Consider the following 72089-nt stretch of genomic DNA (forward strand, 5'->3'; position numbering starts at 1 on the left):
AACCCTACCTTGTTCAATATATACATTCAACCTTTGTCACAGGTCCTTAAATCCTCAGGACTTGCGCTGGTATCATATACTGATGATACTTAGCTCGTTCTTTCACTCTCTGAAAATTCAGCTCAAGACATAGTCAACTTCCAAATGGGAATGTTTGCTGTTGCAGAGTGAATGAACAACAATTATCTATGCCTGAGCTCGAATAAAACAGAAATAATTCTATAAGGCACTCCCAGGGTGACCACTGGTGGTCTACCTCATTCGGGCATACCCCAAGCCCTAGTCCCCCATCAAAAACTTAGGAGTCTGGATGGAGAACACCTTGGCCTTTGAGGCTCGAGCCAAATCGGTAGCTGCCATTTGCTTCGGGCTCTTAAGAAGCCTTAAACCCATCCTGGGCCTTTTCGACCCACGCACCCGACAAATTATTATTCAGGCAGTAATTCTGTTCCGGCTATATTATTGCAACATTCTATACCTAGGAGTTAACAAAACTGTAACTAGAAGACTCCAGCTGGCCCAAAACGCTGCAGCTAGGCTGCTATTTTCATTCCCTAAATCCTGCTTTGCCCCCGGTCTTCTTCGCTAGCTGCATTGTCTCCCTGTGGACGAGGGCATTCACTTTAAGAGCCTGTGTAACAGCCCTAAGACCCTTTCCTTCCAGGGGACCCCCATCCGCTCAACCTCATATCACCATACCGTCACTCGTGACCCTTGCGCTCAGCCAACCTCAACTTGGCTATTGTTCTCCGAGTCAGGAGATCAAGAGTTGGTGGCCACTCCTTCCGTGCCCTGGACCCATTTCTTTGGAAGTCACTTCCTCTCTCCATCAGCAACACCCAGAACCACCTGCTTTTCAGGAAATCCCTCAAGACATGGCTTTTCTCCACCTAGCCCTCCCCCTTCCTTTGGGATACTGGCAGCTGCAGCTCATTTGTTCTCTGGGTCCAGCTCTGTGAAGACCCGTTGTTGGGGCAGCTATTTTTAACATATAACATTACTAATCTATAAAATATGAAATCGTCCTATCACAAAGAAATAATGGGCAGATCTACAAGGAAGTGCCGCAGCGCGGCAACACAAGCCCTTTGGCTGCGCCACACTGCAGCACTTCTGAATCACAGGAATAAGGCATATTTACAATAATATTCCACATTCCTGTGCCCTCCCCTGCGCTGGCGCAGAAACTGAAGCCATGTGCCGGCACCCTTGCACCATGGTGCAAGGATGACTGCGTCATGGGGAGATTGTTTTTGTGCAGGATGGGCCCCCCTCCTGCACAAAAACAATCACTACAGGCATTTTCCTCTCTCAATGCGTGCTGTAGAATGCAGCATGCTTTGAAAGAGGAAAAAACGAGGAGAAATTAAAACATTTCTCCTCGTTGTGCCTCGCTACGCCACCCCTGGGGAGGCGTAGCATTGACACGCATTTCCAGATTAACGATTGCTCGTAAATCTGGAAATGCATCTGGTTCCATGGGTGTTGCGTGGGAACACCCACAGCACACCCATGGACAGCCCCTTCCACGCAAAGTGCTGCGTGTGAAGGGCCCATATTTACAAGGAGAGGAAAAGCCAAGCAGGGTGGTAAATATCGAGAAGTGAAATGCGCCGCCAGTACGTCACAAAAAGTGACGTAAAAGTGACGTACTGGTGGTGCAGGGGGGTTTTAAATCTGCCCCTGAATCCCCAAAGAGACAGTTTTCAATCCCTATCAAGCTATGTGGAAGCTAAAATAGTTATCTTGGTCTATGGACCTGCCTGGCCTTGCACCGAGCTTAATTTGCTCATTATATAGCCAGACAAGCATTTTTTTATTGCTTTTAAGGCCTCCCATTGGATTGACATAACACCTAATATACCAGTTGAACATTTGTGATTTAAAACATTTGCCAAATGTTGAGCAGATTATTCACATTGCCGATTATATTAGCAACAGATCTGCAGGAACTTAAAATGGCAAGTGAGGGGCAAATATGCTACGGTATTGATACATTTGATGCAGATCCATAGTGACAAAAGTATGAGCAAATCAATTTTGTATTAGCTTTAACTTTGCCACCTTAAAAGATTGAGAAACAAACCTGACATACCAACACAAAACTAATACTCCAAGCATCTGCCGAATGTTGTGCGTTGTGCCAATCCTATTAGCAAAATGAACACCGCCTCCCCCCCACAGCCCTCCTTTTATGGATCTGCATGAATATGAGAATACCAAAAGTAGTTTCAACGTACTAACAGCCTAATTTACAATATTTTGCTGTAGTGCAGTGCCACTAGCCTTTGTACTGCGCTGCCGTATGACAAAACTAAAAGGGTGGCTTTACGTGGCCTTGTAGATGTGGTACTACAATGTGCGCCGATGCAGCATCATTAAAAGTGATGTTCGGGTGGCGCAGGGGACTTTTAAATGAGGCCCCAAGTGTCTGCCAAATTTCCTACATATTCATCAAACATTGCTAAATAATAAGCAAATTAAGACATGGCTTTTCAAGTGACATGATATGCAAAAGTGCTAATATCTCAAAAATATATTGAACAGATTTACACCAAACCAAAAAAGGCCCAATCAAAGTTTAATTCCCCCCTTAACTGTTTTATCCCTACACAGAACTACATGAAATGTAGTGTTCTGGATATTAGTTGACAATGCTAAGCAGGTGTCAAATTTGGTACATATCTATTGATAGGTAGGAAAGTTGTAGGAAAGTCAAAAAATGTCTTTTCATTGAAACTATAAATTCATATTAGTGACTGTTATACCAATACTCTGTCATTGTGTTGGAGGGAGGCCCGCCGGGTAGTCGGGGAGACTATTCCGGCACCTTCCTACCGCCAAGTTATAGCCGAGCGCCGCTGAGAAGCCTCCTCGGGGAGGTCTTTCTCCTATGATCGTACTAGGCCCAGTAACACCACCACACAGGACTCAATAGTAGTTGCGAGATTAGATTCTTTATCGGCAGTAATACGTGCAATATTTACAGAGGGATCGAGGGATCCTGTCAGAGTCTCAGTGTTCGTTCAAGAGGGTAGGGTAGCGGGACAGTCTTAGTGCCAGCCAGGCACGGGAGGGCTCTGCGCCAGACCTTGGATGGTGGTCTCAGAGCGGCTCGGACGTGGAGAGCCGCAACGTCGTCTGCAGGGCTCGGATGGTAGTTCCGCTTAGGTCGAGCCGCGACGAGGTCAGCTGGGCTCTGGTGGTAAGGTCCGACAAGGTCGGGCCGCGACAGCGTCAGCAGGGCCCCAAAGGTTCGTGAAGGTCTTTAAGCACGGTGGAGCCGCGACGTCGTCAGCAGGGCTCAAGGGGTGGTTCAGGGTGAGTCTTCTTCGTAGGGTCAGCCGCGATCCGATCAGCAGGGCTCTCGATTCCAGGATACAACTACTGCCCTGTTGTCGGGCTGCACCAGATATAGGACGAGAGCCCTTTGATGTCCGGACCCGTGCGCCCGGAGGGGGCGGAGAGGACGGGTAGGGGGCGGCCAGACGCCCAGCAGGAGAGGCGCCAGGCCCCAGAGAGCTGTGGGGTGATCACACCCAGGTGTGGAGAGACGGTAGGGGGTCCCATCGATACTGCCCTCCGCCGAGAGTGGGAAGGGCTCACGTGGTATCCCCCGAGCCAGGGGTTGGCGTCTCGATGTCGGGCCTCGCTGGGACCGAGGCCGGGTAGAGCAGGGTCATACAGGTGGTCACGTGGAGTGACGTGCAATCCAAGATGGAGGAGCCCCGATGTGCATGGGACCTCGTGCGGCTTAGCGCGGGGAAACAGGACCACGCCACGAGGCCGGCTCCCACACGCGTCCCCCCCAGCTGAAGGCAGGGAGAGTCACCCATCTTCTTGGGGGTTCTCCTCGCCGAGGCGGAAGAATCGGGACAGGCCGTCAGCATTGGCGTGGTCGTTGCCGGGCCGGTGTTCAACAGTGAAGTCCATCCCCTGTACCGAGATGGACCAGCGTAACAGCTTGGGGTTCTCGCCCCGCATTTGCATGAGCCACCGCAAGGGCCGGTGGTCCGTCTGGACCCTGAAGTGGGTACCGAAAAGGTAGGGCCGGAGCTTCTTGAGAGCCCATACCACAGCGAAGGCCTCCCGCTCGATGGTGCTCCACCTCTGTTCTCGCGGCAGCAGTCGGCGGCTGATAAAGGCCACCGGTCGGTCGAGGCCCTTGGCGTCCAGCTGGGAGAGGACTCCCCCGACCCCGTACTCCGAGGCATCGGTCTGGACTACAAATTCCTTGCTGTAGTCGGGGCCTGTAGCACAGGGGCAGCGCACATGGCTGCTTTGAGAGTATCAAACGCGGTCTGGCAGCGGGGCGTCCAGTGCACCGCCTTGGGTTGTTTCTTTGAAGTGAGTTCCGTAAGGGGGCCCACAATGCTGCCGTAATCCTTTATGAAGCGTCGGTAGTAGCCTGTGAGGCCCAGGAACGCCCGGACAGCGGTTTGGGTGGCGGGGGGCTCCCACGCCTGGATGGCGTCCACTTTTAACCGGAGGGGGGCCACCTGGCCACTCCCCACCTGATGGCCCAGATAGGTCACAGACCCTTGACCGATCTGGCACTTGCTGGCCTCTTTGGAGAGCGGCTAGGACTTCCCCCAGGTGTCCTAGGTGCGCGGCCCAGTGGTCGCTGAAGACAGCAATGTCATCGAGGTAGGCCGCGCTGAAGGCTTCGTGACCGGCCAGGACCTTATTTACCAGCCTCTGAAAGGCCGCTGGGGCGTTCTTCATGCCGAAGGGCATCACCCGGAAGTGGTAGTGGCCGTCGGGGGTAGAGAAAGCTGATCGTTCTTGTGCGCCGGGAGTGAGCTTGATCTGCCAGTACCCAGCAGTGAGATCAAAGGTGCTTAGGTAGCGGGCGGCCCCTAAGCGATCAATCAGCTCATCGGCTCGTGGCAAAGGGTGAGCATCGGTCTTGGTAACGGCGTTCAGGCCCCGGTAGTCGACACAGAATCTGAGTTCGGAGGCCGTGCCGGGGGCGGCGGCCTTCGGCACCAAGACTACCGGGCTGGCCCACGGGCTGTCGGAAGGCTCGATGACTCCGAGGGCGAGCATCTTGGCGACCTCGGTCTTTATGCAGGCCCGGACTCGGTCAGGCACTCTATAAGCGCGGTGTCGTACAGGGGGGCTATCCCCCGTGTCCACGTCGTGGACGCACCAGGGGGTTACCCCGGGCGTGAGAGAAAAGAGGGCAGCGAAGGGTTGCAGTAGCTTCTGGCAATCATGGCGCTGTTCTGGTGTCAGGGTGGCGGAGAGGTGGACGCCCTCCAAGGAGCCATCTTGGCTCGAGGACCCCAGGAGGTCTGGTAGGGGCTCGGAGTCACTTTCACCCCCATCGTCGGTAGCCAGTAGTAAGCTTAGTTCAGTTCGGGCAAAATGGGGCTTGAGCCGGTTGGCGTGCAGGACCCTGAGGGGGTTCCTCGGAGACTCCATATCGACCAGGTACGTGACGGGGCTCTTCCTTTCAACTATCTTGAAGGGCCCGGTCCACTTGTCCTGCAGGGCGCAGGGGTCCACGGGTGACATGACCCAGACTTGCTGGCCCGGCTCAAACTCGACGGCTGAGGCATTCTCGTCATACCAGCGTTTCATATCTTCTTGGCTGGCTTCAAGGTTGGCTTCAGCCAGGGCACGGAACTTTCGAGTCTGGTTCTGCAAGGTCAGGATGTACCGGTAGACGTCGGGCGGGGCACTCTGGACGTTCGCCTCCCAACCCTCCTTGACCAGGCTGAGGGGCCCTCGGACGGGGTGCCCATACAACAGTTCGAAGGGGCTGAAGCCCAGGGACTTCTGGGGTACCTCCCGGTAGGCGAACAGGAGGCAGGGCAACAGGACATCCCATCTCCTCCTGAGGGGCTCTTCCAGGCCCTTGATCATCCCCTTCAGGGTTCGGTTGAACCGCTCGACCAGTCCGTTCCCCTGGGGGTGGTAAGGGGTGGTGAATTTATAGGTGACCCCACATTGTTGCCAGAGGGATCTCATGTACTTCGAGATAAAGTTCGTCCCCCTGTCGCTCACCACTTCTCGGGGGAACCCCACCCTGGAGAAGATGCCCATCAGGGCCCGGCCCAGCACTGGAGCGGTCACAGTTCGGAGGGGAACAGCTTCTGGGTACCGGGTGGCGTGGTCGACCAGTACCAGGATGAAGCGGTGGCCCAGGGCGGTCCGGGGGTCGAGGGGCCCCACGATGTCTATCCCCACTCGTTCGAACGGGGTGTGGACGGCTGGAAATGGTTGCAGGGGGGCTTTCACGCGTCCCCCAGTCTTCCCGCTAGCTTGGCAGGTCGGGCAGGACCAGCAGTGCTGGTCCACGTCTCGTCTCATTCGGGGCCAATAGAAATGGGTCACGAGGCGGCTGTACGTCTTGTCCCGCCCGAGATGTCTGGCGAGGGGCACGTCATGTGCCAGGTTCAAGAGGAATTCTCGAAATCGGAGGGGGACCACCAGCACCCGGCTGGCCCCTAGTTCGGCGACTTTCTGCTCGCTATACAATAAGTCATTGTCCCAATAGACCCAGTGGGTGCCCGAGGGGTCCCCCGCAGCCTGGGCGGCCGCCTGCTGTCGGGCCCCCTCGAGGGATGGGCAGCCCTTCTGTTCTTGCTGGAATTGTTCACGGGTGGGGCCCCCGTTGTGGCGCCACTGGGCCAGCTCGGGGATCTCGCTGAGGGGAGCAGCCTCGTTGGAAGAAAGTTCGGAGGGCCCGGCCTCCTCGTCAGGTTCCTCCGGGCTGGAGGAGGTGGGTGGTTCGGGGCCCGCCGGTTCGTCGGGGGCCGGGGCCGCAGCTGGCTGGACGGTCATGGACCGAGTGGTGGCGCAGGCCCACTCGGGTAGTCCTAGCATCCCCAGATGCTCTCGGCGCTCCACCTGGGCCCAGGGGGAGCTCTCTAGGTCGTTCCCCAGGAGGCAGTCCACCGGGGCGTCGTCGCGGACCGTCACTTTTAGGGTGCCGGACACTCCTCCCCACTCGAAGGGGATTCGGGCCATCCGGCACATGCTCTCGGTGTTGTCGGCGGTCCGGACAGGGCAGAGGACATGTGGTAGGATCTGTTCGGGGGTCACCAGATGGCAGCGGACAGCGGTCACACTGGCCCCAGTGTCCCGGAGGGCCTCGGCCCGTCGCCCATTGATGGTGACCCACTGTTGGTACTTCTGGGTGTTGCTTGGGATGGTGGCGCGGGGCACCATTTCTCGGGAGCCTAGGCATACAAGCGACATGGCGGCTGGTTCCCACTTGGGGGACCCGTCGTCGTGGTTCTCCTCCTCGTCCTCTCCCTCCCCCAGGGCTGCGGCGGCAATTTGTCGGGGAGGTGACCCCGTGGTCCCATTCCGTCGGTTCACGGGGCAAGCCGGGTCACTTGCATAATGGCCGGTCTGTTGGCATCCGAAGCAGGTTACTGTCGGTCGCGGTCCAGACCGGGCGATAGGGGTCCCTCTTCGGCCCTGGGTCGGGGAAGCGGGGTTGGTTGTTTGCCCTCGTGGCGGACTTCTGGGCGGTCCAACTGGGAATTCTCGACTGCGGTGGGACCCCCCTCCTCCGCCGCGCTGGCGGGGAGGTCCCGTGGTGCTCCGTTGGTAGTCCCCCACGGGGTTCCGGGGGACCCGGGTGTTGACCCATCGGTCTGCTTCGGCGGCGAGCTTCCGGGGCTCGGTCAGTTTACTGTCCAGGAGGTGTTGCCTTAGTTCCACAAAGCAGTTGTTGGCAAGGTGCTCCCAGACAATGAGGTCGAATAGTTCGTTATATGAGGTGACCTTGCTCCCTTTGATCCATCCCTCCAACGCTCGGCTGAAGAAGTCCACGTATTCGACCCATGTGGTACCGGGGATCTTCTTGCAGTCCCGGAAGCGTTGCCGGTACATCTCGGCCGACAGTCCGTAGCGTGTGAGTAGGGCTTCCTTCATGTGGTCGTACGAGGTCATCACTGCGTCGGGGAGTTGCAGCAGGGTATCCCGTCCCTCGCTGAGGAACCTCCCCCATAGGCCGGCGCCCCAATCCTTCCGGGGTACCCGATGGGAGGTCATGGCGACCTCGTACGCTCGGAACCATTGCTGGATGTCGTCATTTTTATAGTACTCCTTGACGACATCCTTGGGGATGTGAACCTTTGGCTCGGTCGGGGGCAGAGCGTCCCGGGCTCCGGGGTTGCTGGTCTCCCCAGCTTTAGCTTTTAGTTCAAGTTCTTTAAGGCTCCTCTCGTGCTCGAGGGTTAGCCGTCTCTCCTCTAGCTCCCGATGCCTTTTCTTCTCCTCGATTTCTTCTTGTAGTCGTAGTTGCTCCAGGGCTATCTTTTTCTCCACCAGTAGGAGCTCACCGTCCAGCCGGAGTCGGGCAAGATCCATTTCGTGTGTCCGGGCCCTTTCCCGTTCTCGTATCTCTTCGGGGGAAAGGCTGGTGTCTGGGATGGTTCGCTCCCCGTTTGTCGGGGCCGTGGTCGGCAGGTTTCCGTCCCGGGCCGAGGTCTCTTCGGCTCGGGGTGGAGGGGTCTCGGGTTCTGCCCAGGCTTTCAGGGCTTTCTGCATTTCCTCCTTGGTGCCCAATCCTGTGGTTGGGATCCCTTTGTCTTTGCAGAATTGTTTGAGTTCCTTGTGGGTGTATTCCTCCAGTTTCTCCAACTGGAAGGTTGCGGTCATGGTTGCTTCTTGGCCATCCATGGTTCCCTTTTTCTCTTCTCGTCTGGTCAGGTAGTGGTTGCGTTACTTGCTTGTACGATTGCGTTTGCTCGGATCCCGCCGCTGGCCACCAAATGTTGGAGGGAGGCCCGCCGGGTAGTCGGGGAGACTATTCCGGCACCTTCCTACCGCCAAGTTATAGCCGAGCGCCGCTGAGAAGCCTCCTCGGGGAGGTCTTTCTCCTATGATCGTACTAGGCCCAGTAACACCACCACACAGGACTCAATAGTAGTTGCGAGATTAGATTCTTTATCGGCAGTAATACGTGCAATATTTACAGAGGGATCGAGGGATCCTGTCAGAGTCTCAGTGTTCGTTCAAGAGGGTAGGGTAGCGGGACAGTCTTAGTGCCAGCCAGGCACGGGAGGGCTCTGCGCCAGACCTTGGATGCTGGTCTCAGAGCGGCTCGGACGTGGAGAGCCGCGACGTCGTCTGCAGGGCTCGGATGGTAGTTCCGCTTAGGTCGAGCCGCGACGAGGTCAGCTGGGCTCTGGTGGTAAGGTCCAACAAGGTCGGGCCGCGACAGCGTCAGCAGGGCCCCAAAGGTTCGTGAAGGTCTTTAAGCACGGTGGAGCCGCGACGTCGTCAGCAGGGCTCAAGGGGTGGTTCAGGGTGAGTCTTCTTCGTAGGGTCATCCGCGATCCGATCAGCAGGGCTCTCGATTCCAGGATACAACTACTGCCCTGTTGTCGGGCTGCCCCAGATATAGGACGAGAGCCCTTTGATGTCCGGACCCGTGCGCCCGGAGGGGGCGGAGAGGACGGGTAGGGGGCGGCCAGACGCCCAGCAGGAGAGGCGCCAGGCCCCAGAGAGCTGTGGGGTGATCACACCCAGGTGTGGAGAGACGGTAGGGGGTCCCATCGATACTGCCCTCCGCCGAGAGTGGGAAGGGCTCACTTGGTATCCCCCGAGCCAGGGGTTGGCGTCTCGATGTCGGGCCTCGCTGGGACCGAGGCCGGGTAGAGCAGGGTCATACAGGTGGTCACGTGGAGTGACGTGCAATCCAAGATGGAGGAGCCCCGATGTGCATGGGACCTCGTGCGGCCTAGCGCGGGGAAACAGGACCACGCCACGAGGCCGGCTCCCACACATTGGCTATGTGCATTGGGAGTTAGACACTAGGCCAGTCCCATGCCCATGCCACTGTGAGCAACCAATGTACAGCACACATAACTTTTGTTAACATGTAGCAAAGATTGTCCACTACGATTGTGCCTTCAGTTAGGCCCTATTGAGAATCCTCCGCTGTGTTCTCTCTTTCTGTTTAAAAAGAAAATCATATTCAACGTGGAATTGTCTTTTGCCCCTCAACCTAAGTTAAATTCTAACTGTTGACTGTGACTAGTAAGGAATAGCTTCAGTATTTCTACAAAACATATGTAGACAATTTAACCATTCCAGGGCGTGTGTTGTAGACAAGACATCTGAAGAAGAAGTGGTTTACTGCATATCATGTTTTCATGGTAAGACCCTATAGCATAATTATACCAGGGACTGTGTATGCAAAAGCCGTTCCCAAACCTACATCAACAAATCATCTGCACTGTATACTTTCTTTGACTGAACACCACAACTGTAGGTTGCAGGGCCTCACAGGTCAGACCCTGACCATCAACGTCAACAGGAGGGCTTTGGTTTGTGTAGCTGAGCGTGGAGTGCAGGGTGTTAACTCTAGCCAGTCCCTCTGTCCCATCCTTCATGCAAATCTAACATCCACAGTGGACAGCCTCTGTCTGCAGTGGGGCTGAGAAAATTGTCTCAAAGTTTTACACTGCACTGGAGGGCTGCAGTGCCTGGACTCTGGCTAGGCCTTGCGATCCACTCTCCATGGACATTCAATCCACATTGCAGACCGCCTTCGCGATGCAGATTAAGGGTGGCCACAGGGCCTGCAATCTTCCTAAGTCATGTGCCACACTATCAACAGGTGTCTAACTTTTGTTATTCAGGGCCTGCAAGCATACACACCAGAGGTCACTTGCAGAGCCATGTGCAGCCAGTTCCGTTGAATTCATGAATCTTAACCAAACCTCCAGGCTGTGCGCACCCTTGATGCTTGCACACTGTGATGATACACTCAGCAGATGGTACTAGCCCTTCAGTAGCTTGGTCCCCTTGAGTCTGTAAAGGTTGCACCTGGTTCTGGTGTACTGGGCGGGAAGTACAAGTTCCTCACCAGTTGTCCCTTGAGTCCTTAAAGCTTGCCCTTGTGGTGGTATATGGTGCGTGGTACTAGCACTCTGGGCAACTCCACTGCGTATGGCCTGTGCAATTTCTTGATTTTTTGGGATCCAAGGATCACAAAGTGAATACTTGAATCTACACTGGACTGGAGGTCCTTGCTAGGATCCTCTAATCCAGGAGCTGGATCTACAGATCCTGTGACAAAATTTAACATAGATTTTTAATTATAAACACAGAGGGGTTCTTTTGGGCCAAGACATTTTAAGACATGGGCAAAGTGGGCAATTGGCCAGAGCCCCTGCCTTCCAAGGGGCCCCTTGGCAAAGTAAACGTTTTCTCTATTTCACCTCAGTCTATTCAATGTCTCTATCTAACTTCCCTCCCTCTCTGCCAAGGTCTACCTCAGTTTCCCTACCCAGTGTCATTTTAAGGATTTTGAGGACCCAGTCTAGAATCGCTGGATGGCTGCCACAAAATGTTCTTTCTATATTAGTGTTGCGGGTAGCCAATCAAATTCTCAGGATCTGCAGATTTGAAATGGCAGACAGTAGAAAAAGTTACCTTCGCCAATGGGTTTTGTTTCTATTTTTAATTTTGAGATTCAAGGAAATCCGCTGATCTCAACTGTCAATAGATCTCTAACATTTTCTGCGAGATAACCCCTTCATATCTATTTTGAGCATCTCTTTAAACACCACTTTCTCAAAAGCTATTGAACAGATTTACACCAAACCAACAAAAGCACAATCTTTGAGCAAAGTTCTAACTTTTTGCCACGTTTGGTGTAATTCTATTTAACTGTTTTCATGCATCAGAGAGCAACATTTCCTAAGGAAATTATGGTAGGAAATCACTCTTTTAGAATCCCCCCTCCTTTTTCTTCACCTCCGCTTGACAGATTGGCACAAAAGAAAACATGAAGTGCTAACAAGCTGATAGCAAGGCTAGAGAAGAGGGACAGGAGTTGAAACTGGGTCCTGGAGCTGTGGACTCCCAATGGCAACCTACTATGAAGAACTATATTGACTGGTCTCGGCGAGGTCGAGCGAACATAGCGTCGAACTGCTTAGGGAGATTCGCTTGCCGGTACTCTCAGCTGAAGACAAAGAGGCACTTGACCGAGACCTGACAAAAGAAGAAGTAGTCGTGCCATTGGGGACCTGCAGTCTGGGAAGGCAGCAGGCCCAAACGGGATCCCTGCTGAGCTCTACAAGTGGGTGGCAGAAAGTGTGTCCCAACACATGTTGAATATGTTTTCACAGCAAGGGCAGACGATCAACTGACAACAGATCTGAGGTTGGCAACCATTGTAGTTATTCCAAAGAAAGGGAAGCTGCCCGAGCTGTGCAACTCCTATAGACCTATTTCCCTACCTAACTTTGAGGTTAAGTACTGCCAAAGGTGTTGGCCAACCGGATAGGCCTGGTGATATCCTCGGTTATCTGCCCTGATCAGTCAGGATTCATGGCGCACAGAAGCACCAGGCTGAATCTTCGACGCTTATATGGAGTTATGCACATGGTAACGAGTCAACCTACCAAGGCTGCCACGTTGCGTCGCTGGACGCAAAAATGGCATTTGATAGTATTGAATGGCCATATCTTTTCATTGTTCTCTCTAGGCTGGGTTTTGGGCTGTGATTTTGTGCCTGGTACAAGCTCCTATATAGTGCTCTGCTGGCAAGGGTCCGGTAAATGAGGTGGTATTCAGGCCATTCGAGCTGCGCAGGGGCACGCGCCAGAAGTGCCCGCTCTCCCCTTTGCTTTTCGCGCTGGCTCTCGAGCCAATTGCGGCATGGGTATGGAGGGATCCGCTTGTGTGTGGTATTGATGAAGGGGGTGGTTGGGAGGAGCGCATATCCCTCAATGCAGATGATATACTGCTGTGTGCACATAAACCCCGTCAAACGATTCACAGACTTATTCACATCTTCCAATTGTTTGGCAGTTACTCGGGCTACCGGATCAACTGGGATAAGTCCTTGGTTTTTCTCCCTGACCAGTGAGGTACGATCCCTGATGTCAGCTTGCGTGGCCTTGGTCCAGAAAGAAGAGTGCAAGTATATAGGTATCTGGATCACTAAATCGAAAGAGGACTTTCTGAAATGAAATGTGATCACCCAATTACAGGGGTTACGGGAGGATGGGGCCTAGTGGCGGTGCCTGCCAGTGTCCCTCATGGGCAGGGCAGTTTTATTCAAAATAATGGCTCTTCCCTGCCTTCTATATGTACTGCAAAATACCCCTTGCCAGATGCCGGAGGCTCTCTTCCGAGCGATTGAGGCAGAGCCAAAGTACTCTGTTGTGGGGGGGTGGGGAGCCCACGCATTGCGCTGTGCAAGCTGCAACGAGGGGTATGTGAGGGTGCCCTAGCAGTTCCGGACATTGGGAACTACTATTTGGCTTCTCACCCAATTAATATACATGACTAGGTTTCCGCTCTAACATCTGAGCCAGCGTACCTAGTGGACTGCCTGGCGATGGAAAAAGGCGGTTACCCCTCCGTGCTCTATAGTACTAATTGTGAAAAGTCGCTCGCAACACATACGCACACAGTAGTCCTGAGCCTTGGAGAAAGCCACAAACTTATTAGGGTGGGGTGCTAGGTTGACCAAGCAAACCCCTCTGGGATTGCGATCTGCTGAGCGATTTTCGGCTCTTGTGAGGATTTCACAAATGGGGGCTCATTGTGATAGAACATTTGGGGGATGTCTGAAGCAGTGGGTCTCTGGTCGCATTTGCAAAATTGCAGGCGGGATATCAGATGTGGAGGGGGAATATTTTCAATACCTCAAACTGAGGTATGCGCTCAGATGCCATGTACCAGAGGGAGAATTGTTGCCTGAATATTCCCAGCTAGAAGACAGGCTTTTACTCAATGATCGACAAAGCTATCTCCCTAACATATAGCAAAATCATGAACAACTCCCCAGATTGTTTAGGCCCCATAAGGACGGCATGGAAATCAGATGTAGGGCTCTCGGAGGATGACGATTGTGAGGAAGCCATGCAGAACCCCCGGGAAATTGCTATATGGGCGCGGTTCTGATTGATTCAACTTTGGATCCTGCATAGATCATATGTTATGTTATTAGAATTGTTTTAAAGCGTGACTCTTACCCTAAGGTGTCCTGGTGCTGAGCACTGCCTAATAGGTTCCTTGTAGTGGGAAAAGACTATTCCAGAAACAACCAGGTTTTCAACCCTTTCCTAAAGGTAAAGAGTTCGGTGGCAATCCTCAGGTGAAAGGGTAAATTGTTCCAATTTTTTGTGGCACTTGTAATAAAACTCCTGCTGCCCCAGCTAGCTTTTTTAACTGGGGGAACAATCATTTGTCTGGCTTCCATAGAGCGCAGAATCCTTCCAGGACCGTACCAATTGAACCTGTGGTTCAAATATTCAGGGCCTGCCCCATTTAGGGCCTTAAAAACTGTGCAAAGGGCCTTAAACTGCACCCGTTGTCTTACTGGGAGCCAGTGGAGATGTCTAAGACCCTTTTTCACCAAAGAAAACCTGGAAGTACCTGTCAGCAGCCTAGCAGTTGTATTCTGCACTATCTGAAGCCTGTTCGTGTGTTTCTTTTGGATATTCAAATAGAGGCCATTACAGTAATCCAAACGTATCATAATCAGCCCTGTGACTGCTGTCCTGAGGCTGTCTTTTGGGAGAAGAAACTTCAATTTTCTCAGAATTCTGAGAAGAAAAAAGCTACCAAAGACAACCCTGTTTACCTGGTCTCCAAAAGTAAGTCTGTCATCAACAGTGACCCCTAAGTTATTCACTTTCCTAGCAGGAACTGGGAGAGTGTCCAGTTCTTCTGGCCACCAGTCAGGTGTCCTGAGGTGCATGTTGTTCCCAAATATAATGACCTCTGTCTATCCTGAGTTTAATTTCAGGCAGTTCGATGACATCCACCCTGCGATGGCTTTCATGCAGTCATGTCATCTAATTCCTGTTTCGACTTCCTGGTCACGTTTGAGAGATAACACAATTTGTGTATCGTCGGCATAAGACATCAATTGAAACCCATAAAATCTTATTAGGATGGCCAGAGAGGACACGTACACATAAAAAAGCGTGGGGCTAAGGGCCGACCCCTGTGGGATTCCATATGGTAGAGAAAAAGGTTCAGATTTATTATTGTCCAGATCGACTATTTGAATTTGATCGGTAAGAAAGGATTTTAAAAGATTCCAGGCAGTGCCATGAACCCCTGCTTGTGACATACGGTCCATCAATATCTCATGATGAACCGTATCAAAGGTTGGCGAGAGATCCAACATATTTAGTATTGCGGCACCTCCCTGGTCCAAGGCCTCCCTAACCTCATCTGTAGATTTAATCAAAGCCAGCTCTGTGCTATGACCAGCACGAAACCCAGATTGAGTTGGGTCAAGTATGCTGTGTGTCAGAAGAAATTGGCTCAGTTGGATAATCACTGCTTTTTCTAGCATCTTTGCTGGTAGAGAAAGGCGTGAGATAGGCCCTAGGACATTTCAACAACGCATGGGCCATTGCGACTCGTTGGAATGTGTCAGAGGGTATGGGGAGACAGGCACATTCTTCCATAATTTGTGGTCCTGTCCCAAAATTCAACAATATTGTAGAGGGGTTGCTGAAGAAGTGACAACAGTAGTGGGCCTACAGGTCCAGGTTGATGAACGATGGCATATACTGAGAGTGATGGAAGGGATAGTTGGGCCAAAATATGCAAAAATATGGCTCAGACTGGCAGGTGGAGTAGCAAAAAGAAATATTGAGCGAACAGGGGGAGCTGTTGGGGCTCCAAAAATTAGAGATTGGAAAAGAGATTTAGATTGGGGCCAACAGGCTGAAAAAAACATCTATCAAGAGAGGGGTTGTCCCCATAAGTGGGAAAAGATCTGGGACGCCTGGAGGAATTATAGGAGCTAACTCAGGGAGGGACACACGGGGAGGGGAAGGGAAGTGGGTTGCGGTGCTGAGCTACAGAAGGAAGATCCGGAAAGCCATGAGTGCTATTTGAATATAACACTGTAAATAGATTAAGTGTAAACTCTTTGACCCACTGCCTATTATGATTAATTATATCTATATATTGTACTGAATTGTGTCTGAAGAAAGAAAGAAAGGTTTTTTTTTAAAAACAGTTCATGAAGGAGCCAACGTGAATAGGTTTTTTTGGGGAACATTTTGGGCAGATGCATCAAAGGGCACCAGAGTTATTAAGATAACAAACATTCAGATAGTTTAATTATCAGATTAGTATTGCTTTTAAGGTGTGGAATTGCTTCCCTTTGTTTGGTTTTCATATATGTGGTATCAAAGTGATTCTGTTGCTTTAATTATTTTTTAACTCTTTAGGCATGGGCTCATTAAAAACATCAATGCTGTCTGCCAATACTTATTGGTGTAAACCTCTGTTTGTTTGAAGGATTTTACAAATTCAATTCCATTCAGCCAGTTGATTTTAATGTCTACTGCAAGTCCAGTTGAAATAACATTTTCAAATCTGTGATGTGTCCTCTTTGTTCCTGAGCTTTCTCTTTTGTTTACCGTAGGCAGGACCACTGGAAGTATGTGGCACAAAAGGACCAAATTATGCAAAATGGTTGACTAAATTATGCTTCAAGTAAAGGCAATGTATTTGGCATATTACAGCACATTTTGTTATAGTATTACCTCATTATTTTGTCATTTCACACATGTTAACAAAATGTGGGCAAATGTTTCACCTCATTAGTACCAGTTTGACACCTAATACAGCAATAAGCAACAGAATGATGGCCAGTCAATCCTGGGGAAGGGATTTCCACAGAGCAGAAATACATGTAGCCACATTTCTAGTAGCTTTTGATCCATTTGAACTAGAAACAAGTTTTTTGTTCAGATCTGCAGGTTTTGCAACAGATGATGGATTATGTGGCAAATGCGGCGAATCAATATTTGTGAAGAAAATGCCATGGCTGCAAAATTGCGTAATTCCAGCAGCACTGGCTGTAGATGGGTTCAGAGATAAAGCCTTTGCAAAAGTTAGTACCTCATGTTCCGTATCTGTTAGTTTATAATCTGATAGATTGATCAAATTTTTTTACTTTCTATTAGCTCTGGGTGGAGTTTACTGGAGCTTGGCAGGCGGCATAGTGAGGCGCGAACTGCCATTTATGTCTGATCTTCTTGCCTCTTAGGTAAAAATTCTCCCCGAGCTGCAGCTTGCACTCAACAACTTACTCGCGGAGTTTACTGAGCTTTCTGCACTCCGCGGGGATCGCGGAGTGCAGAAAGCTCAGTAAACTCCGCGAACGGAGTGGAGTTCACCACCCAGGCCTACTTTCTATTTCTTCCCTTAGTTCTGACTGTTTTTGCTAAAACTCTCTTTCTGTTCCTTCGAGTTTTTTTTCTTTTCCTCTTTATGTTGGACTTTCTTTCTCAGGGCCCCCTCCTTTCTTTCTAGGAGATGGTATTGCTTTAATTGGAGCTCGTTAAATATGTAGGTGTCCCGGGTGGGCACTTGAACACCCAAAAAATCAATGACAAAACATTTGCGCCAGGAGCTGCTCATTCATATTTCACTTCTTCATGCAAGGAGTGCCCTATTTTGCCCTGCAAATGCTTTTTAAATATATTTGTGTTAGCCTGGTGGTGTCCCCAGAAGTGGCAGGGGCACCACCAAGCTTTAGTTTCAATGTTGTGGGAGCTTCAGGGAGTGCAGTAGCGCCCCAGCAACACTAAGAAAAGCAGTAAGTCTCCTGGGTTATCAAATCCATGACCCCAAGAGAGCTTACCATATTTTAGAAAGAACAACAGTCCAAGCATCTCAGGGGCCTTTAAAGCAAATAGTTAAAGCAACTCCCCACAGACATGCTACTGCCGACTACAATGCAAATAACAAATGCATTTGTGACTCAAACTGTCTATAATGATACAGACAAAAACATTACTTGAAGTGGTGGAGTCCTTTTTTTATTGTGCTTAATACCACAGTGTAACACAAAACACCAACAGGAACCTGGGTATGTATTGTACTCAAGGCAACAGCAATTCCCTCTATTTGACACAGAATACTTTTCAACAAGTTTTGTGATTTTTAAGAAATATCACATAAGTAAAAAGTAACATACTTCATCAATCACCATATTTACAGCAAAGCCATTTGCTTAACAAACAATGTTTATGTAACAAGAGCAACCCCCAACAAAAGGTAGACAGAAACATAATTTTCTTAGTTACAGTCTTTTACAATAGACTCAGGTAGAGATTTAAAAAGTGTTCAGTGATCACCCATTGTGTCGGAAAAAATACTGTAAATGTTGACAGAGTGTATATAAGACTTGAAGGCAGGGAATAGATAATAAAGCATGAACACTAGATCTTGTATTCTTGTGATAGGATGGTTAAATCAGCTTATTGTCCAGTCCACTCGTTTTGTCGATGATATTTCTCCTGCTGTTATTTACAGACATCAACAGGACTTGGATAATTATTTAAAAACTGGATGGCCAGCTTAGTTTCCATAAAGGTGAAGGGGGGGTGGGGGAATTCCTGCCTAAAAAAAATCATACTTCTGAAAGCTTGAATTAAAGGAGGACAGAAAGACCCAAAGATATTCTGATTTTTACTTGGCCAAAAATGCAGCTAATTAGTGCCATGTAGTGATCCACTTGGTGTTCATTGAATAAAAGCCTGACAGAAGTCAAAAAGTACCATGGTCTGACCGAAGACTAACTATAAGTAAACCAAAATGAATCACTTGTGGGTAAACCAGTACTCATATGTGGTGTCTTGTGTGAACGGTATTTTAGAAAGGCCAAAATATCTAAGGTTTATCAAGATGATAATTTTAAAATTGAAGAGCAAAGTGAATTAGAAATGTTAAAAAGTCAACAAATATGAAAGACTAATGGAAATACTTGCAAAGGAGTTCAGTAGATCACTGAATGCTTTTTTGATTCACAAAATAGTTAGCAGGTGTCAACATCATTAATACACAGTATTCTGTTAACAGAGATAAACAAATGAAGACAAAAAAAACATTTAGAGTTGATACACTTGGATGAGAGACTGCCTCAAATTCAACCGGGAAAAGACCGAAGTCCTCATTCTGGGACCCACCCCCTCAGTTTGGGATGACTCCTGGTGGCCCACCATGCTAGGAACACCCTTCACACCCACGGACCACGCATAAAACCTCAGCATCATATGGGACTCCTCGCTCACAAAGAACCGCCAGATCCACACTGTTCCCTCATCATGTTTCCACATGCTCCGCCTGCTTCACAAGACCTTCAGATGGATTTCCACCGAATCCAAAAAGACGGTCACCTATGCACTCATCAGCAGCAGACTCGACTACGGCAACGCACTCTACGCCAGCGTCACCCAGAAACTCCTCAGGAAACTACAGAACATTCAAAACGCCACAGCCAGACTAGCCCTCAACATCCCCCGCAGCAGCCCCATCACTGAACACCTGTGAGAGCTCTACTGGCTCCCAGTCAATAAAAGAGTCACTTTCAAGGTCCTCTCAAATGCCTACAAAACCCTCCATGATGCAGGACCAGCATATCTGAACCATCGCCTCTCACTCCACGTACCCACCGGACACCTCCGCTCCACCCAACTGGCCCTGACCACTGTCCCATGGATCCGCAACACCAGGATGAGAGAAAGAATCTTCTCCTACCTCGCCATCAAGAATTGGAACACCCTTCCTCTCCACCTCAGGCAAGTCCTGTTGCTGACCCTATTCAGGAAGGATATCAAGACCTGGCTCTTCCCCTGAACCCCAGTGCCCAGACAGATCAGCAGCCCCCCTCCGTCCACACCTCAGTGCCTTGAGACCCTCACGGGTGAGTAGCCATGCTAAACAAACCCTGCTTGATTGGTTGACTCGTGTAACGATGATTTCCCCATAAAAGCTATTTCAACTGCGGAGGAGAGCAACAGTCTTCCCCAGCCATGTCAGTACAGTGAAAGAGTGCAGGAATACTGTGCAATAAAAATATCCATCTTGCCAAAGTTGACAAAATGGTATTACATTAAAACTCAATGAAAAGAAGACAGTGCAAGGCCTAAAATAAACAAGAATTGTCAATGCTAAAAGGCCTGCACTCTCTCCGGCACGCCACACACCCTGCATTTATATAGGCAGAGTCTTTTACCTCTGATGGATTATCAATCAGAGCAGGAACCAAGAAAGAGCATCTGCCTGCTCTGGTGCAGTGGAACATGAGCACAACCAAGAGTGCAAGAAAAGAGAGGGAACGTATGGCTGAAGCCAAAACTGAGCGGCTCAGGACAACTGTCAGTAAGTCCCTTGTGCACCATGCAAAGTATCTTACACAGGATCCATGTATTTATTGGTAACCTGTGGAGTAAGTCCACCTGCGATTTAACAGAGGTGATCAGAGGTAAACAAAGACACAGAGGTGGCAGCTGACACCTTATCTGTCACAAAAGGGAACAGATAATATATTTAGATAAGACAAGCAAGAATGCATTCATAATCCAAATAGGATGAGGCAGCTGCTTCAATCACCAATCTACTCTTTTTAATTTGAAGGCAGGAAAGATTTTTAAAAGGGAGTAATACACCAGCAATCTTGTTGACATGCGTGAGGAAGGTAAGCCCACTGATCTCCCACATGCAGCTGTATGAGTTCCCTGAGTTGAATCTTATTGCATCCCTCTCATTAGATCTGGAGAACTGCTGGTTAACATTAGAAGGGGAGGAAAAGACTACATTTCCCAGGAGTCCTCGCAAAGACTTCCGGGATAGCACACCCTCATTGGCTGCTGGCTTGAGCCAGACGATATCCTTCTGAATCACGTGCAAAACTGCGCATATTATTTAGAGGAGTTCAGCGTGGAGGATCGCTTACCCGGACGTTCCTACTTTGTTGGTGCGGTAAGCGGTAGAGGGTCTGTTGGATTCACGTAAGGATACACGCGAGGGGGTCTTACGTGAATCAAGAACGGCTGTTCTTGATATCTTTGTATTCGTAATTCATGAAGACATTGCACGTCCTAGAGACGCAAGACATTGTTGCCGTGTTGTTGCATGGATATATGTGTTTTGGGAGAAAGTGAATGCAGGAGGAATTCTCGCAAATCTCCAAAACCCCTGTGATGTATTGGCTTGTGTACGTCATGGTGGGTAATTAGCATCAAGAATTATGTTGGAGAATTTAAAGTTTCTTACTTCTCTGGCAATTATCATGAGAGCTAATGTTTGGGGATCTGTACTATTTCTTGTCACTACAGTGTCAGGAAAAACCGGTTGAACAGAAGCTATGTTCTTCCTTCCCAAAATTTTCTAAAGTTAAGAATCCACCTTATTTTTGTTACAGGTATAATATTTTCAAAAGGTTCTTGATCATCATGTCTTGGTAAATGTTACTATAGATGTGTGATTAATTATTCATGGTCTTTTGTCTTGTTACTTAGGTCTCCTTCTCTACTGTTCCTTTCCTTTACTTCCCTCACTTGAGCTGACCAATATTCTGTGCTATACTGGCAATTCAGGATTGAGACCATCAAAAGGTGGCATATTTCGCATTGCTTTAATTCCGAGGTACATCAAGGCTGTTACACAGTGACCAACAATTTTGGCATGGTAGTAGGGGCTGGGGACGGGTCAAGAGCCAATGACTACAAAATGGAGGTCCAGGTCTTAGAATGATTCTCTAAAACCATCATCTCTTTTTCATCTCCATTCGACTTCAATAGGTGATTAGTCATCAAATATGTGACAGAAAACATTCCTGAAGTTTTAGAAGAAATTAACAGTTTCTACCTGTATGAAATGTGGTTATTATTTGTGAAGGATGTAAGTCCTTCATGCGTATTATTTCACAATTGTCTTTTTACTGGAAACCAAGTACCCCATTGTTGCATTTGACTTGCAGGGCAGTGTAGCAGAGCAGTGCAAGGTCTACTCAGGCAGGTGTTGTAGGCTAGTAATCCATATTCGCTGGTAGAGAACAACAACACTCAATAAATCTGTGTTTTTGCTTTTCGAAAAGGAAAACATCTTTTACTATGTACACACTACTAAAGACTGTGCATTATTTTACAAATATATACAATCAGGTATGTAGAAATACCTCTGATGATACCCTCATATCACGTTACACTCCTCGTGGGTCCTGAACCGTGTAATCATAGTATACCCATTGTGTTGGACTTGGCCCTTTTTGCAGGGTCATCTCTGAACTTTTTGTCTTCCTCTTATATTTTTTCTGACCTGTTGTTGGCTGTTTTATGACTCTGGGCACTTTACCACTGCTGATCAGTGCTAAAGTGCATATGCTCTCCCCATTGTAAATTAATGTATGAATTAGTGATTCCATGATTGGTTGATTTGGTTTACCTGTCAGACCCTATTACAGTGCACCAGGAGTGCCCAGGGCTTGTAAATCCAAATGCTGCTGGTGGGCTTGCAGCACTGGTTGTGCCACCCACAGAAGCAGCCTGTAGAAGTGTGTCTAAGGTCTGCCATTGCAGAGCCTGCGTGCAGTCTGGTACTGTCATACTGACTGGGCAAGTGCACCCACTTGCTAGTCCCTAAACCTTCCCTTTTCTTCATATCAGACACCCCTATGGTAAGCCCAAGGGCAGGGTGGATTGTAAATATAAGGTAGGACATGCCCTGGTGTGTGTGGCATGTTCTAATAGTGAATTACAGCCATTTTCGTTTTTCACTATTGCAAGGCTAACTGTTCTCCATAGGCCAGAATGGGCAGTTTGATTATTACATTTTATAATCCTAACTGACTCAGAGAACATAGTAGAAATTCGAATTTAGTATGCCTGAACTCAGAATGATAAAAAACATCTTTTAGTGAAGTTGGTTTTAACATTCTGTGTTAGAAAATGCCACTTTTAGAAAGTAGGTATTTTCTTGTCTAACCATTCAAACCTGCCTCTGCTAGACTGTGTATTCCTTGTCTGGAGTTTGAGTGACAGGGCTGGGGAATTCCAGGAGACAGGGTGAGGTGTCCCAGTGGTGAATAGAGAGATCTGCATCTAGATGGGTGGGAGGAGTTGCACCTGGGACCTGAATAGGGCTGTGCCTTCCCTCCACAATGCTGGCTCCACCTCCTGTGGTGCGTCTGATGTCTCTGCCCTGCACTCTGAAAAGAAAGAAGGAGTCAGGTAAACAAAGTGCTCCAGGACTGACCAGAACCAGTTTGAACAAGGCAAAGGCCCCTCTGCCCTCAGAGGACAAAGGATTTTGGGGTATAAGTATTGGGACCCTGATCCCAAGAATTTAGATCACTTTGGGAAACAAGAAGAAACTCTGCTGAGGAGAGGAACCAAGAAGAAACTGAGGAGAGACTATCCCTGAAACTGGGGGATTGGCCTGCAGGGGTTGCCTACTGCCAAAGAGAGGAGAAAGGAACTTTGTGTGTACCTTTGCTCAACTTGTGAAGGATCTCCAAGGGCTTGGAAAAGAGCTTGCCTCCTGCTGAAGTATCAGGAACAACAGACTTCACCCCCCAGCTCCCTAGAATTCTTTGGAAGTGCCTGCTGCTGTTATTCGGCCTTCTGAGGGACTGTGTGTCGCAAGGAGCTGGAAACGCGACTCAAGAAGGATAAGCATGCCGCCGTCGGAGCTGTTGTCATCGCATCGCGTAAAGTGTGTCACCGCTGCAGCTGTTGCATCGAGCGGAAGCGTCTCGCATCCTCCAGGAAGCGCCTCGCAACGCCGAAGAAGCGTGTCGCCATCGCAGCCATCGTAGCTGACGCATTGCACCGCATCAAGAAAAGCACCTCGCATCCACGGAGAAGCGTGCTGCCGTCGGAACTGTTGTCGTCGCATCGAGCGGAAGCATCTCACAACGTCGGAGAAGAGTGTCGCCGCCAAAGCCGCTGTCGTCGCCTCACGTAGAGTGGTGTCACCGCTGCAGCTGACGCATCAAATCGAGTCTTCTGACCACATCGGAGAAGCGTGCCGCATCTGGAAGATCTTCACGACTTTATTTCTTTCAACCAAACTTTCATCGCATCAACATCGTTGCAACACTTTCGTTGCCCTGCGTGTCACATCTAAATGGTACATTGACTTAAAGTGTCGCATTTAAGAACTAAAGAGAACTAAGCTAAATTCTACCATCTTAAAGTAGCAGTATTGTGGATTTGTGTCGTTTGTGGTCTTGTGATAAGTCTATATAAAGAATACTTATTTTTGATATAAAACTGGTGTGGTGTCCATCTGTAGTGTTGTCACTGGATTACTGTATGTGTTCACAAATACTTTACACACTGCCTCTGAGATAAGCCTGTCTGCTCGTGCCAAGCTACCAAGGGGGTGAGCAGGGGTTATTTTAGGAGTGTACCCCTTTACCCTGACTAGAGGCGAGGGTCCCTATTTGTCACAAGTGCATACCTGTGCCAACTAGAGCCCCCAAGTCTAACACCCCATAACCCCAGTGCCCCTCACCTATACTACACCCAACACCATAAGTGAATGTCAATATAATAAGGCAAGCATACTGGCTTTGTCAGGGTATTTCCATATCAGTAAAATCAGTCACATGCTATAATTCAACACTGCAAAACCTTGGAAGTCAATGGGAGTAATACTAAAATTCCATAACATTGAACATATTGTAGAACCTACAATGTCAACCATCATTTTACCAATTGAAAAGAATTGAAATGAAAAATATGTGTTTGGAAATATTTACTTTTACTATGCTGCTACTACATCTGTAGAACCAACTGACAGGAATCTCTGCATCCAGATCCAAAGCACAAAAGCTCCTCTGCAGGAATACTCTGAGTACAAGGCAAACCTCACGTGGGGTTAGAGATTCAGTCCCCTGGGATTGGTCGGTCAGTTTAAAAAAAAAAGAAAACATTCTAGGAAAATATGCACATTTTTGCCGCCTTGCAGGGGATTATGGAGCTCTACTTTGGACTGATCTCTGCATATTTTATTAATGACTTTTCACCACAAACTTTTATCTCTGTGGACTCATGACACAGCCCTTTTTCTTTTCTTTTTCTGAGTGCCCTGGTCAAATCCTGGGCACCCAATGACTTGGTTTTCATTGGGACCTGCTAGGGGAGCTCCAATGCCCCATGGCCCCAACTGGGTCCCGTGCAGCACTCATCTTTCGGAGCCACATGGGAGCTAGGAAACTTTCCATTACCCTTCCTTGGGTTCCTTACACAGGTGGGAGCAATGCAGTTTGCCCTGCCAGGGAGGCAGAAAGCCAGTGCACACCACTTTCCTAGACAGGTTATAGGGCAGGCAATGCCCCATCCACTTTACTCCTTTGTCCAAGGGTATGGGGTCCTTGGGACTTTACACTCATCTAATGGACCTTGGGATTTGGTGTTCCCTGAGCCAGAAGTTGGTTCTGGGATAGGGCCCTACACACATTCCCTCCCCATGAAAAAGGTAATATTAAGGTTGTGTTCACTCCTGAGGGCTTAGCCCTCCAAGAAGTTGTTGAAATTTTGTTAAGGCACCCCAACACTTCCCTCTCTGCTCTGTTCCCTGGGAAACTAAGCTTTAAACTCTGAAATATTGGGCTCTGTAAGGCAGATCGGGATGATTCTTGGTTCGTTCTGCATCTGTTAGCCAGCCTCAGTCACCAGGAGCATTGTCTTCAGACCTTCTGTCCTTGATGTGGAGCTGGGGTTTCTGGATCCCTACACCAGACCTGTCCTTTGCCTCTGCTCCTGAGACTCTTTTCTGCTTCTGGGACATCTTCCACAGCCCCTCCACGGCCAGCAAGAAAAACGCCCTCCCTGCCTCCCTCCTCAGGTCCCATGGCTTTCAGGCTATCTTGCAAGGCACCTGTGCATCAGTAGCCAAGTCAAGAGACAGTCCAAAGGAGGTCCAGGATCACCAGCCAGGTTTCCCAGCAGGTCAATTTTCCCAACTGTTTCTTGGGGCATAAAGGTACCAGCACCACTGGCTCTGGAGTGACTGATCCTAGTCCTGTGAATTAGCTGGGGTCAAAATCTCAAAGGGCATCATATGGCTTTTCCTTCTGGGTGGACATCCTATTACCATTTTCTCTCACAGGGCCAGTGTCTCTCATCTCTCTTTCTCTTGTGCAGGGGTTTTTAAGATGGGGTGGGAGGTTCTAGAGGTCAGTCACCCCTGACCAATCTTAGAGTGCCACATCATCATCCCACCCCTATCCCCAAACCTCCTGCACAGCATTCCAGGGCAAACAACATGGCAACTACACATTTTTCAGCCTCAGCACTGCCCCTAGCCATCACAGCTGCCTGATCACTTCTCAATAACCTTGAAAGGTGAGCACCTCCTGTGTTGCTTCCACAGGTCTGCCCTCCTCCTTTGTTTGTGTGGTCCTGTCCCAGCCCGGATGCAGTTTAAGCTAATTTAGGGATGCAGATTTATTCCCCACCTCTTCCTTTCCCAGGAACTATGTCAGGCACTGTTAATTGCTCCATTATTTTGGGCGGCTGTTGAACCTCCTGCTGAGGAGCAGAGTAATTTACTCGGCCCAGTAGTGGAAGGGGGGACCATTGGCCTGAAATCTGATTAAGAGCTGAACCAGGGAAATATGCCAATTTTTAAAGTGTCCAAATGTGTGTATATATGAAGTTATGGACTGTAAATCTACACTTGAGGTGCATGCATACCCCTGGTATTGTACGTCGCTGGACCATGTAGTCCTAAATCAGGTGAAACTATACCTTAGTGCACATTTTGCCTATAATCTGCAATACAGTATAAGCAGCACAGACCTTCAGTAAGCACCATCGACATACATTATAAATGACCACTCACATTATAAGGCCTACCCATCAATAGCAATTTTCGAAGAGTCCCTTCTGCGATAGGCTACCTGTGTGCAGATACTGGGCTGAGCAAGACTATAGTCACACATGAGCAGTCCGTCTGCATGTGTGCTCACATGTTCGCGTGTAAACTTCCCAGAACGTCTTACCACAGCTCTGCATCAGCAGCCTTATATTAAAAGCCAGACACTGGCTATTAGCACTCATAGCCCAATTACTGTAAATTTACAATGAGTGGACAAAGATAGTAAGAATCACTCACAGTAAAAGTCTAAAAACTGGGCAGTCGATTGTGAATAATCCAGAGGGATTAAGTAGGTGGAACCCATCTGCTGTACTATCACTTTGCTGTATCAGAAATTAAATATAAATAGCATAGTACGAAAAACAGAAAGCCAAAGGAACAATTTAAAGCACATAAAGGAGTTAAATAAACAATGAAGAACTACACACACACAATAATTTCTAATAAATCAATACCTACCCTTGCCTAGTTTTTTCTATTAAAAAAGACAAAAGTCCTTAAATTCACACATAACTAAATATTAAACACAAAATAAGAAGTGTAGACAATGAAGACAAAATCTCTCTGGTAGCAACTAAATACAAGATCCATGTCTGAAAGTGTCTACATTTTATACAATGTATAGGCCATTTTTATGGTGTTTGTCGAGTTCGCAATGGAAAGTTCCACTAGCGTAGCTGTCACAAAGTTCTCAATGTAAAACGGTTTTTGTCTTGCAATTGTCAGAGTTCACAATGTAAACTACCTTCCTAGTACATTTGTTGAAGAGCTCACAATATAAACCCGACTTTCAAGGGTAGTGATGCATGGCACTCCAATGCTGACCAGCAGTAAGCAAAACACAAATATAACATACAAAATCAGCATCTAGTTTTTATTTTGTTTTCAAAAAGCAAAAGTACTTTAGTGCACACGTAAATAAATAACCTCATCAAATGAGACATATTTACAAGATTTGGGGTCGGATTGCAAATTGGAAATCACCCTACAGATGCCTCACAGATTACCCAGTTTGTAATTCATGCACACTAAAAAAAATCACAAGGGACAACTATCACTCTAAATGTAGTCTGTCACCATTTCTGTGAGGTAGTGCTTGCAATTTGCATCCCAGCAGGCTTTAACCCTAAAAACCGTCAATGCTCTTTTATGGCATATTGGAAAATCAAAAAAGTTTAGCCTTCAAGCTTTTTCAAGTTGCCTTCATGTGGTGTTTGCATGGGGATTTTAATGTAAAAGCTTTCCCTGTTCTATTTTGCAAATAGTTTAAACTGTGAATCTCTTCTTATTGAAGTTGTCAGAGGGCCACATTATAAAACCCCTTCCTATTGTGTTTGTAGCAGGTGATAACACCCTTCTCTATTGCTTTTGTCAGAATTCACAATATAATCCCCCTTCTTACAATGCTTAGCGAGGGGTGTTTTTTCCTTTCTATTGCATTTATCGGAGATGTCAAGATGCAACACCCTTTTCTGTTGCATTTGAAAACCCTAGAGATGTAGTTTAGGAACGTTGTCCATTGGTTCCTGGAGAAGGGTGAGTTCTGAGCGGGCCCCACATATCTTTGATCTGTTCGTTGTGAGATGCGCGCTGGAGAAGGTGTCAGCGAGGTCGTCACAGCAGACTTAGCAGGGGGCCTCGCGTCCAGTCATGGCTTTTCTGCACTTGGCAAGTAATAGCAGCAAAAATGGATGTCAGCCATCTCAACCCCAAGAGGACTTCTAGCAAAATACCTCAGCAGCAGTGCTTTGAGCAGTGACGTATCTTGGTGATGTCATCATGCATCTCGAAGATTGCTCTCCAAAATTCATGAACAGTGGGGTTTTATACACCAAATGGGGTGTTTACGATATTGAAAGTAACTTCATGATTTTGCTATAACAGCCCAATACCGTATACGTTTTTGGGAGAATAACACTAGATTTAAGACAGAAAAGCCTTGCATTTTCCTAAACCTCTAGGTAAGAGGACACCCTTCCTGAAGCCTCATAGAGGTGCTCTATGCCACATCAGCGCCCTGAGGTCGGAATTGCGCATCATTTCTTTTCTCTGTAAAGCAGACATTGACAGGCAGTGCAGGGATCTGTCTATGAGACATCAGGATTGAGTTATCATAAAACGCTAAAATGAATACCTGGTTGAACTTTCTTCCTTTTCTACTTTATCTATATATTTCATCCCGTCTGGAAACGAAATAAAACATAATTACCATAGGAATAACAACATGTGTTACCAATTAATCGTTTAATCACGTGAAAGGAAAATTAAGATCATCTATTTTCCCAATCAGGCAACTTTTGTTTTCATCCTATGCCATTGCTGAGCTCACATGCATTTTCCTTTAATTGTGTCAGTACTTGGAATAGCTTAAGTGAGACAGTTGCGAAGCCTCGTGCATGGCATGGGAGCATCGGAATGTATAACAACATGACCCTCAGCTAAACGCTCGTCTCCGTGATATTGGTACCACATTCCCATACTGTAAAGTGCACGCTCCCAGACTCTTTGTTCTTCAATGCCAGGTTGTTCTCCGCCTTGCAATGTTTTAAGCGCATGCCATTTCTCATGAGCACAGCGTGGTCTTCTATTTGGAAATGTCAGATATAGAAAACAGCCATACAAGGCAACTGAGGTGAGCAGGATGAAAGGAAAGCCAATGTTTCAGAAAGCATGTTCCAAAGATGGAACAGATTGCAATTGCTGTACAGGTGGCCCTATTTATATCATTCGACTTAATATATATATATTTTAAAAAGTGGTATAATTGATTTCATTTGATTCATCTCCCTCAAGAAATAATGCTGGGTAACACATAATTTCTAACCCCATATTTTTGTCATCCAAGATTCACAGTGGACCTGACCCGTGAAGATGTGAAATGTCAGATCCGAAGACATGATTGGCAGGTTGATATGTGTGACAAGAAATCACATGTCAAAAATGTGACTGTCTAGCAAGCAAAGTCACAGGACACATTGTCTGCAAAGTGAAGGGGAAGCCACCGCCTGCCAAGAAACTCATGCATGCCATAACTAAACCCATAAATAGTCCCCCTTGAATGTGTCATTACATCACTGAGCAGCTTTGCCAACCATGCAACGCCATTGGACGATGGCATGACGTCATGAAAACATTCGGAACCAAAGTAACTGCACCATCACACTTATTACGAAACACAAAACGTAGAGAAAATACAGTAATTGGGGGTGCAAACACAATCCACTTACAAGCATATGTTCCACAACTCCGGCAATGGACCATGTCAATGCAAACATGCGGACCAATGCAAACAAGCAAGACCCCATCTGAAAGTCACCAGTAATATGCTTGCTCACTCAATGTAGGCAGGTGCACATGATTTCCATCTTTTATTGTTAGCTGTTCCTAATGATGTAAATAAGCATGTGTCCAGTGCACGCAGTGATGGTGGGTGCAGGCAAGAGTGGTGGGGAGGAGGTGGGGGGTGGAGTCAACAGACGACGAAGAGGGAAAATAAAATAAAATAAAAAAAGAAAACCGCTTACCTTATGCTCGCCGCATCACCGATTTGGCAATGCGGTGAGTGCATGGTAGGTGGTTTTCTTTTATTTTACCTCATTGTCGTCTGTCGACTACCCCCCCCCCCCACCCTGCCACACCACTCTTACCTGCACCAGTCGTCACTGAGTGCACCTAACACTGTTGGCCCTTACATCCTTAGACCAGTTTCAGAGGGTGCAGTGGATTTAGTGAAACATAAGACATAGTCCATCTGAACGTTTCCAAATATGGTCTGCTGGGCTCACTAATCCAGGCACTCCTATATGAAATGATATATGCACACCACTTTTCCTTTCCTGTCTGTGGGCTAGGCAGTTGAGGTCAGTGGCTCTTTCAGTATAAGGAAGTTGTGATGATTAATGAACCAAAAACTAGTTTTTGTGGTGGTTGTTCTAGTGGGTCCGGTAGAGGTCTCCAATTGTGTTTCAGCACCGGGGGTCATCTGTTCAGGACTAAGTTATGGAACATTAGGTGGACATCCTGTGGCTGTCCAACTGCCTGGAGTTAGTGCATTTGGCTCTTGGCAGACAGAGACCATGACAGTGGCATATCTACTATGATATGGCACTTTCTTTGTCATCCCAAGCATTGGTCATAATTAGGTTGTCTGTTTCTTGTGTATTTGTTTTTTTTGTGTTTGAAATGCTTTATTGAAGAAAAAGTATAGTGAACAACAAAATACAGGTCATATAAAGAACATTGTCATACAGAATCAAAAAGAGAAAAAACATTAGAGGGTCATCATGTGTTAAACATAAGAAACCTGAGGGAAAATTAAAAAGCATTTTGTAAATTTTTTAAAGGCAACCAGGAGGGAAAGGGGGAAAGGGGAGAAAAAAGGAGGAGAAGGGAAGGAAGAGAGAGGAGAAAGAGAAAAGTAAATATGAGGCGTTAGGAGAAGAATAAATGAAGAGATCAGAGAAAATGTAGGTAGAATAGAAAGGGCAAATAAGCCAAGGGTAGGGAATAGTTGAAAGGCAGGAAAGAAAAAAAGTAAATGTAAAAGATATAAGAGGGGTAGAGAAGAGGAAAGGAAGAAGAGGGACAGAGGAAAGGTCACTTATGGGGGTTTGAAATTCTCAGAGGATAAAGGAGAGATAGATTTCGATTTCAGAGCCATGCGGTCAAGATATGCTGTAAGAGGCAACCAGAATAAATCTCTATTAAGGGTAGGGGTGGAGGCAGCAGCAAAACGAACATCAAGCCTGTGATAGTGACAGAGAGAATTCCACCAACATTGTATAGAGAGCTTAGAGAGATCCTTCCAATTAGAAGAAATGTGTTGAAAAGCCAGAGCCAACATAAGATCTAATAGACCAGAGGAGCGAGAAGGAATATTAAGAGTGTCAGAGATACTACCTAAAAAAAGAAGAGGGACAGAGTATGGGATAGAGATAGAAAATAGACGAGAGATATAGGACCACACCTGATCCCAAAGTGCGAGAACAGAAGGGCACAGAAAGAGTAAATGGAAAAGATCAGCATTAGGGGCAGAGCAGGTCCAACAGGCAGAGTCCTTATCAGGAGAAAAACGAGAAATGGAAACAGGAGAGAGATAAAGTCTATGATATAGAAAGAACAAGGATTGAGTTAGTGAGGCGGAACGGGAAATTTTTAAAGACCTGGCCCAAACTTTATCCCAAATAGCTATAGACCAGTCGCAGCCCAAGTCTAGCTCCCAAGCAAGTTCCAATTTAGATTTCGAGCGGGTCGGATTGGGGGAGGAGAAGAACTTATAGATAAGAGAGGCTTTAGGGAGAGTAGACAGGATCTGAAGAAGTGGGGAATGAGATACGGGAGAGGATGACAAGGGAAGTGAATAATAAACATCAAGTATGATGGCCATAAGGACAGTGAATCTGCGGAAAAAGGACTGGGGACAGTGAAACAGAAGTCGGAATCGAGGGAAAGAACATGGAAGAAGACCATCGAAAAGTTGGTTAACCCACATCAGACCCTTTGTTCTCCACACAGTCCAACAAATAGGACGATTGTTGAGAAGAATAAGCGAATTGTACCAGATAGGGGAGGCCAAAAAGGATTCACGAGAGATCGGATCAGGACGGACCAGAGCATGTAAAAGAGAAGAAGTATGCTTGAACAGGGGTAGAGGAGTGGTTAAATTCTTAGCAGTGAAATGTACGATTTCAGATAGAGAGAAAGGAGAGAGGAGTGAGCGTTCAATAGAAAGCCAAAGAGGAGCAAGAGGGGAGGGCGCAAGAACAAGCCAATTAGAAGCCTGACGGAGAGAAAAAGATTTATGATAGAGACGGAAATCCGGAAAGTTGACTCCGCCATTGGACTTCGGTTTCCGAAGAACAGCTAGCGCAACTCTCGATTTTTTATGATTCCAGAGAAACTTAGAGAGACAGGAATCAATGCGTTTGAAATAGATGTCAGGGATATGAATGGGGAGCATGGAAAAGATGTATATAAGAATGGGAGATATCATCATTTTGATCGAGTCCAGCCGACCCCACCATGAAAGAAAGAGGGGATTCCAAGAAGAGAACAACTTATCCATACGGGATAGTACAGCGGACATGCTCAACCGAATAGATGAAGAGACGGAGTTAGAGAACCAAATTCCAAGGTATTTAATTTTAGATGAGTTCCATGCAAAACCAGTGGTCGAAAACGGGGAACAACCTTTACAACGCAACTTTTACAACGCACTACCATTACAACGCATTTTTTACAACGCATAATCCATTACAACGCATGACATTACAACGCATGACACTACAACGCATTTTTAAAAACTACCTTTACAACGCATTCCATCACAACGCATACTACCATTACAACGCATACCATTACAACGCATAATATTACACTATACTATCCAACACTTACCCTACTGATGCACCCCCTGGAGTTAGAATAGTAATTTTTACCCCTACACTATCCAACACTTACCCTACTGATGCACCCCCTGGAGTTAGAATAGTAATTTTTACCCCTACACTATCCAACACTTACCCTACTGTTGCACCCCCTGGAGTTAGAATAGTAATTTTTACCCCTACACTATCCAACACTTACCCTACTGTTGCACCCCCTGGAGTTAGAATAGTAATTTTTACCCCTACACTATCCAACACTTACCCTACTGATGCACCCCCTGGAGTTAGAATAGTAATTTTTACCCCTATACTATCCAACACTTACCCTACTGATGCACCCCCTGGAGTTAGAATAGTAATTTTTACCCCTATACTATCCAACACTTACCCTACTGATGCACCCCCTGGAGTTAGAATAGTAATTTTTACCCCTATACTATCCAACACTTACCCTACTGATGCACCCCCTGGAGTTAGAATAGTAATTTTTACCCCTATACTATCCAACACTTACCCTACTGATGCACCCCCTGGAGTTAGAATAGTAATTTTTACCCCTATACTATCCAACACTTACCCTACTGATGCACCCCCTGGAGTTAGAATAGTAATTTTTACCCCTATACTATCCAACACTTACCCTACTGATGCACCCCCTGGAGTTAGAATAGTAATTTTTACCCCTATACTATCCAACACTTACCCTACTGATGCACCCCCTGGAGTTAGAATAGTAATTTTTACCCCTACACTATCCAACACTTACCCTACTGTTGCACCCCCTGGAGTTAGAATAGTAATTTTTACCCCTATACTATCTAATACTTACCTTAAATGTAATTTAATATTATGCGTTGTAATGGTATGCGTTGTAAAGGTAGTATGCGTTGTAATGGTAATGCGTTGTAAAGGTATTTTTTAAAAATGCGTTGTAGTGTCCTGCGTTGTAATGTCATGCGTTGTAATGGATTATGCGTTGTAAAAAATGCGTTGTAAGTGCATGCGTTGTAAAAGTGTGCGTTGTAACGTCATACATCCGTCGAAAACTGATGAGGAAGACAAAATTTAGTAAGAGGAAGGATCTCAGTTTTATCAGAGTTAATCTTGTAACCAGAAACTTGGGAAAAGGAGTTAAACTCAAGTAGTAAGGCCGGAATAGATTGGTCAGGATCAGAAATAAACAAAAGAATGTCATCCGCATACGCAGAGAGTTTCAAATGAGTCTTGTCATAAGGGAAGCCAGAAATAGAAATGTTGTTTCTAATAGACGTAAGAAATGGCTCTAAAGCTAGGACAAAAAGTAACGGGGACAAAGGACAGCCCTGACGGACGCCACGCTGCAAGGGAAAATAAGGGGATAGCTGGCCATTGACTAAAACAGACGCTTTAGGGGAGGAATAAAGTAAAGAAACAAGGGAAATAAAATTAGGACCAAAACCGTGCCAACGAAGGGAGGCAAAGAGAAAGGACCAATCTACTCTATCAAAAGCCTTCTCAGCATCAACCGAGATGGCAGCTAGAGAGAAGTTGAGAGAAGGTACCTTATTGAGAACATTGAGAAAAAGGCGGGAGTTATCTGAAGTGAGTCTGCCTTTTACGAATCCACATTGTTCCTTACCTATGAGATGTGGGAGGAAAGGATCTAAGCGTCGGGCAAGAAGTTTAGCAAATAATTTATAGTCTACATTGACAAGGGATATTGGGCGGTAGTTTTTACAGAATTGCGGGTCGCGACCCTCTTTGGGAATTAGACAGATCGTAGCCTCGTGAAAGGTACCGGCAGCTGTGCCAGAGGTAAAGAAGGATTGGAAGAGGGAGAGAAGTTTAGGAAGCAAGAGATCTGAAAAATGTAGATAGAATTCCACCGAGAAACCGTCCGGACCCGGAGATTTACCTTTGGTTAGAGATGTTAAGGCGCTATCCAGTTCGGTAATGGAAAGATCAAGTTCAAGATCAGGGAAGTTGAGATGAGAAGTGGAGGGGGCAGGAATTTTATCCAAGTAGGATTGAATAAGAGCAGCGGAAGGGGGGGACTCAGGAGTATAAAGGGATTGGTAGAACTGTTGAAATTGGGCGAGTATATCCTGCTCCTTGTGCAAGAGAAGATTATCGGTGGAGTATATTGAATCAATCAGGTTACGCTCCTTGCGAGACTTAAGGTAGTTGGCCAAAAGTTTACCTGACTTGTTGCGACCACCGTAGTAGCGGGCGCTACTGCGGAGTAACATTGAGGAAGCGTTGTCAGTGGAGATTTTGTTAAAATCAAGTTTGGCGCGTATAAGGTCTGGTAAAACCAATTTAGTAGAAGAGGTGTAGAATTTATGTTCCAGGGATTTAATATGGGAGAGAAGGTCTTCCTGTTTCTTAAGATAAGATTTCTTTTTCTTTGAGACAAAGTCAATCACAAAACCGCGAGCGGTAGCCTTAAAAGAGTCCCAAATAACATGAGGGGGTAGAGAGGGATCAGAATTCAGTAGGAAAAATTCCGTAGCAAAGGAAAGAAAAGAAGAAGAAAAGAGGGGATCCAGGAGGAGAGAGTTATTGAAACGCCAGCGGGAGGATTTGGGATGAGGAGGAAGAAGGTCAAGAACAGTGACAATGGGGGCATGGTCTGAGATAACTATCGGCTCTATAGATGAGGAAAGAAGATTTTGAGAGAGAGACTGAGAAAGGAAGATGTAGTCAATCCGAGAGAAAGAGGCATGAGGAGGTGAAAAGAAAGAATAGTCCAAAGAGTCAGGATGGGACAGTCTCCATGAGTCAAGAAGGTGAGATTTGGAAATAGTGTCAAGGAATTGTGTATGTGATTTGTGGGGGGTAAAGCGGGCAGAGGATTTGCGGTCAAGAAACGGGTCAACAATTTGATTACAATCCCCACCCAGAATGAACAGGGAATCACTGTATTGAAAACACTTAGAAGTTATTAGAGGCCAAAAATTACAATCAGGATGAGTAGGGCCATATACATTAAAAACAGTCAAGGATACGGAATTGATTAACAGTTTAACTAAGACCCAACGACCCTCAGTATCATTTTCTTGAGAAAGAACTTTACATTTGAGCTTCTTGTGACACAAAATGGCCACACCGTTCTTCTTGTTAGATGTAGGAGAAAATAAAACCGTTCCCACCCAGCCTCTTTTTAACTTAAGAGACTCCGCCTCAGAAAGGTGAGTTTCTTGTAAAAGAACTAAGTCAGGAGTATAAGAGGCTAGATGGGAAAGCACTCTCTGCCGTTTAATAGGGCTAACAAAACCTTTCACATTCCATGAGATTACTTTGAATTAAATAACAATAAAATGTGCAAAGAACATAGGAAAGACATAGAACCAAAAACGCCATAAAGTAGAATAACAAGTGAATGCGAGAAAAGATCAAGACAAAAGAAAGTGAGAAAACATAGCAAGAGAAGAGCAAAGAGAAAGGAAAGAAAGGAAAAGGGAGGAAAAGAGGAGTAGAAGAAGAGACAGTACATATCCAAAACGGATGACTGAGGAAAACATACCTGAAGGGGGAAGGGAGATGACAAGATGACGATGGGGTATGGGAGGATTCGACAAGAACAGCTCCCCAAGCCGGAGAGCAACACACCGCACCAGGACGGAATATGAGGAAGACGGACCGTATGATATGAAGAGGGACATAAGAGGGTTATCGAGTAGAAAATCTAAGGGAGGGAAAAAGAAACATGTTATGCAGAAGTCATGGGGAGGTAAACAGTACAAAATACAGACATTGTATACACAATAGGAAACCCAAACAACAACCATTATACAATCACATCAAACAGAAGAAGAATCAAACCAAGGCGGGAAAAAATTCCAGCAGGAACCTGTAGGGAAAAAGAAACCAAACAGATAAATGATCAACCAGTAGGGGGATTGGATGTGTCCATGCCAGCATTAGTCTGAATGTGAATGAAATTCTTAAGTTCAGCCGGATCTTGGAAAGTCCAGGTGTTGTTTTGATGAGTTACCTTGAAGGTACAGGGGTGAAAGAGGCCATATCTGGCTCCCATAGAGCGCAGAGGGGCACGAAGAGATAAGAATTCTTTTCTTCTGGCAGCAGTGACATTAGAGACATCCTGAGAGAGAAAAACTCTTTGACCCATCCAGGACACTTGGCGCTTCGCTCGAGCTGTAGAGAGGACCAGAAGGAGATCAGTAAATTTGAGGAAGAGGATGATGACCCCTCGCGGTTTGGTTGAGGAGGAGGAGCGAGGGCCAAGTCTATGGGCTCGTTGGATGCTGAGAGAGGTAGTGGCGGGAAGGTCCAGTAGTTTCAGAAGGAAAGAAGAGAAAAACGTGACAGGATCATCTCCTTCCAAGGATTCTGGCAGGCCATAAACGCGTAGGTTATTCCTCCTGTTCCTGTTTTCCAAGTCTTCAGTGTGTTGCTGAAGGGCAAGAAGAGACTTTTCCAGAGAGGAGATACGTTGAGAATTTGACTGAATCTCTGGAACCTGCTGCTCCACAGAAGAAACACGAGCCTCCATAGTTGACCATTTGGCCTCAAAAAGCTGCACCTTAGTATTAGTCTCCTCCACGAACGGGCGCAAAGCGCGAATCTCCTCAAGTATCAACTCCATAGATATAGGGGGTGGAGATGACTCGGATGGAGGAGGAGAGGAGTCCTGCTTCAAGCGCTTAGGTAAGGAGGCAGGAGGAGAAGACTTACTGGAGGTAAGTTGTGATGGAGAAGAGCGGGTGGAGGCTGTTGTCGCCATTTGATCTGTGGAAGGAGGATGAGGAGAGTGACCTGTTGATGAGGAAGAGGCGGAGGAGGGTGAAGTCTTCGATGGCACAAAGACAAACTTTGGGTTGCGTAGCTTGCCCATAGAAACCTAAACGTGCCGGTGACAGTGACAGGAGGCAAAGAAGCAAACCAACACAACAACCAGCACTCAAAAGCAGAAAATGTCAATATATCCGATCTGAAGAGCCCAGCGACCAGCAGGAGTAGTGAAGGACATTTGGAAAAATCATAAGGATACCCCAGACCAGAGGTGATGCCAGCAGATGTTAGAAGGTGTTTTCAATACTAACCAGGAGATCACCAGTGGGCGCGAAAGCCATGCGCACTAAGACTTGGTGAGCATAATTGCAAAAAAGGAACTGGCACAAACACGGAAAAATGAGTCTTACGCCTTGGAGCTGAGGTAAGTTATCACTGAAGAACACAGCGTATGTGGCAGGCTACGAGGAACGCATGAAGGCAAAGGTCACATAGAGCGGAGAACCAACATGAGGAGTGAGTTGGAAGGATAGCGCACTGACAGGGCGCAAAACACAGAGGAGAGGTCTTTAGTTGCCTAGAGTAAAGTCTAGTGACTGAAGAAAGAGCAGGAATCACCTCAGCGACGCGCAGACATTGCAACTGCAGGAAAGCGAAGTCAGGCAGTCACATCTTCAGGACGAAGCTATCCATTTACAGGAGCCACAGGAAGTCTCAGAAGATGGCATTAATAAAGAGACCCCATGGAGCCAGATGACATATCCCCTTGACGCAGCCACCAGAAACAATACATACAGGAGTGGCGATTAAATAACATTGCCCAATAGTAGGTTTAGCGCCACGTGAGATTTGACTGAAGAAAACAAATTCTGCGATGTTTCATTAAAATTGTATAGATGTCACAGCAAGAGAGTCTCTGGTGCAGAATCTATCTTTATGCGCCACCATTATGTAAAAAGCAATTTAATTCACCTCTCAGGAGCGTTGAGGCAGATGTGACAGACTTGACAGGCTCAGGGAGTAGCAGCGAGCCACAGTAGAAGCATTCCCCTCAAACGCGGTGGCATCGTGAAACCATCACAAAATGGCGGACGCGCTGAGGCGATTAGTAAAATCGCCGAAAATGAGGCATTTCTTGACAAATGAGCGAGCCCCCAGACCTCACCAGGTGCACATTATGTTCCGATGTTGGGAAATGGTAGAAGAAACGGAAACAGTGCAGAAACGCCTCCGTTCGTGTTGAAAGTTCGTCCCGGCGTTGCGGAGCTCCAAAGTCAGGCGGCCATTCCCGTCGGCGTCCAAGCCACGCCCCTCTTGTGTATTTGTTGGTTATATGGAATTGATCGGATTTATGAATGTATTCGAATTAGTAGGAATAAGCCAATGATAAACTTTTATGTTGATCATTACTTTTTTTTACTGTAGGTTGCTCATGATAGTGACTATAATTGACTATTTGATACTGGAGGGACAAAATGACGGATTGTTATTTTTGCAGAAACCAAAATATATGTGATGTAAGTTTTTACTGCGTCAATTGAGTTAATTTATTATGACTAGTTAACTAGAATGAATTTGAACCCTAGAATATAGCTAATTGGGTTGATTCACTGAATTACGTTGTTTGTCAATATTGAATGTATATAATTTTGAATTGGAAAGCTTATTATAATTTATATAAATTGTTGGTTGGTGTTCTCTGTAACTTTGATGCTGCTAAATGTTCATTTGATTTATACATGATCAAAGGATGAGAAGGGATAATACTGGAAAATGTAATAACGAATATATCAACACCAGTGATGATTGTATTGATGTACTTAATAAGAAGATTCAACAACATGTATACAAGATAGATTGTAAAATATTTTTTTGATGTACTAAGGATGCAGCTGTTAAATGAAACCATCAATTGGAATTTTGAGATAATGGCTGAAAAGGTTTGGAATATGTATTATCCAGAGAGGAGGGGCTCCAGTGCTACTAAGTTTGACTATTTTAGGGGTTATTATGTAATATAAAAACCTATGTATTTGTTTTTAAGAATTGATAACAGAGGTTATATAAATTTTATATCATAGTTAAAGCGTAAAAATATTTTTTTGTTCTCTTCTGCCCTGATGAAGTCCTGCGAAGGGAAGGAACGTCTTGGCTGGGCTGTGTGTATATGCTGACTATATAAGACCTTTAAGGAAGGGCCAATAACGAATTTAGGGGCCGATTAGGATGGAGCACATTAGGATGCGACCGCCACCACGGCGGTCGCAATGTCCATATTTTGTATTGCGGCGGGTGCTGCAGGCTGCAGCACAAGCAGCACTACAAAATATGGATATAACACATATTTCAGCACTATTTGGCAGGCACCATGTGCCCCCCAACACCCAAAGGTGAGGCCCAGGGGAGAAGGGGGGCCTGCTATGGGCCCCCAATGTCCCTTTCTGCCTGCCTTTTCATGGCGTGTTCACCGCCATGAATGGGACGGCGGAAAGGAACATTGTAAACCTATGGCGGTGCCTGGCAGGCACTGCCACCATTGTAGGTAGTGCTGCTCCTCTGACGGACCGACAGGCTCCGATGGCCACCCATCCACCTGCCATCCTAATTTGGCAGCGGAAAACCCAATTATGATGGCGGTGGGACCGCCACCGAGGAGTGATTTTCATACTAAGAGAGTGCTTCTCCTTTCATATTAATTGATGCACAATTAGGCTGCCTAGTATCATAGTACAAAGGTGTGTGTCTGATGTCTAGCATAGGTTTTGTACTGGAAGGATATACTGCCAATAAAAATATTATGCTCTGACATACTATACTTAACTTAACTTAACATACATAACTTCCTGGCCAGGGCAGCGGGATTATGGGAATTGTAGTGTTCTTTCAAGGCTCAACATAATAAATCAACAAAAGAGACAGCATAACAGAGCCTCATGGTCTACAATACAACTAAACATGTTGATGTTGTCCAGAACATTATCCATGCAATCTAGGACCTCTAGCATGTTTGTGAACTTTTGCCTTTAGTTTACGTAAAAAACATTTAAGAGTATTTTTCAATGTAAACCTGGTTTTTGCCACAACCTTTCAGGGGCGTCCCTGCACAACACTCTAATCCTGTAGTCACAAAGGGGCCCTAATGTTGTGAGACACCTGTCGCCCCATAAACAATTGCGTTTTATATGGTGCCCGCACAGCATACTTAGGCCAAGATGTCCAAAGATTGGTGCAATGCAATACCGCATTGAGAAATGCAGTCCTGTATTGTATTCTTGACTAAAGATAGCACAGTACTTTATTTACTAACAACACACGCCCACGATGTTATCAACTGCGCTCATTCAAAAAATGAAGCCTCATAGACCGGATTTAGTGTTGCACAAAGGTGAGCAAGTGGTGTCTGGTGAGAGATTTGTGCACACAACATACCTCACAGTACAAATCTCTAAGTAAAACCACCTAACACGTGTAATTGTGTAGAAAACACACCTCTAATAAAGGTGGGAGAGTCATGCAACTTTCATTTTGCCCCTTCTTTTTGACTGTTTAGTTTTTGACGCTAGGTTACCCGAATAACCCAGATTGCACTACTCTCATGAGTTTAGTAGGCGTGATGTTGCAAGGATTGCTAGAGGGTTTTGAGCTATTCCTGCTGCATTGCCCCCAGTATGCATGCATTAGCGGGTGCACGGTACTATGCAATGAAATGCTATTCAGTACTGATTCCACATCAGCTTTCAATGCAACAGTCCTTTTATGTACAAACGTTGTTTGACACTATCCTTTGCTGCACAGTGTTGCTTAGCCTTCGCCAGTGACCCGTGTTAAAGTATAAATAATCTTGGTCTCACTTTTTGATTCGGTTGCAAAACATATGGGTGAGGTCAGGGGCTTGCCTCTCTCAAGAACGTTTTAGAGGACCATTAGTGTGGAATTAAATTCTCACCTCTCTTCTCGGTGTATTCATAGACATGCAATGATTCATGTTTACTGCGTAAGGCCATAAAAGATAGGAAGAAGTAAAAAGACTCTGGTTTTACTGTATGTGTATGAGTAAAGGCACAAGTGCAAACCTTTATAATCTGCAAAGTTTTGTAAAGACCAAGATTTTAGCCCTTTGCAATGTCTGTAAATTTCCCTGGTTTACTTTTGCTTTCACCAGAGCAAAGTCTTTCTGGAATTGTGAGACTCAGTTCTTTTCATTAATAAAACTCAGTAGATCTTGAAAATGTATGCAGACTTTCCCTCTGCAGTGTTACCTTCTTCTAAGCTTTGATGTTCCTTGAAAAAAATCTGGGAAATGCCTCTTGCTTAACATTTTGTTTGTGTTTGATGAGCATCTATGTAACATACATTGTCATAAATGGGATGATATCCAGGCAGACTTGACAAAGCAAAAATATGCAATCATTAGCTAGGCCCTGATTCTTTCTTTTTTATTGTTATTTATTGACATTTCAAAAAAGTCAGAGCATACACCACAACAAGCCAGCAGAGTAGCATTATACGTTCAGGATGGAAATCAGCACACTCAATACATTAAAAAGACATTATTCAACAGGTGTCCCATCTGTGTGTACTCAGAAAAGACAGTGCCAGTCACATCCGTGTTGCGATGGCAATTAGGACTAAACAGTTCAGGAAGATACATTCAGTCCGGAACTCACCAGAGGAGGTAGATCATCCTCCAGTGGGTGGCAAAGAAAAAAACTAATTTCCCAATCACAACACCCCACCATCTGTATCTGCATTCGTCCAAGTTCCCCCATCTGTTCCCCGGTGCTCTCGAGCCCAATCAATAAACGGTTCCCAAATATCTCGGGGCCTCGATGTGGGGGGCATAAGTTCCCAGAAAGTGTTCAATTGAGTATGGCCATATGTAACGTCCCTGATCCATTCCGTCACCGAAGGTACCCTCTTTCGACCCCAGTATATTGCAACTTGACGTTTGGCAAACAGGAGGAGAAGTGCATGTAGTTTACGTAGCTTTATTGGTGTGTCTTTTACATAGCCTAGTAAGCCCAGTGTAGGGGAGGGAGTCAAAGAAATACCAATAATTTGATTGATGGATGTGAAAATTGTGCACCAGAATGTGGTGAGCTTTGGGCAGTCCCATGTAAGAAGAAGGCGGGAGTGAACCCACAGCGTCAGCAGCTCTCATCCTCCCTGAGCCCCTTGCGATGCAGGCCTATAGGCATCCTATAGTACCTGTGGAGGTATTTGAAATGAATCAAACGGAGTCTGTAGTTGGAAGAGAGCTCGGTAAGCTGACCACAACAGTATTCCCATTGATCCTCAGTTAAGGGGATGGGAGCTCATCATTCCACCACTGGAGTGCTCTAGGTTTCACTATTGGGGCAGAGTTTTTCATGTGCGTGTAGAAGCATGTGATAAGTTTACGGGGCGATGGAGAGCGTAACAGGTTCTCCTGTGCAGGTAGGGGTGGCGGGGCTGCCAGGAAACCATCATGTAAGGCGCGGCAAGCAGCGCGCAGCTTGTGTTATAGGAACATTTCTACAAATGGCACCCTCTGGCCTTCAGCTGCGACTGGAGGGGATCTGAATGTGTTATCGGGGTACAAGTTTGCAAACGTATAGAGGCTCATCTTCTGCCCCATCGCCTTACCTATCCCGTCTTGAATGCAAGGCAACATGGGATTATGTGCCAAAGGGATAGAAGGAGCGTAGAGTATCGGAGCACCCGCTCTCTTGCGCAGCTCATCCCAAGCCCATCGCAGTGTCTTAGAGGTGTCTATACCATCCCGAGGGTGGTGAGATGGCTGATAGAGTTCTACTTTGAGGGGAACCGGTGCCACCGCATCAGTTTCTACTGCCACGTGGGGTTGGAATGGTGTCGGGTGAACCCAGTAGTGCAAAAATTGGGCTTGAGCACATAAGGAGTACAACTTCATATCTGGAGCTCCTAACCCCCTGTTTCAACAGGAGCGTCAGTAAGTCCCACGAGACACTGGCCTGTCCACCTGCCCACACCAGGGAAACCAGCAGTGATCTCAAGGTCTTAAAAAAGTGTTGTGTAAGGGGGATTGGAATGTTGACAAATAAATATAAAAAAATTTAGGTGAAACAATCATTTTAGTCAGAGCATTTTTCCCTGCCAAGGATAACGGGAGCTTAGACCATATTTTAACCTTCTCCTCCAATTGATGGCGTGGCCATAGTTTAAATTCCACACCTCCTGCATGTCACGACTTATCCAAACGCCTAAATATTTAACCGTCTCGGCCTCCCACTTTGAAGGAAACTCAGAGGTCACCTGAAGAGAGTTGTCTGTCAATGGAAATATGACGGACTTAGCCCAGATAATAGAGACTCCAGCAAGCCCCCCGAATTGGACAAATTCCCGCAAAATGGGTTCTAAGTTTACCTCGGGATCAGTGATATATAAAGTGACATCATCCGCATAGAGCAAGATGAGAAGGCTTCTGGTACTGAATCCTATTCCCCTAGCCGTGTGGTGTTGCCTAATGTGTGCTGCCAGGGGCTCCATCGCGATAGCGAAAAGCAAAGGGGAAAGCGGACAGCCTTGCCTGGTGCCTCGCGTAATGGGGAAAGGGTCCGACAACAGGCCATTCACTCTGATCCAAGCAGTAGGCATGGTGTACAGCAGCCGGTTCAGATTGATGAAGAGCGGGCTAAACCCTATGCAACCTAGTATGGCAAATAAATACGGCCACTCGAGCGTATCGAATGCTTTAGTAGCGTCAAGGAAAACTGCTGCGGCTTGCACATCAGGGTGGAAGTAGTGTAGCACCGAGAAAACAGACTGCAGGTTGTGGGAGGTAGACCGCCCTGGAATAAATCCAGATTGGTCAGGGCGTGCGATATGGGGAAGTAGGGGCTGCAGCCGGTTGGCAATCAGCTTAGCTAGGATTTTAACATCCACATTAATCATTGATAACGGACGATAAGAATCAAGTTCCGTTTCAGGTTTCCCGGGTTTTAATAACGTAATAATCATTGCCTCCCGCATGGTAGGGGGCAGTACGCCGATAGTTTGAGCCTCTTCATATAGTACCATTAGATGGGGCGCCAACTCCTCTACGTATGTCTTGTAGAAGGCGGTGGTCAGGCCGTCAGGCCCGGGGGCCTTATCAAGGGGTAAGCTTTTTATGACCTGAGTAAGGTCTGCCACGGTAAACGGGAAGTCCATGTAATCCCTATGACATTGATGGAGCCAGAGGAGTTCCAATGAGTCGAGAAACGATTGCAGTCCCTCTGGGCATGCCTCTTGAGTTGCAGTATAAAGTCGAGAGTAGAACGCAAAGAATTTGTCTAGCATGCCCCTCTGACCCCTAACAACATCCCCCTGCGCAGTAGCCAGGTCAGGAACGTATGCAGTGGTACGCGGGGGGCGGATTATACCAGCCAGTGTGCGCCCCGGCCTGTCACCCTCTCCATATCTCCTCGCTTCCGCGTACTTCCCCAGGAACTTAACCTCGCGTTGTGCCTCTTCAGCGTATTCAAGCAGTTTAGTCTTCAAGAGGGCCAAAGTGGCAGGTTCATTTGAGGAGTAAAATTGATCTTCAAGCCATTTTATTTGAGACTCGAGGGAGGCGAGCGTGCCTCTGATGGCCTTCAATACTCCCGCCTGACGGGCTATGCATTGTCCTCTGATGACCACCTTAAACGCCTCCCAAAGAGAAGCCTCAGTGGCCACCAAGCCTGCATTTAGAGTGAAATAGTCGGCAATATCTGTTCTGATTTCCTCCTGGAAAGCATCGTCTAACAAGGCGTATGGTGGGAGTCACCAGGAGAATGCTCGGGGAAAGGACTCCGGCAGGATTAATTTCAGCAAGCATGGGGAGTGGTCGGACAGGGAACGCGGCAGATGCAACACGTCAGTTGTCCAGGAGGCCACGTCACGCGAGACCAACCTAAAATCCAGGCGCGACCAGGCGCTGTGGTGGTCTGAGATACAGGTGCCCTCTTTAACCAGGGGATGTCTCCTGTGCCATACATCAACCAGGTCACCATCTGAGATAATGGCATTCAAGGATACGCCAGCAGCCGGATGTAGGGACCTGGCCGCCCCTGCCTGTCCTTATCGTCAACTAGAATGGCATTGAAGTCCCCCCCAGAGAATGGTACTGCAGCCAGTTGCTCTGACCCTGGTCCAGACGTCCTGGAAGAAACTGGGGGAATCTACATTGGGACTGTATATCGCTACTATAGCTAGAGGGACAGTGTGCCTAGTATGAGAATGAACCTTCCCTCAGGGTCTCTATAAGTGTCACCTTCTCTCCAGTCCAGGCCACGCTTATTCAGCACGGCTACTCCGCGAGAATAGTTAGAGTATACGGATGAGTATGTATGTCCCCATCTGTTATGTCTAAGTCTGGGGGATGGTGTAACATTGAGGTGGGTCTTTTGCAAGAGACATACGTCAATATTATGTCTAGATTGGTAGGCATGTACGAGTCTGGCCTTCCTGCCATAATTCAGTCCTCTAATGTTCCAGGTGAGAAAGTTCAGCACATTGGCTTGGTGTCAGGCAATACAAGCTGCATGAGAGGATGTACACAAGAACAGAACAATAGTTTCCTGCCATAAACTGTGCAAAGCAACCAAAAAAGTACAAGCATACTGGCTAAAAACAATAAAATAATCCCCACCTCCCCCCTCCACCCACTCCAACCCCCCAATCAAGTTGTAGAATACCCTCCACTAAACCAACATAAACACAAATAATACAAATGTGTGCCCCCCCACTCCCACCCCCCCAATTTGGTTGAAAAACTCCACCTCGATAACATAAACCAGAACAGCTAAGAGACGGGAAACTTCCCATGGGGGTGTGGTAGGACCGGCATACTCCCCTACCTAGGCAGGGTGGCCAAGAAACTGCAGAGAGTTAGACCTGCAGCGCATACGAATAAGAAAACAGCGATTAAAGAACATGAGTCACTTGGTCTGCACTTCAATCCCGGCCAACCCATCCCACCCGCCCCACGCCAATAGCATGACAACCAACCCCAGGACTGGAACATATAAAGCAACATGTCTCCATTTTGAACAGAGCCCTCTGTCTATTACATGTATAGTCAACCCCTGGAAAGGCCATGAGAAAAAGGAAATCTATGCTGAGCCACAGAGACGCTAGTTATATCTATTATGAGCTATTGAATGGTAGGGCAACACGCATGACAACAACAGACAGGGCCATAAAGAGTCATCTATCAATAATCGATAGCCTAAGCAGTCTAGGGAGCAAGTACCAAATGACTTCAGTCATTATCACTTAGCTGGGTCTCCGCTGAAGTCTCCAGTCTCGGGCTGCGCTGCGCCTGCTTACTGCCCACATGTTTTGCGTACTTAAGTGCAGACTTGGCGTCGTTGAAGAAGTGGGTAGATCCATCGTGCAACACCTTAAGTTTGGCAGGGTACAGCAGCGAATACGGGATGTGTGCTTGTATAAGGATTTTTTTAGCAGGTAGGGATTCGCGTCTCGCCGACTGTACCACTGGGATGAAATCTGGATAGGAGATCTGGTTACCTTTGTGTGTGATTTTCCCCATCTTACGTGCCTGTAGTAGAATTACATCACGGTCCTGATAGTTGAGAAGTTTCGCCAGAATTGGATGGGGGGTGGCCCCAACCGGGGGTTTAGGACCCAAGGCACGATGGGCAATTTCAATTGCAAAGACTGGGGAGAGATGTGCATCAAAAAGTTCTCGGAGTAAGTCTGTCACATACGACTCCATTTTAGCGATGGCCGTGGTCTCTGGAATTCCAGTGATGCGGAGGTTATTGCGGTGGGATCTCGCTTCCAAATCTTTGTTTTTGGCACGTATCACCCCCAGTAATTTATTCATATGAAGCAGCTGTTCTTTGGTCTCCACTTGGAACTCATGGAAGTCTGTTTGTTTATTTTCCAGAATATCCAGTCTATGTTTGTGAGCCCCTACCTGGGACTTAACAGATTCCATTTGGGTGGTCAGTGCATCCAGTTTTACATTTCCAACATGAGTGTCTGAATATCTTTTCCTTGGTCCACCGACAGATTCTCGGCGGATCCCCCTGCATCATTCACTGGATCAGCCTCTATAAGTCGAGTCGCCCTCCTTTGATCGAGAATGATTTTGGGCTGTTTTGGTCTTGTTTTCCCATGGCTGCCAAGGGTATCCGCGCCTTGCCAGCAGTGGAGCGCCACACCTCGTGTCCACTGCACGCTCTGACTTTCCCCTGCGTGGTCGTCCAGAGTCAGTGGAATGCAAAGAGCCTGGAGAGAGGCACCAGGTCAACCAAGACATCCACTGCCCTGTGCTACGGGATTTAGGCAGGACCTCAGGATAGTTCTCATCAAGTTAGGGCCCAATTACAGCAAGATCGCAAAGGGACCGTAGATCTCAATTATCGCCTTCTTCACCGCAGTATCGCCAGTTCTCCCCCACGTCAAACCTGGTGTCAATGCTGCACAGTCACAGTGTATCGTATGTACAGGCAGAGGTGCGCCCGCAGGTTATTTTGCGTGCTCTGTAATATAAATGGTGCACTGTGGTGCAAGAATCAGCCGCCAATTCCAACCTGATCGCCCCCAGGGAAACCCACGGCCTCAGACCCGGCCGCGCAGGTTCAAGATGGTGCCCCCAGGTCCCGGAACGCCCGACAGTCGTCTCCCCACTCCAGCTCGCTCGCCTGCTTTGGCTTCTCTCCCCTGTGTCCGCACAGCGGCAAGCGGCGAGGCAGGGGACCTCCGCCAAGGCAGCCAGGCCAGGTCCGCATGCAGATCAAAGCCGCGGTCCCAGGTAGCATGGGGTGTCTCCTGCGCAGCGCTTGGTAAATGGCACCCACGGCTCACGGAGCTCCACACGTGCACTTCTCCCACCCAGCTCACCCGATCTTCACAGCGTCGCTCTGTAGGGTGTCACCGCGGGGTCTCCAGGCACTTCAGGCGCATCCTGCCTCACAAAGGCCAGCGTCCAATCCAAGTAGCATTCGACAAGCCAGTCAGACGGAGTCTTCGCATAGGCCAAAGTCACGGCCTCAACTAGCGTGGGGTGCCCGCCTTGCGATGCCTGGGCTCACTCTCGCCTCCCGACCTCACATCTCAGGGCGCGAATCGTAACACCGGAGCGGGGTAGGAAGGCAAATGAGGCACCAGATGGTTCCGCATGTGTTGCGCTATCAGGTGCATGGTTGTGGCAGGCACCCGACTCTCATTTGTGCGGATCTAGTGAAGGATTAGTTCTTGGCCGACGGAGCTTGCTCACAGAGCAGCCATTCCATAGCTCGGCAGGCCATGCCCCAAGGCCCTGATTCTTAGATGTGTGGAAAAGGATGTGGTGCATACCACAATAAGTAATTACCATTACTCCTGAGTTATATTTTTACAGTGTGAGGTAAATACCTCCTGATCTCAAGGACCTGATTCATAAAGGTAAACTTACACTTTTGTGTAAGTTTACAATTTTGTTTGGTGTGCACGTTTAATTTTACTATTAGTAAATGTATGACTGCGGAAACTCCAGTCATAAAAAGATAGGCCTAGGCTGCATTCATAGGTGTCTCTTTCATTGTGAGAAGTCTGATATCATATGAATCATATCTGTAAGATTATTTGTCACATTTGTAAGTGTATCTTTCATTGCAGATGTGATTTCATGAGCATTGCATTGATGTGTCAGATATAGTTTCCATGGCTTTGGGCAAGTTATAGATTGCACCGCTAGCCATAACCTGCGAATAGATAGATAGACAAGATAGATAGATAGATAGATAGATAGATAGATAGATAGATAGATAGATAGATAGATAGATAGATAGATAGATAGATAGATAGATAGATAGATAGATAGATAGATAGATAGATAGATAGATAGATAGATAGATAGATAGATAGATAGATAGATAGATAGATAGATAGATAGATAGATAGATAGATAGATAGATAGATAGATAGATAGATAGATAGATATGGGCAGTCGGATAGACAGACTGAAAATAGCCATGCAGTATGGCCCAATATTACTATAAGTGTTTTTTTGTTGACTTCATAAACCAAAAGCTGAAGGCTGAGTGGTTTGTAAATGCCACCAGAATCCCGAGATGGCAGTATTACACATTTAACCCCTTGTATATTTGGAATACTTGAGAAGCTGTTTTGGGGTAGTTAGCTTCAAAAACTCGACTTTTCAAACAGAATATTATTTATTGAAAAGAGTGAGTTAACTAGTAGGCTCTGCTGTTTGGTAGTCTGCAGTTAATAGAGGAGAACAATACTTAATTATTGAGTAATGAATGTAGAATTTTTGGACACAAAACATAGGTTTTGTTTATTTAAAAAGAAATATTTTGGTTGCTTACTTTTAAGAATACCTTTATTACAGTCCACACCCTAGGACAGTGGTTCCCAAACTTTTGACTCCTGAGGACCCCCATTGAGTCACCTATGGAAGCCGGAGACCCCCAAGCAATTTGTAGGATTTAAATTTCAAACATTAAAACAGTAATTTGAAAAAAATAAACACGTGTGCACACAAAACAAATACTCAAATTACTAAGGATTTTAGGGGCATATTTACAAGTTTCTATTGCCATGGGAACGTCACTTTTTGTGATGTTCCTGTGGCAATAGGGGCTTATCCTTATTTACAAGGCAGCGTTAAGCCACTTATTGTGGCTTAACGCTGCCTTGTAAATAAGGCCCCCTTTCGTGCAATGCTTAGCGTGTAAAAAGTGGGCAGTGGGCGTTTCACTCCAACAACCATTGATTTTGACGCTGCCCTCTATTTACAAGGTCAGCTTAAATAGGAGACAGCACCAAAATTAAGACCATGAAAAACCTGGTCTTAACTTTGCAAGATTAGGAGAAAGGCCTTATTTCTCCTCGTTTTTGCTTTTTCCAACGGAAAAAGCAAAACACCTTTGATTGTTTATGTTCAAGAAGGTGGCCCTTCCTGCACATAAACAATCTTTAATAAAAATGACGTTTTGTAACTTCCATGTGTGCTGCATTAGGCAGCACACATAGAAGTGACAAAACGGCATTACAAAATTGTTCATGTGCAGGAAGTGGGAACATAGCAGCATCAGGATAATGATAGACTGGGAATAAACATATGTTGCTAACTTATATCATGCAGTTTGCAAGCAGCTCTTTGATGACAGTTTATAGGACACTGCTAGATTACTATAGTCCATTATGAATTGCACAGTGACAAAAGAATCTCTGTGACAAAATCAGTAACCCACTGACCTATGCATATAAAATACTGTTTTTTAAAATGCATTGTACATGTTCTTTGCAGTAAGCATATTAACCCTCTGTGTCGCATAAGATAAGTCAAGGCTGCCACTGGACAAAACAGTCATCTCTCTCCAGCAGGTAAATTAATCACTGGCATTTTCTTGACACTTTTATAGTTGCTCGAAAAACTGCTAATTTTACAAGGACCTTTGCAGTGCTTTTAAAACTGCTGCCTGGGGACCCCTGGGGGTCCGCGGACCCCAGTTTGGGAAACACTGCCCTAGGAGGTTCCACTTCCCATTGGAATGTCTGACGTTCAGGATTGTCCAGGTTTTGGAATGCAGACGTTCCCATTCTAGAGGAAGAGAAAGTTCACTGAGAACAACAACATTTTGTTACCTGTGTTTTAGATCTTTACAAGGAATTACATGATCTGACTCCAAAGACCCTCGGCAGAAAAAAGCAACGTGAAAGGCATTGACGAACACTGTTAATGTATTGGGGCTGGAGGTACATGGGGAATCTGAAGCAACAGCAGCAGGATAAGAGTAGGTGAGTGAAGGAGAAGTTTTCCAAGGTTCCGGTGGCAAAGGCTCTTTCAGCAGGAAGGCCTGGAGCTCGCCTCTCTCTCACCCCCTCAATAAACAGATCCTTACCCCCCCCTGCACTCTGACTTTCAAGACTGCCTGCCTTTTCCAGAGAATCTCAATGGCACACAAAAGAACGAATTATTCCCCCTATTGACAACGTTGCTAATCCCTACTGATGTCACACTCTATACATTCTGAAAAGGTGAATTAGCAAAGGAAAATATTAATGAGCTGTGAGTCAACTGGCCGGAACTGTGTACAGCATGCCTGAATGGAGTAGCATTGTAGAGAGACTGCAAAGCAAATATTTATCCTTTCTTTAAAAAATACAAGCAAATGCCTAGACTGAGCTCAAAAGAACAAGCAAAATAAACTTTAAATAGTAATGATACTATGAAAATATCAAACCTCGGAAGACAACAGGTGGGAACAACTGAACATCAGAGATTGGCAATTTCTGTGGGAAATATTAATATAGGCAAGAAAACTTGACTGAAGCAATTTACCATCATCCTAATGCAATAATTGCTATTCCACAACCCACTCTAGCACTATTTAGTTGTGAAATGTTAGAACATTTCAATATTTGTATGTCAATTCATTTCTAGTTTCATGTTGCCATCATATAATCATCTTTATCACCATTAAAGGGTAAGATGGGGATATACCATTGCCTCTAGAAAGACTTCAGGGGGAGGCAATAAAGGCTTGGACAAAAATGTAAATCAGCAAAAAGACAATGAAAAATTACCAGTACTTATTCAAGAATCTTCATTTTCTGTCTTCTAAAAATACTCTTCAACTGTGAGCAAACTCCTTTTGAAGCTATTGTATCAATATTGTGTAATCCCTTTATACATGCATATTATCAATCTTGCAATATATGTCTACAAAAGGGGAAAAAGTGCAACATTCTTAGACTACAACTGCAGAAAGTCTACCTTTGGTAGCCAGGACACTTTAATTTTGACCATCAGGTTTAGAAAAATCATATTTGTCTGAGCTTTCAGTTGGTCAGTTATCAAACCCACGGAAGGCAATGGCAGTTGAGTTTGCTACCTCCTCTAAGACTTTGGCAACTTACTGCCAAAGGTAGTCCATTGGGTCACTTGAGGCTCGTTTCATTAAAAAACAAAATCCCCCCTCGTCATGGGAGTAATTTCCCATGGTGAGGGAGGTATTAGACAGTTTTCACTGCCTCCTATCATGAGGGTTTCCTGGCAACTGGCAGGCAGTGAAAATTGACCTGCTTGTCTGGACATCTGAATTCTATGAGGAGACATCAAGATCAGCCTTTTTTTGTCTGTCACTGTCAGGACATGCTAGCAAGCAGGTATTGAATGTGGGAATCTTCCTTTGACAAGTATGTGACTTCTATATGTGCTTCTACCTCCATGGGACCCGTTTTAGATGAAAAATAGGGTTCCACAGAAGGCAGCAAATTGTGAATATCTTTATAAACCCTATGATGCACAAATTGTGGATGTATCTGTATGTTGTTTTGAATTCATGAGCATGATAACTGCATAAGTAGGGATCCTGGTAATGACCTATACCATAGAGCACAAACCTGTCAACCAGAAATATGAAGGAGTAATTTGCCTTCTACGCATTGGCTATTTTAACCATCTCCTTAGTACATGCTAAGTAAAGGATCATGGAGATTTTTATTCTAACTTTTGGATCTCCTTCCCTCCACCAGCCCTCCACTAAGTGCTTCCTACTAATTAGGAAACCTATTCATTGATAAAATATTTATTTACAAATAAAGAGGCTTGAAGACGAACCATGACACCTGGGAAAGGCGTGAGAGCCTTCCTACACATTTTTGGGAATTGCTTATCCTTTTCTTTTTAACTCACACACTGGGATTTAATATGGTGCACCACCAAGTTGGAAATTATCAGTACACTATAACTTTGTACATTAAGATTGTCTTTTTTTGGCTTGAGTACACTTAACTGTGGAGGTGCAATCCTTGGTGGAGCATTTTCTCTTGCCCCTCATTTTCCCCTGTGAATGAGGGTACTTCTCATATGATTAGTATGCATAGAGATCACCACTGGGCTAGATTTGATGTCTAAATATGGTGATCCTCGGTCCATCAGGGTGGTGAACAGGTAGGTAAAATAGCCAAACTATAAATCAGGCCCTAAGGATACTATTAAAAGCAGATGGTCAGATGTACTTCTTTTACGTGCAATATGAAACCAGAAATGAATTGACTAACAAATATTAACATGACCTAAACTTTCACAAGCACCAACACAAAGATGTCATGGTCATTAGAATTTTGTTTTACAAAAAAATTAAACTTCCATTTTGGCAGTTTTGTTAAGTAATGACCTTCAACACCACCCCCTCCCAGGTGGGCAGAAGGGGCGCTCACTAAACACTAAATGATGCAATTTATTGGCATGTCTAGAATTCCACTCTGAATCAGAAGTGACAAAGATGCTCATAGTGCATCCCCTGCAGTCTAAGAACTGTGTAAGGCTTTGTGGATTAAATACAATTTTCAGTTTAGCATACTACGCAAAGAGTTTAGGGAAAGTAGAAAGGTTTAATGTTACTCTGAAAAACAAGATACCTAAGATTTGGGCAGGAGGGAATTTGGCTAACTTGGGCTGTTCTCGTGAATCCTGTGATAAGTTCAGGGAATCTTGTTTTGAATAGCACATTTCACCCCAATTGAAACACGAGAAATGTGTCTCCATTCCTGTCTCCTGCTCAGTCTCAAGCCTCCATGCCCTCCCTGTTCATTCTGTTTTCTGATTCCTCCCAGACTGTTTGTTGGAAGTATTGCCTTTTCAAAGACAGTTTAGATTCAGTGAAATCGTTATTCTCTTTTGTGGCAACACAGTGATTTGTAGGTGAAACTAATTCTAAAAGACCTCTAGTTTGCAAGCCAATCCATATCATTCTCTGTTGCTTGTGTACTTTGGGCAATAACCTTTGAATTAATCAACTCCAACAGCATAATGAGTGGTTTCTGATACATTGACAATACCAGAATAATGGTCAAATACATCATTCAACTTATTAAGGTAATTAACAGGGTCCTACTTTATTTTAGTCAGTTCTGACTGGACATACCTCAACAATGACATGCAACAGAGAGCCTCTACAAGCAAGAAGAGCAGCGTCATTTCTGGATGCTTACTGTGGTCAAATAGACTTGACCAGCAGACAATCTTTCCTTTCCCCCAGCATAATTATACATAAAAATTGATTCACATCAGCCTAATGTAGGGCCTGATTTAGATCACGGTGGACAGGTTAGTCTGTCACAACGGTGATGGATATCCCATCCTCTGGATTTATATTTCGGCAGGTGGGATATCAGTCACCGTTGTGATGGAGTAACCCCTCCACCGAGATCTAAATCAGGCTCTCAGTCTGTAGTATTCAAGCACAGTTTTCAGCTCTTCTCTAAAGCTTTGAGGATTTTCTTGTTTTTTGTGAATTATCAAGTGATATTTAAGAGATGAAATATGGACCAAGGAACATGGACACAGTCTCCACCCAGAGCCGTGGTACTCTTCTAAGGGGAGGAGTGCATTGGGTTGAATGTGTGAAAAGCAATTTGGGTCACCACTGTCCTCACTAGACAGGGAGTGTGTTGTGTAAGTTGAGGTACTTTTTTGCGCTCCCTCAACTTTCATTCTGCAGTCATCCTAAATTAACCCGGGTGATAGCTGGACTGCATGCCCGACCACTCCAATGCAATGCTTCAGAATGGTGAGACACTTAATGAGGAATCGGGTGGCATATGTGGTGGTGTTGTGTCAGCCTCAAATCATACTCTTATGCTTGCCATACATCTGTCCTGTTCTCTTTTGCTGGTCATGCTAGCACTTGACATGCTCACTAGAGAGGTGTTGACTAAGCCCCTTGGCTTATACACCATTGCTGCTCTGTTCCCACGTGTTTTGCATCATTGCTCCTATTTGAAGCACTGCCTGCTTGTATGGGGAAACTCAAGACATAATACATTCTTATTCTTATGTACTGGTTCAGGAATATCCCTCGTCATTTGGATGAATAAGTAAGTAAAGTAGAGACACTAGCCTTAACTCCGTCCCTCAAGTGGCGAATGTGGTACCTTAGTTTCTCAAGGAGTCTTTTAATCATTACCTGTGATTCCTGGGCCCGATTTCCAAAAGTAATCTGAGACAAAATCCTAACTTTACAACTTTCGGTATTCACAAAGGGCATTTAGGAGTAGTAAAGTTAGGATTTTGTCACAGTTAAATTTAAATTTTGGTCTTAAGTCTAAAACTTAAGTTAACTGAGACAAAACCCTAACTTTAATACTCCTAAATGCCCTTTGTGAATTCCAAAAGTCGTAAGGTTAGGATTTTGTATCAGATTACTTTTGTGAATCCGGCCACCTGATCTCATTTCATGTTTCACCGTAACACTTTAGGGAAACCAACCATTATAAGACTGGATTTGCTTTATGTTCTTTGAATATTTTCTTAACGTTTTTCAAATGCTCAAAATCAAATCAACATTATTCCAGAAAATACTTATTGTCTTCATCACTAGTTCACTTCATTAAGTTCTCTATATACATGCACATGGTTTTACCATGCTGACGGGAAATCATGTGGGCAGGAGTTCCTTTATCTGTGGCTTTCTGAACTTTTGATTTTTGTTCCCCCATCTTTCACAGCTCATCCTGTGGAGAAGGTGTGGTAGAAGAGTCAGAGGCAAAGAGGGGGACCAACATCTCTTCACGTCTGCTCTTGTGGGCAGAGGTAGGAAAGTACATTTCTGCTTGTTGGCTAGCCCTATTGCAACCGGAACCCTGCAATCACAGGAAGGTAAGACTTCCATAGGTCACAGGATGGGTAGATCAGTGTACCTCCTTAGTTCACACAATGCTCCCTTAGTATCTGCACTAGGCTTTAAGGCAACTGTTGCCCTACCTGCTCTTTCAAGAGCTTCTAGCTGTTAAAACATTGATTTCCTGCCACACTTTTAATTTCCAGTCTATCAGGACTCTCCCATTCCTACCCAAATTGGTTTATCCCTGTGCCACTTACCAAGATGAAATCTTGATTCTGAACACATAATGCTATTACATGGTCGATAACCACAATCAGACTTTACGTTTCATAACACTGTGATCAGAATGACAATGGCTGACCTAATCGGCGAGTCGCACAACAGGCCAATCTGCACCAAATCTCCACATGGAGAATCCTCTGTCTTGTCTTACCTTTGGTGTCTGTGAATGTCTCAGGGAGTCTGGTTCAGTTCCAGTTACCACATCCAGCCAAGTGTAGGCATTCCTGGCCAACAGCATCAGGTTCTTTTAGAGACATTTTTTCACATGCCAATCAAAGTCTAAAAAGCTTTGTTATCAAAAGAAAAAAAAAGTTGTCTGCGTAGTCACTAGGACAAAATTTTCCCCATCACAGGTAAAAGGGGTCAGATCATAGAGCAACAAAAAAAGCATACATTTATACATTACTACTCATAAATCTAAAAAAGAGGAATGTGATAAATTCCTCAAAAACACAAGCAGATGACTAGTTTGAGATCATGTAAATAAGTGAACTGACCTTTAAATGCTAACAATAACGGGGAAACATTTCAGCTGAACAAGATTCTTTTTAAAAAAAATATTTTTATTAAAGTTTTCCATCAGCACAGTGAAACCAACTACAGAGAAGAATAAAGAGGACTCAATCCTCAATGCACATATCAGGAGAAATCCGTGCGTCCCCCGCTGCCCCCCTAAGCCCCCAACCCTCCACCCTCTCTACCCCCACCCCCCCGTCAGTGTGCCCGCATCAACCCCTTCTTCACTTCTGCTGGGGGTGGCCCGGGGTCCGGGAAATCCGAGCCCAAGGCAATTCAAAGAGCATGTCCACTGTTCTCAGGACACCAGTGACCCCCCCCCCCGCGCCACCCATCCAGACCCCAGACGCCCACCACGCCTATTCGGCAAGTACTAGTACGTTGTGCGAACGCTGAGTCCTCCACAAATGTACCTAAGTGTCCCTAGTCAGTGCGGACTCTCCAGTCGGCCCAGGGGGCCCCACCCCGGGTTCCACACTCCGTACTCAGCTCCTCCGAGGATCTAAGCCCTTCCACCAGAGCCCCCCACGCCCTTGCCGCCTCCAGCGCTTTGTCATTAGCCGCGCGTCTGGCTATCTGCAGACGCAGCGTCCCCTCACTTCCCGCCTAGGACAAGAAGCTCGCCTGCCATCTCCGAAAGCTCGTCCCAGATCTAGCTTTCCAATGCATAGTGAGCTCCCTCTTCGCCATTATCAATCCTAGATCATAAAACTTGCTGGTAATCTTGGTTTTGGAGGTGTGCGGAAACCACAACAACAAGCAAGTCCCCATCTCCGCCTCCAGCTCTCGCTCCGTCACTTGGTTCAGGCACGCCACCACATCCGCCCAATAAGAGCCCAGTCCCACACAAGACCAAAACATATGACCAAAATCAGCACCCCCCACTCTGCACCGAGGGCACGGCGATTGGGAGCCTCCGAAGTACTGCAGGAGTTTGACCGGAGTTAAGTAAGCCCTGTGTAAGATATAAAATTGGACCAGTTGGAATCTGGCATTGCGCGTTCAGCTGAACAAGATAGTCTTCATCTGCTTCCTCCAGGAGCCAAGAGATCGAAAAAGCTTAAAGTCAGAAACAGGAACTTTCTGTGGTTAATATTAGCACTAGCAAGAAAACATGGCTAAAACAAGTTACGATTACTGTAAGGGAATAATTTCAACTTCACAATGCAGTCCCTATATCAAGTGCATTGGTACCAGAATCTGGAGTTGGAGTAGCCTGTAGAGCGGTGGCTGAACAACCAAGTAATGTGTCCACATGCATCTCTACCAACTACACAGGTATGCCACATTGATGTCAATGTCACTAATAATCTAGAGAATGTTATGTCTTTGTTATACTTGTTGTACCACAACACTAACAATGATGTATCATTATTATATAGGAAGAAACAAAACTTTCTCATGCATACTTACATTGTAATTTAATTTACTTTTAATATGCTCATATATATTACTTTATCTATTACTTTGAAGGTGCTTTGTTGTGTGGCCATCCTCCGCCGGCCATCACTTCCTCCTCTAGTTCAACCCATGCACCCAAGTGTGGATTGGCCACACACAATAAATGATAACCTGCATAACCATATTTCTCACAGCATAAATGTCAGAATATGTAGCATATTATTTTTTAACATAAAATATATCCCATGTTCTTTATAGATATCATTTTTAATAGTTAATTTTATATGTATATTATTGCTGTCCTTATGTCACTAAACAATTCATATATTGTACTGTTGTATTTGTAATTATATGATTATGTTCCTTGTCATACTTCACACAAAAGATATCCTATAGCTCAGAATTATTGGGTTATGGCTGGATCAACTCAAGCCTCAAGCAAGAGACATAGATTTTTTTAAACTGACCCTCACACACCCTACTGGTGTCATGCTTCATGACTGAGTGTCACACTGGTCCCTATAAACCAGGGTGGGCTCAACTATGTTACAGGGAGCACTACGTATATTTTCCCTGAAGGGGTGTATTCGCAAAAGTAGCTAAAGGACACCCCAGTGCCAGTTTAATATTGGGTGCCTTTGGTATGATTAAAATTGAAAGACTGGGTGTTTTCACAGGATAAAGTGTCTCTACATCCTTATCTGTGTCACAATGTTTCAGCCTTATGGATAGGTCATGTGGGGTCTGGAGCTTTCACTAGGACCTATATAGATTCCCTATTCCTTTGTCTATTAGTGGGTTGCCATGTCCCTATAAGTTACAGTCTGGACAAATTACATGCAAACACAAAACATACACAAAACAGGCTCACGTGCCTGTTTGTTTAGCAAACATACATTATTCCCTGTGGTGAGAAAATCATGGCAAAAAGTAGAGATTCTGAGCACAGTTTTAAAATGAAATAATTGTCTGGCTCTGGTGTCAAACGTTGATGACACATCACATGCCCATTGCACACTTGCATGAACTTGATGCAATAGGCTTTCTTAACTGCAGCACCACTATGCATGCATTATAATATGTTAACAATGATTTACACACATTAAGTGCACACTCTCTGTATCATACTGTAAGGTTTACATTATTACTAAGTGACTGTTGTTGGTGAACCATATATAGTCAGGAACCATTGTGGCTTTATCTTACCCTTTGTGGTAAATAATAATACCCCATTAGGACAGGCACAGGCAAGCCCCTGTAGTCAAACTCTAATTCTAAATAGAAAAACAATCATGGTGCCTATTAGTAACCTCAAACCCTTTCTCGTGTGTCATTTTTCCTTTAAGTAATTACTTGTGATTTAGCGGCATATTTACTCACCCCTTCAAGGGGACTGTGTCACTAATCATACCAATATCTTTACTGCTCTACCCTGGTCGATGTTATGCCTTTCAAAAAAAAAACTGGCTTTTCAGTGTTTGTTCTCCATTGCACTTCCCATTCCTTGCATGTTGTGAGGGGCGAGGTCGTAATTGTGTTTGAACATGTGTACACAGATCCCATGGACGGAATCGTGGGGTATTAATTTTTTCCACTCAGACGCTCTTATATCTTTGTAATTGTTTTAAGTTCTTCTGCTAATCAGGGTTTCTTGGGAAACCACTCTGCAGCTCAGGGGCATGTATTTCGCCTGGTAATGAAAGAGTCTGATCTTTGTCACTTCTCATGGGTGATACAATTCTAATATCCAAATGATTCATAATTTTTGGATGGTATCTATCAGTTGGTTGTCAAATGTTTATTGCCCTGTATTAAAAGTGTGTTTATGGACTACACTTGGATATGCTATGTATTATAAGATATAGAGATATGTTAAGGATCAAAGGGTAGATCCACTAGGTGTCATTGGTTGGCCTATATAACAGACTTGGTCACAATCTTGGGTTACATGGAATTGATCATCTTCCATGCTATGTCACCATTGAGACCAGTCTGGTGTGTTTAGATCCGTATACCCACCATTGTTTTGCCATGTCTGTTCTTGGGGTTATTTTTTCTATGATTGTCCAGCTTATTTTTGTTATGTTCTACACTTACAAAGTGGCTCATCATTTTTGTTGTGGTACTCTGGCATCTAATTATGCTACTTTTTTCTATAATCTGCTGCCTTATTTTTCTTGAGGTTATGCCCATGTATTTTTGTCTGCAGGGGAAAGTGTTCAAAAAGAACAGGTTTGTTGAATTACAACTATTATGACTTCTCTGCTCCCAGGCCTAGATCAATCTTATTTGTATATGTGGAACAGGCACACACAGAACACTAGCCTCAAAGGAAATGTTCCTTGACATGTGGTAAACCTCATAGGTTGTTGGGCTACTGTACATTTATTGTGTTTGGTCTTGTGTGGACTAATTGGTCCCTTAGACACATGTTGTGCATCAAGCAGAATATTGGTTTCTCGAGATGTAGTTTATGACTATTCAATATTCTTCAATGCCTGTAAATTATCTTTTTCACCTCATTTGGGTGATCGAAGAAAATACTCACACAGATAAATTGTTAGGGTTTTGTTTTTTCTGGTCTGTCAATAGTGTTTACCTATGGGTATACCTCACTCATTTATCTGCTCTTTCCACTAAGTGTTTCAGGTAGTTTTTGGTTATTACTTTGCTTGACAGTGTTGCTGCCTCTGATTTATAATCCCTTAGATCAGAACACTTATACCTAATGTGTACAAACTGGCTAATTGATAGATTTTCTTTTAATGCGCGTGGGTGTGTGCTGTCACAGTATAGTAAGCTGTTTCTATGAGTTGGCTTTGTATATAAATTTATCATGAGGGTACCTGTTTCTGCTCTTATCACAACTGCAGGAAAAGGGAGTTCCTTCCTGATTGCTCATTGTGAGGGTACATTTAAGGAAATTATTTTGTGTTTTTAGAAAATCCAGAAACTTCTGGGCTGTATCTTTTGAGCCCTGCCATATTAGGCAGATATCATCAAATCAACAAAGCATGGTTGTTGGCCAGTTTGTGATCTTTCTTAAATAGGTTTAAGTAAGTAAATGCTATGCTTGGAGCGAAAGTGCACCCTATTGAGGTACCGTTTTTTTGTTGAAAAATAATTCTGTCCTACTCAAAGTAGTTTCTCGAGTGGCAACCTGGCTAGTTCCATAATAAACTCTATTGAGGTTTTCCAATCCCATAATAATTGTCATAATATGTTTTCTGTGCACTGCAGCATGGTCGTGTATAAGTCTTTGACGTTTAGGTCATTCCTTGTTAGGATCAAATTGCATCCCTTTTAATGTGTTTAGTTGGTGCTTTGTGTCTTTGTTGTATGAGGGCATTTCAGTCCAAGTGGTCTCATAAAACAATCCACAAAGCTTGATAAGGGTTTAAGGCGCGGGTCTATTCTATACATTTTCGGCTCTCTAGGTAGGGATGACTAAGTGTATGAATCTTTGGCAATGTGTACAAATATGGCATCCTCAGTTTTTCAGTTATCAAGAATTCTGCCCTTTTTTAGTCATGATTTCTAGTTCTTTAGCCCTTTCCACAATACTATTAATTGCTGTCAGTTGTTTCCTTGTGGGGTAAGTTGGTGTAGCACCTTGTAATATTTGGGCAGACAAAAGGCAAGTACAGGGTAGACTTCTCTTTAATACTCTGCAATTTGAATGACCATCGCCCCACCGTTTGTCTGCCGGTTTTATCACAATATCCTCTCCCATCTGGAGGTTTTTCTGGGACCTCTGTTCTTTATTACTGAGATTGTGATAGTGAATTATCCTGCCATCTAGTGCCTCTATATCTTTTGTGAATACTTGTTCAAATGTTATTACCTCGTCAGCCAACTGGACCCAAACACCGCATCCCTCCTGGACAACCTCCACAACATTGGACTCCGCCAGATCGTGACCGAGCCCACGCACTGAGCAGGACACACCCTCGACCCTCTCTTCACTACAGGAAACTCCATCACCTTCAGCCACACCACCGAACTCCCATGGACCGACCATCGTTGCGTCCACTTCACCTTCAGAACACCCACCATCCACAGACACCATCTCCTGCTCCCACAAAGAAACTGGACCAAAATCACCAATGACCAGCTCACCTCCTCACTCAACAACTCCACCCCAACCATCGCGGAAAACAATGACCCCCAATACCGCAGCCCAAACCCTGTATAGATGGATCTAGGACAGCGCCAACACCATAGCGCCCCCTCAAGAAAAACAACAATACCCACTCAAAGAAAGCCAGATGGTTTACCACCGAACTTCGAGAGTCCAGACCCACTTGCCACCGCCGTAGAAAGGCCTGGAGGAACACCAGATCCACAGAAGACCATAGCAACTTCAGAGCCGCCACCAACGCTCACCACCAACTCATCATAGAAACGAGGAAAAAAGCTATCAAAGACAATCTCCACCCACGCGTACAACAGCAAGGAACTCTTCAACATCATCAAGGAGTTCGTTCAACCCACCAGCAAGTCTACTGACAACCCTCCCTCACAAGACCTCTGCGACAAACTCAGCACCTTTTTTCACCAAAAAAGCAAGAGCATCCACGACAACTTCAACGAAGACAACCAACACACTGAAAACTCACCAACCACCCCCGATACCCGGAAACCAGCGATTGACAACTGGACAGCCCTCACCACTGAAGACACACTGAAGACAATGAAGTCAATCCACCCAGGGGCCCCCATGGACCCCTGCCCCCACCACATCTTCAACAGTGCCGCTAACACCATAGCACCCATGCTCCGTCACATCCTTAACCGCTCCCTGGCGACCGCTTCGTTCCCCGACAACTGGAAACACGCTGAGGTCAATCCCCTCCTGAAGAAACCCTCGGCGGACCCCACCGACCTCAAAAACTACAGACCCATCTCCCTGCTCCCGTTCCCAGTGAAAGTCCTCGAGAAAGTCATCAACAGCCAAATCGCCACATTCATCGAAGAGCACAACATTCTCGACTCCTCCCAATCCAGCTTCAGAAAAAGCTCAGTACGGAAAACGCCCTCCTCGCCGCAACAGACGACATCCGCACCCTACTGGACAAAGGAGAAACAGTAGCCCTCATCCTCCTCAACCTCTCAGCAGCTTTCAACACAGTCTCTCACCGTACCCTAATACTCAGACTCCACGACGCAGGAATCCAGGACAAGGCCCTCGACTGGATACGCTCCTTCCTCTCCAGCAGAACGCAGCGGATCAGACTCCCCCCTTTCCTCTCTGACCCTACACCTACCACCTGTGGAGTCCCCTAGAGCTCCTCCCTCAGCCCGACGCCCTTCAACGTCTACATGGCTCCACTCACCCCCATCGTCAGAACCTACTGGCGTAACATTGTATCGCAACTCATCCTCTCCCTATCCAAGGAACCCAACACCGCCAGACACAACTTTCGAGAAAGCATGGAAGCCGTCACCAAATGGATGAAAAACAGCTGCCTACAACTAAACACCAACAAAACAGAAGTACTCATCATGGGCCCAAACCCCGATGCCTGGAGCGACACCTGGTGCGACACCTGGTGGCCCCCTGCCCTCGGAAACCCACCAACCCCCACGGACCATGCACGCAACCTGAGAATCATCCTAACACTGAGCTCAAAATGGACCGCCAGATCAACTCCGTCTCGTCTTCCTGCTTCCCCACCTTCCGCCTCCTTCATAAGACCTTCAAATGGATCCCCCTCAAACACAGAAAGACCGTCACTCATGCCCTGGTCAACAGCAGACTTGACTACGGCAACGCACTCTATGCCGGAATAAATAAAAACCTCCCCTGCAAGCTACAGAACATCCAGAAGGCCGCTGCAAGACTGATCCTCAACCTGCCAAAACACTGACCCATCTCGCAGCACTTGCGCACACATCCCTGGCTCCCCGTCGAGGCGAGAATCACCTTCAAGATACTCACCTACGCACACAAGGCCTTCCACGGCACCGGACCAGCATACCTGAACAGCCAGCTCAAATTCCACGCACCCCAAAGAACCCTACGATCAGTCCAGCTCTCCTACACCGTGGTCCCCCACACCAGAAAGACCAGATTGGGAGGCCGCTCATTCTCCTTCTTTACGGCCAAAACCTGGAATGCCCTTCCGGTCCACCTCAGACAGACAATTTTGCTCCCCATCTTCTCTAGAAACCTCAAAACCTGGCTCTTCGACAGACCCCCTCCTTGATGCATTGGATCCTGCACCCCTCTCCCCCCCCAGTGCCTTGAGACCCTCACGGGTGAATAGTCACGCTTAACAAACCCTTGATTGATTGATTGATTGATTGATTGATTGATTGATTGATTGATTGATTGATTGATTGATTGATTGAGGTATCGAGGTCCCTGTATTGAGACTGCATTTTAGAACTCTTCACTTAAGGCAGACATCTCTGCACATAAAAATTAGGAGAGGCCGACGCACAGACCTCCGCATTAATGTTAGTGAATACTGTTTTGTAGTACATTAGTAATACTATTGTATTCCTCCTAAATGCACTACAAAATGCAGTTTGTGAACAGCCTTAATATGTGTAGGCACACTGACTGACTTTGTGTATGTCTCTCTTCTCAGCTTCAGTAATGCAGCGAACGTTGATATTCTAACAAAGTTATCATCAACACATTACATCATGTCACATACTACAAGCAGTAATTTGGCCATCAACAATGCCAGTCAAGTAAACCTGTGTCATTGATATAATTATTACTATCTACAGACATTTTAAAATTATTTTCACCCTTAATCTTTTCTTACAATTGAATGTCCAGTGATCAATATCTATTTCTGATTTCAAAATGTCTACTATATGTTTATTGTTTTGCCTGATAGCATTTGTGTTTACTTTCACATTTCCACCTCCTTCTTCAATTACACAGATTTAGCAGCTGACATCAAGGGGTCCATTCACAAAGAATGTATCAATAGCAAGAACAGGTAGGACTTTATTATATATTATTTTTTCCAGGTCTGCACATGTTATATCCTGAAGTACGTTGGGTATTTAGAGATAAAGATTATACTCAGATTTTTATAAAGACCTCGGTGAGTTCACACCCTAATTTAAATTTATAGGTGTGTTTCGTGGGGATAAATCTTAGACTTTTGTTAAGGACTTTCAATTAGTCTTGCATAGGGTAATAGTAGTCATATTTACTACTATATTCATGTCCTGATGTTCCTTCGCCTTACTCATTGTTAGCATCGCTTTCGGCTTCTTCACACCTGACTTTTGGTCAGCTTTTCTCCCTCTCCAACCTCCATGTCCTAAAAAGGGACAGTTGATCTGGTAGAAAGGTGGTGGGCTCATCAGATGTGGAGGTCCATATAGGGTTGGCCTAAAGTACATTTTTGATGGTGGGATTGGATGTAAATTGTGATTTTTGGATCTCATTCCCCTCTTTTAGTTATGTTTATTTCTTATACTGTTGTTTGAGTCATCAGTGCTCCAATCCTCTGAGTTTAACTTAGATGACCAGACAGTCTGACGATATGTTCCTTTTGGAGGTGGCTGTCCTTTTGTCTTCACCATATAGTCATCTTGAGTATACGGGTATACCTTTGCATGTGCAACTTCTTTATATCCTTTAGTAGCATACTGATCTTGAAATGTGTTAGAAGTTCTTTGAAGTCGCTAGTTCTTTATTTATCACCTCCAATTTCTTTTTGGAGGTGTTAAGTTGTACCTGGGTTTTCCAATGCTCCTCACAAGTTTTAATCTTTATAAGCATGGCTTCCGAGAGGCATTTAGTAGTGTTGATTAGCAAAATCCAAACTTTTCCCTACTAAAGCGCCATTCTATGAGGGACCAATCCTTGTTAAATTGCTTGACCTCAAGAAATATCCTTGATTCCTTGTTTACTATTGAGCCTGCAATGGATGAATATCCTTTTAAATGCACCATCAATAAAGCCCCCTGAAAGGGCGTTTTTACCTGACTTTTGATTTTCACTGACTTAATCAGAGCCCTCTATCTGTGCCAGATCCTGTGTTATGTTGCCATCGGTAATCAGCTGGGGAGCTGATAGAATTTGAGATGCTGTCTCATCTGAATAACTGAGACCTGTTTATTTCACCGTCTTTCACCACTTGAGGGTTGTACAACCTCTTTGGTTTTCAAAACATTAAAACTACCATACATTTCAAAAGAATCCCCTAACGCTGTATGCTGCACAATCCAGTCTTTTAATAATCCCCCAGAATATCCCTCTTTTCTCCTTGTGAGGCGGCAGGGTGCTGTCTCTCTTCCTGTCATACATAAAACAAAAGCTATCCTATATCCTTCAAGTATCCAAATGCTGGCTGGGTCAACTCAAGCAAGCGACCCAGATGTTTTTTTTTTGACCCTCCACCATTATGTCTCGCCCTGGTCACTATGAACTAGGGTGTGCTCAAACATATTCCACAGAGAACGTCAGATATTTACGCTGCCATAACATATTCACAAAAGGTACAAATACCCAATGGACACCCCACGGTTCCTTGTATATTGAGTGCCTTTGGCATGATTAACATTGAGTGGGTTATATTCCTTAACACCCAGTCTATCCAGTATCCACCTATGTCTACATTGGATACAATTGATGATTGAAATGTATTATGCCATGATACATAACAGTTTCCTGCATCATGTCTGTGTCTGGCTGCAAATAACAACTTTATTGCTCTAACTTTCATCTAGGTCTTTTTTACACACAGGTTTATGCCTTGTCTATCATTGACATGTTGATATACACTGAAACTATCTTGGCTATTCACAAAGGTAAACATAAATGTGGGTAAATCTACATGTGTAAGGTTACTCTTAAATTTTTCATACAGTTTCTACTTTTGGATCGTCACCATTTATGATTGTAAACTACCTACAAAATGTAGTCCTGATTGTCTCTACCCCATGCACTTATAGGTGGTGCCATGTCTAAAGTTACTACTTGTAGCTTTTTACATGTATACAGGGATCTCATCCACCGGGGCAGACATCTCTTTATAGTAAACTAAAGGGTAACCTTTCAAAGGTAGAACTGCACTTGTAAATACCAATGGTCGTACTCTTTTGTGGGTAGGTGTACGTCCCTCCTTATCCTTAAACCACTCCTTTCTTCTCCCTTGAAACTGCTTCAATCCGGCAAAAAACATGTTTTACTCCCCGCCATCCAGCGGTAAAGAGATCAGAAGATACTTCCCCTGCATGTAACGGCTCGAATCCTGCTTAGAACGCTGCCATTCTCGCGCTCCCTGCTCAGTATTTTCAGGATGACAGCGCGGGCCTAAGATGGCGGCTCCCATGTACCGTAATTGACGGTGACCGGTGAGCGCTTACAACATACATCAAGGAGCGCTCTGGCTGTGCAGATCGGCGAAGGGAGTCTGTGCTGTGTGTGTCACGAGGCTGTGGCGGCACCCCCAGCGACATCGGACACCTGAATGTGGATTGACCACTGTCTGGAGGCGTGGCAAGGTCAGTGTAGTGCAGCGGGCGACGTCCATGCCCTGACGCTTCATTCGTCCCACAACTGCACTTTTCCAGACTGATCCTGGCTGTGCCCAGAATTGCTGACTTAATTCCTTTCTGATTCCACTTGCGATGATTCTACGTTCAGGAACGCTGCCTAACACGAAGTAGCAATTTTCCAGTGCCCCACCGAGTGATGAGTTATCCCGTTCCTTGCTACTTCCAGAGCGCTGCCTAAGTACGATGCACACTCTACCGCGCCTTTACCATCTTCATTATTGATTTCTATCACAGTCAACATCCCTTGGTACCCTGACGTTACCGTGTTCCGTGTGTTTCACTTTCCTCGGACCTTCTCCATCCCTTGATTCCAGAAGTACCTCTGAATCACGTAACCATAGTCCTGATGATGACCTCAAGCTAAAGAGGTCGAAACGCCGTCGACTCCACAACGCCAATTGCGGCATTAAAAAAGGGTCATTCAGAAATAGTGAAATTATGTTTGTGATTGTAAATTCATTTGTAAATACTTTTGTTTGATCCTCATGGTTTAATTGTCCTTCGCCGTTCCACATTGTTGCCTGTACACTTATGTCACTGCGCCGTTCACTCACCACTACACCCCCAGTGCACATATGGTTGTTATGGTTACTGTAAATTAGTTGTATTTTTTGTGCTTCTATCTACAAAAAACAACCCTTTATCCTCCTCTTGGTCTCCCTTGTCCCTTCCTGTGCTATATGATTAATTCTCATGCTTAACGGTTCCTTTACATGATTTACCAGTTGAGACATTGTCTTGTTGCTGCGGTGTAGCAGTGGCACTCTCCCCACCTATGCGATCTCTTGTTGAGAGCACCAGCGCGGATGCAGCGCTCACGGAGCTTAAAAGAGCTTAACAGTGGAGATTACTTGGCCGCACTTCCAGCAGATATAGTACCCGGTGCTGTTGGATTTGAGTTGCAGAGGCCGCACGCTTCTACCCCTCCTATACTACCCAGAACCCTATTGTATTAACGTCGGGCCACTGTGAAGGCAACACGTTTGTGTCAGAAGACAGGAGCAGCGTATGGCATTATCCCTGCTGTGCTATTAACAGCCTGAGGTTTCCCTACCGAAATACATCCTGCTGCGGTGCACGACAGGCCTGGGAACTGTGCACGTGGACGCCATTTTGGATTCCTGGTGGCCGGTTGAGCGCGTGCAGCAGTGGGCCATTGTGTTGAGAGACCAGGACGACCCGGCGCAGTGAGTTTGGAGCTGCAGTGCAACACAATCTGGCCTATACCTGGGCATAACTGTGCTCCTCCGTGCCACTGGATTCAAGCAAGCCTGGCTGAAGACGGCTGAAATGCCAGAAACCGGTCCTAGGAAGCTTGTTTCCGGTCCAGGGAAGGCATGGCTTGGCAGTTCGGGCTGGACTGTTCCCATGAGGCACAGGGTCAGACTGATTTGCATATGGCCATGTCTGAACTGGGGTGGCAGAGTGGGCTAAAGAACGGTGATGGATTAAACCCAGATCTGTTGACTGGGTGTGAGTGTTTGATTGGTTCTGATGCTCCGTCCATCACCACCCCCTTTTGTACTGCTTTGTTCGCCATAAGTTGGCAGGGTATGCTCAGACGTGAGTCCCTTGCTCACTTTGCCACTGGATTCAAGCAAGCCTGGCTGAAGACGGCTGAAATGCCAGAAACCGGTACTAGGAAGCTTGTTTCCGGTCCAGGGAAGGCATGGCTTGGCAGTTCGGGCTGGACTGTTCCCATGAGGCACAGGGTCAGACTGATTTGCATATGGCCATGTCTGAACTGGGGTGGCAGAGTGGGCTAAAGAACGGTGATGGATTAAACCCAGATCTGTTGACTGGGTGTGAGTGTTTGATTGGTTCTGATGCTCCGTCCATCACCACCCCCTTTTGTACCGCTTTGTTCGCCATAAGTTGGCAGGGTATGCTCAGACGTGAGTCCCTTGCTCACTTTTCCACTGGATTCAAGCCAGCCTGGCTGAAGACGGCTGAAATTCCAGAAACCGGTCCTAGGAGGCTTGTTTCCGGTCCAGGGAAGGCATGGCTTGGAAGTTCGGGCTGGACTGTTCCCATGAGGCACAGGGTCAGACTGATTTGCATATGGCCATGTCTGAACTGGGGTGGCAGAGTGGGCTAAAGAACGGTGATGGATTAAACCCAGATCTGTTGACTGGGTGTGAGTGTTTGATTGGTTCTGATGCTCCGTCCATCACCACCCCCTTTTGTACCCCTCCGTGACTTGCAGGCTGATTTGGATCACACGGTGCTCTCATTCCCCTCACCCACTGAGACATCCTTCTTTGCATCCATGCACCATTGAAGTTGAGGCGGATTGCTGATCTGGCGCTGGCGATCTGCCTGCTGTGGGTGATGCTGCTGTGGATTTTAAGGTGGATGTAGAGATTGCCTGCTCAGGACTGCTATATTGGCCCATGAACTTGGATGCTGCACTCCAGAACCGATATTGCGAGATCCAGACAAGGTGTGCATGGTGGAAACAGCTGGAGGCTGCAACCCATTGCAGCATCTAGCCGAGGTGCTCGTGGTGGGGTGGCCTAGTGTGGAGAGAAACAGAAGCTGGTACGCTATTGACTGACTGTGAGCTACCTCCCTGACGGCACTGTGTGATCTATGGCGATGCACACTCACTAAGTAACAAGGCTCTCGCTATTGCTCCAAACAACGCTGACCAGATCTGGGGGTGCACTGTCCATGCTGCTAGACGACTGGTGAGCAACACGCTTTGCTGCATTAAGTGGGCGGTGTTGATACAAGCTGAGGTGAAAGCACATCTGTTCCCCTGCACCCCACGTGTCTATGATCGGCAGCTTGGGCCGCGGCGACAATGGGTAAACCAGACAGGCAGCAACCCAAGCTCTCATTTGAATCTAAACGCCTCACTAAGTCCCGCATGCCGCCTGCATTGGACACTGAGTCCGAACTGAAACCCGGCACTGGCGCTAAGCTGGAACGCATGATGCTTGCAATGCAGCACAGTCTACAGGTGATCGATAGCAAAATTGACAACCTCAATTTACAGATGGACAATATGGCGACAAAAATTGACAAACATGGCTCACGCATCATGGAGGCTGAACAGCGCATTTCTACTGCAGAAGACCAGGTGGGGTTCATCAGCGAGTCATGCACGCAAATGGAGAAACTCCTGGCGATAATTCAGGCAAGGAATGAAGACCTTGAGGCCTGATCCCGGCAAAACAATCTCCGAATTACTGGAGTGCCTGAATCCACCAATACGGGAAAAAATGAATTCTATGTTGAGGCCATGTTAAAAGAAATGCTGGGTGCAGAACTTTTTTTCTGATATGTTGATTGTGGAGAGGGCGCATAGGTCCTTCGCACCAAGACCTGTACCTGATGTTCCGCCACGCCCTATTGTAGCCTGCCTTCTCAATTATCGTGACCGCGACACTGCATTGCGCCTGGCGAGAGAAAAAGGTACTACCACATACCAGGGAGTTTAGGTTGAACTGTTCCCCTACTTCACGACTGCAGTACAAAAGGCAAGACGCGAGTTCCATCCGGCAAAGAAAACACTGCAAGCATTGAAAATCCAGAATGCTATGCTGTACCCGGCGCGCCTGCGGATACAGCACAAAGGTAAAGCGAAGATTTTTACATCACCAAAAGACGCCCTACAGGTTGCGCACCAAGTGGAGCGCCAGGAGTCCTCCAAAGCAGCAGGTGACGATGCGGACACTGAAGAATGATGCATTCTGCAGCAAGCTGCACTGGTTTCTTATCATTTTTTTTGTTTTCTGCAACTGGAGTACTTGTTGACACTCTTTACTGTCCTTCTATACACTCTATTACTTCTCTTAGACACTACCTATGTTGTGATATGTACTGTAAGCCCTCAATCTCCTAAGTAGTTATATTAGCGCTCTGTTGGATGGGCGTGGCTTTTCTTCTGCCCTGACCCCCCCGACTACCACAGGGGGGCTGAACGGCTACTGGTGTTCCCCCGTGAGGGTGTACCCCAAACTGGTTTCAGGTTATATTAGAACACTGTGTTAGGTGTTTCACT

Source organism: Triturus cristatus, chromosome 8 (assembly GCF_964204655.1).
Source record: "Triturus cristatus chromosome 8, aTriCri1.1, whole genome shotgun sequence".
NCBI lineage: Eukaryota > Metazoa > Chordata > Amphibia > Caudata > Salamandridae > Triturus > Triturus cristatus.